General features: G+C 46.1%; 1 protein-coding gene across 1 annotated transcript; it reads left to right on the top strand.

Moving 5' to 3' along the window:
* The first annotated feature begins 25,802 nt into the window (after positions 1–25,802).
* RGS8 (regulator of G protein signaling 8) lies at positions 25,803–47,653 on the top strand. Its single transcript, XM_059903982.1, has 5 exons — positions 25,803–25,884; positions 28,322–28,423; positions 29,437–29,501; positions 45,931–46,097; positions 47,321–47,653. The coding sequence occupies exons 1-5, from the start codon at positions 25,859–25,861 to the stop codon at positions 47,501–47,503; spliced, it is 543 nt and encodes a 180-aa protein (XP_059759965.1). The 5' UTR covers positions 25,803–25,858; the 3' UTR covers positions 47,504–47,653.
* Positions 47,654–71,617: the final 23,964 nt, after the last annotated feature.

Here is a 71,617-nt window from a genome sequence, read left to right as displayed (position 1 = left end):
TACCAGACGCGGAGTGTATGTAAACAATTTACTAAACATTCATCTTAAGCATGTGCATATATACATCAAACTGCAGTGTATTCTGATATTTACCTCCAAATCTCTCATATCTAAGGACTGGGTGTGGACTAGGAAATGTCTCTTCTGTTCAGGCTAGAACTCTCTTATTCTTTCTTCGACTTCTGCAAAGTCTATTGACCACATCTGGGTCTCAGGACATTCATGTCAGATATTAGTCTGGGATGTAGGGAGTGCTTTCTTAAATAGCTGTTGAAGAGTGATTGTAGGTAGTTCTGCAGTTGCACAAAATTCAAATAGGATTTCTGAGCTCCAAAAGCTGCACAGTTCTGAGTGTGCTGAAATATAGGAAAGTTTGTTTGCCTTCAAAGTGCTCCATAAAATGTGAGTTGTAGCTAGTTATTGCACGTCTATTTTTGTGGTGCTGCAAATATGTCTCACTTGGATCTACTGCCAGTGATGGGAGGGGTCAGGACCTGCTCCAGGACAGGTTTCCAGAGTCAATGTGAAAAAGGGCTAATCCCGTTAGCAGAAGTAATGAATGCTGAGATATCTCCTAGGTGTTCTTATCAAACACCTTCTCTGATTATGGTCTTTTATTATTCTACCGAGTATTTGTTTCATGTATGCAATGATGCAGGCCAGTGGTTCCCAAATCCAGTCCAACTATAGGTCCCAGTCAAAGATAAAGTTATCTCTAACCACAAAAAATGAAAGAAAAAGCTAACATGATCCAGTGTGTACGTGTGCATGCGTACCTGTGCATATGTATGTGTATGTGTGTATATATTTCTTTATGTCAATTTCTGAGTACCTAAATGTGGATGCAAAGTTTCCAACTGGGCTTGCATGGGAAGAATTATCCTTCATTCTCAGATTATGTCCTTCATACTCTTCTTGGCATTAAGATTATTTTATAAAATAATGGCAACAGTAGATAACCACTTTTAATGTTCTTATTTGAAAAAATAAAGATTGATGATCCTGTGGTTGCTGCCTGGGAATTTTATAAATTTACCGGGGCCATGATTTACAGGTCTGGAAATGGCTGAAAGGCTACACTAGGCACTGTGAAAGACAAAGAAGGATGACTTCTTGCTCTCCAAGAGTAAGCAATTCCTGTGGGACAATTAGACATTAGGACAAAACAGCTGGCAAAAAGTTAACTTCCAAAGCTGTGTTCAATAAATGGACTGTGTCATGATAGGTGAGTAAATTAACATACCTATTATATTCAAGAAAAAAATTAACCAATCTGAGGCAAAGAAGGGTTGACGAAGGTTTCAGAAGAAACAAACACAAGTCAGCTTTCTCATAAAGCCGGGATTTTATTAGTTGCCAATGTCAATTTTACTCATTGATTTTAGAAATGAAGTTGGGGTGGTGGATACATTAAAAATGGCTGGTGTGCAAGGAAAGGAGCTGGAAGTACCCAGAATGGGTTTGAAATCTGGGCTACTCCAGGATGTATGAGTGAGCTTTTGCTGTGTAACAAAATATCCTAAAAATGAATGGCTTAAAACAACAACCATTTATTAGGTCATAATTATGTGAGTCAGTTGGGCAGCCCTTCTGATTTGTACTGGTTTAGCTAGTCTTGGTTGGGCTTGCTCATGTGTCAGTAGTCAGCTGGTGGGTTGGCTGGTGGCTGGATTATCCACTGTGACCTCACTCACATGTCTGGCATTAACTGGCTATTGGCTGGTTGGCTGGTACAGTAGTAGTGACTGGGTCACATGTTTCTATTCATCCAGTAAGCTAGTGCAAGCTTCTTCACATGGAGAATGTAGGACTCCGAGAGCAACAAGATAGAGCAAGCCCCAATTTACAAGTGCTTTCCAAGCCTCTACTTACATCCTATTTATTTCTGTATCTCTACATTGTTTCATTCCTTAAGCCAAAGCTTCCCAACTTGTTTGCCTAGTGTATACTGCCATGTACTCAGATATTCCTTCCCTCAGCATTTGGGCAGAGTGGCAGAGCCATGGACCCCACTTACTCCAGTGTTCCATAAAAAATTTTATTTATTTTTTAAAACAAAAACAAATATATGATTTATTTCAAATAACCTAGAGAAATTTACCAGTGTAACATAATCAAACCAGAAATAATCTCTTGCAGGTTGGAGATAGTATTGAAACTTTTCAGAAAAGAAATCCAAGAGAAAAGGGTTGTATTTTGAATGCAAATGTGATTCATTGTTCTCATAAATTGCTACTCAATCATGCAAAATCTGAGATTCAGAAGGAAAAAAGTCTTGGGAAAGTTATGAACTCTTTTAGCGATCTTTTTGTTAAATAGATCCATCTTTAAAATTTTTTATTGCAGTATATCTGACATATAACATTAGTTTCAGATGTACAACATAATGGTTCGACATTTGTATGTATTGTGAAGTGATCACAACAATAATATTTTAAATCCATCACCACAAATAGTTACAGTTTTTTTTCTTGTGAGGAGAGAACTTTTAAGACTTCCCCTCTTAGCAACTTTCAAATATACAATATGGTATCATTAACTATAGTCACCATGCTGTACATTACATCCCGTGACTCATTTATTTTACAACTAGAATTTTGTACCTTTTGACCCCCTTCACCCATTTCACTCAACCCCTACCTCCCACCTCTGGTAACCACCAATCTGTTCTCTGTATCTATGAGACTTTGTTTGTTTAGATTCCACATACAAGTAAGATCATGTGGTATTTATCTTTCTCTGTCTGACTTATTTCACGTAGCATAATGCCCTCAAGGTCCATCCATGTTGTTGCAAATGGCAAGATTTCATTCTTTTTAATGGCTGAATAGTATTCCATTATGTGTGTGTATACATATATATATATACCACATTTTCTTTGTCCATCATCCATTGATGAACATTTGTTTCCATATCTTGGCTACTGGTTTTTTTTTTTTAAGTTTTTTTTTTTAATTTTATTGAAGTATAGTTGATTTACAATGTTGTGTTAATTTCTGCTGTACAGCAAAGTGACTCAGTTATAGATATATATTCTTTTTAATATTCCTTTCTATTATGGTTTATCACAGGATATTTAAAATAGTTCCTATGTGCTATACAGTAGGACTTTGTTGTTTATCCAACCTATATATACTAGTTTGCATCTGCTAATACCAAACTCCCAGTCCTTCCCTCCCCCATCCCCCTCCCCCTTGGCAACCACAAGTCTGTTCCCTGTCTGTGCACATCTTAGCTATTATAAATAGTGCTGCAATGAACATGGAGGTTCAGATATCTTTTCAAGTTATTGTTTTATTTCTTTCAGATAAATATCCAGAAGTGGAATTGCTGGATCTCATGGTAGTTCTATTTTGAATTTTTTGAGGAACCTCCATAAATGCTTCCCATAGCAGCTGCACCAGTTTACATTCCTACCAACAATGCAAAGGTTCCCTTTTCTCCTCATCCTCACCAACACTTGGTATTTCTTGTCTTTTTGATAATAGCCATTCTAACAACCGTGAGGTGATATCTCACTGTGGTTTTGATTTGCATCTCCCTGATGGTTAGTGATGTTGAGCACTTTCATGTACCTGTTGGGCATCTGTACATCTTCTTTGGAAAAATGTCTATTCAGATCCTCTGCCCATTTTCTAATTGGACTGTTCGGTTTTTTGCTACTGAGTTATATGAGTTCTTTGTATAGTTTGGATATTAACCCCTTATATGATTCGCAACTATTTTCTCCCATTTGGTAGGTTGCCTTTTCACTCTGTTGATGGTTTCCTTTGCTGTCAAAAACTGTTTTCTGTGTTTGCCATGATATGTGAAAATCTGGGCAGTAATACTCTAAGCCAGTAGTTGTTAGGTGTGGTCCTAGACATGCAACATCAGCATTACTGGGAATTTGTTAGAAATGCAAATTCTCAGAACCCACCCTAGACCTACTGAATGGGAAAATCTGGGGGTGTAGGCCACAGTTTATTTTTTCAAACCACTTTCTCAATGGTCACCAATTCAGCCTAAAATTCAAAGTCTGCCTCCATCTTCATTTCAGTTATCACTCACGTTGACTTCTCCAAGGTATATGACACCTGCTTCTCAAAAGCTCATCTTTCCTGTCTTCTATTACATTTCATTCCTCTGGTTTCCTTATCACTCACTCTGATAATCTCTGATTGACTCCTCTTTCTCTCCTCCTCTTTTAAATATAGTCACTTCTCAAGGTTCTGCCCTCAGCCCCTCTCTTGAGTGAGTTCATCTACTCCCATCTCTTATCTTCAAGGAGAGAGCTCCCAGCTTTCCACGCTTTTGCTAAGATCAGCACTATATTTCCATCTCCTCTTCATCTTCTTCCCTAGTAAGAGTAATAGTTTAATAGCTCAAACAATCCCAAACCAAACACATTAGTTTTCCTGTTACCAGCCTACATCTGCTCTTTCTCTTGGGTCCCCTAGCTTTCAAAGCCTGTTTTCAAATGTAAGATTATAGATCCCATCTCCCTCCCATCCTTCCCCATTCTGAACTCCTCCATCCCTCACTTCAAATCAAGACCTGCTGATTCAGCCTTCACATATCTCTGTACTTTGTTCATCCCCTCTCACCCAGGGATTTACAATAACCTTGATTGGCTTCATTTTCCTCCAGTCTCTCTCTACTCAGTATCTCCTTAAGACTCAGATCTGGAGATTGGTTCAAAATGACGGAGTAGAAGGATGTGCACCCATCCCTCTTGCAACAGCACTGGAATCACAGCTAACTGCTGAACAATCATTGACAGGAAGACACTGGAACTCACCAAAAAAGATACCCCATGTCCAAAGACAAAGGAGAAGCCACAATGAGACGGTAGGAGGGGTGCAATCACAATAAAATCAAATCCCATAACCGCTGGGTGGGTGACTCACAAACTGTGGTAAACACTTATACCACAGAGGTCCACGCACTGGAGTGAAGGTTCTGAGCCTGACGTCAGGCTTCCCAACCTGGGAGTCCGGCAATGGGAAGAGGAATTCCCAGAGAATCAGACTTTGAAGCCTAGTGGGATTTGATTGCAGGACTTCAACAGGACTGGGGGAAACAGAGACTCCACTCTTGAAGGACACATACACGGTAGTGTGTGCATTGAGACCCAGGGGGAAGGAGAAGTGACCCTATAGGAGACCGAGCCAGGCCTGCCTGCCCTGGTGTTGGAGGGTCTCCTGCAGAGGCGGGGGGCAGCTGTGGCTCACTGCGGGGACAAGGACACTGGCAGCAGAAGTTCTGGGAAGTACTCCTTGGTGTGAGCCCTTCCGGAGTCCACCATTAGCCCTACCAAAGAGCCTGCAGGCTCCAGTGCTGGGTCGCCTCAGGCCAAACAACCAACAGGGAGGAAACTCAGCCCCATCCATCAGCAGACAAATGGATTAAAGTTTTACTGAGCTCTGCCCACCAGAGCAACACCCACCTTTATCCACCACCAGTCCCTCCCATCAGGAAGCTTGCACAAGCCTCTTAGATAACCTCATCCACCAGAAGGCAGACAGCAGAAGCAAGAAGAACTAAAGTCCTGCAGCCTATGGAATGAAAACCACATTTCACAGATAGACAAAATGAAAAGGCAGAGGACTATGTACCGGATGAAGGAACAAGATAAAACTCCAGAAAAACAACTAAATGAAGTGGAGATAGGCAACCTTCCAAAAAAAGAATTCAGACTAATGATAGTGAAGATGATCCAGGACCTCAGAAAAAGAATAGAGGCAAAGATTGAGAAGATGCAAGAAATGTTTAACAAAGACCTAGAAGAATTAAAGAACAAACACCTAGAAGAATTAAAGAACAAAAAATCGGAGATGAACAATACAATAACTGAAATTAAAAATATACTAGAAGGAATAAATAGCAGAATAACTGAGGCAGAAGAATGGATAAGAGACCTGGAAGACAGAATGGTGGAATTCACTGCTGCGGAACAGAATAAAGAAAAAAGAATGAAAAGAAATGAAGACAGCCTAAGAGACCTCTGGGACAACATTAAACACACCAACATTTGCATTACAGGGGTCCCAGAAGGAGAAGAGAAAAAGGACCTGAGAAAATATTTGAAGAGATTATAGTTGAAAACTTCCCTAACACGGGAAAGGAAATAGCCACCCAAGTCCAGGAAGCACAGAGAGTCCCAGGCAGGATAAACCCAAGGAGGAACATGCTGAGACACATAGTAATCAAACTGACAAAAACTAAAGACAAAGAAAAATTATTAAAAGCAACAAGGGAAAAATGACAAATAACATACAAGGGAACTCCCATAAAGTTAACAGCTGATTTCTCAGCAGAAACTCTACAGGCCAGAAGGGAGTGGCACGATATATTTAAAGTGATGAAAGGGAAGAACCTATAACCAAGATTACTCTACCAGGCAAGGATCTCATTCAGATTTGATGGAGAAATCAAAAGTTTACAGACAAGCAAAACCTAAGAGAATTCAACAGCACCAAACCAGCTCTACAACAAATGCTAAAGGAACTTATCTAAGTGGGAAACACAAGAGAAGAAAAGGACCTACCAAAACAAACCCAAGACAATTAAGAAAATGGTAATAGGAACATACATATCAATAATTACCTTAAATGTGAATGGATTAAATGCTCCAACCAAAAGACACAGGCTCGCTGAATGGATACAAAAACAAGACCCATCTATATGCTGTCTACAAGAGACCCACTTCAGACCTAGGGACACATACGGACTGAACGTGAGGGGATGGAAAAAGATATTCCATGCAAATGGAAATCAAAAGAAAGCTGGAGTAGCAATAGTCATATCAGATAAAATAGACTTTAAAATAAAGAATGTCACAAGAGACAAGGAAGGACACTACATAATGATCAAGGGATCAATCCAAGAAGAAGATATAACAATTATAAATATATATGCACACAACACAGGAGCACCTCAATCCATAAGGCAAATGCTAACAGCTATAAAAGAGGAAATCAAAAGTAACAGAATAATAGTGGGGGACTTTAGTCAGACTCCCTGACTTCAGACTATACTACAAAGCTACAGTAATCAAGACAATATGGTACTGGCACCAAAACAGAAACATAGTTCAATGGAACAGGATAGAAAGCCCAGAGATAAACCCATGCACCTATGGTCAACTAATTTATGACAAAGGAGGCAAGGATATACAATGGAGAAAAGACAGCCTCTTCAATAAGTGGTGCTGGGGAAACTGGACAGCTACATGTAAAAGAATGAAATTAGATCACTCCCTAACACCATACACAAAAATAAACTCAAAATGGATTAAAGACCTAAATGTAAGACCAGACGCTATAAACTCTTAGAGGAAAACATAGGAAGAACACTCTTTGACATAAATCACAGCAAGATCTTTTTTGACCCATCTCCTAGAAAAATGGAAATAAAAACAAAAATAAACAAATGGGACCTAATGAAACTTAAAAGCTTTTTTTTTGCGCAGCAAAGGAAACTACAAACAAGACAAAAAGACAACCCTCATTGTGGGAGAAAATATTTGCAAATGAATCAACAGACAAAGGATTAATCTCCAAAATATATAAACAGCTCATGCAGCTCAATATTAAAAAAAACAAAAACAAACAACCCAATCCAAAAATGGGCAGAAGACCTAAATAGACATTTCTCCAAAGAAGACATACAGATGGCCAAGAGGCACATGAAAAGCTGCTCAACATCACTAATTATTAGAGAAGTGCAACTCAAAACTACAATGAGGTATCACCTCACACCAGTTAGAATGGGCATCATCAGAAAATCTACAAACTACAAGTGCTGGAGTGGGTGTGGAGAAGAGGGAACCCTCTTGCACTGTTGGTGGGAATATAAATTGATACAGCCACTGTGGAGAACAGTATAGAGGTTGCTTAAAAAACTAAAAATAGAATTACCATATGACCCAGCAATCCCACTACTGGGCATATACCCAGAGAAAACCACAATTCAAAAAGACACATGCACCCCAGTGTTCATTGCAGCACTGTTGACAATAGCCGGGTCATGGAAGCAACCTAAATGCCCATCGACAGACGAATGGATAAAGAAGATGTGGTACATATATACAATGGAATATTACTCAGCCATAAAAGGGAACGAAATTGGGTCATTTGTAGAGACATGGATGGATCTAGAGACTGCCATAGAGAGTGAAGTAAGTCAGAAAGAGAAAAACAAATATCGTGTATTAACACATATATGTGGAATCTAGAAAAATGGTACAGATGAACCAGTTTGCAAGGCAGAAGTAGAGACACAGATGCAGAGAACAAAAGTATGGACACCAAGGGGGGAAAGCGGGGTGGGGGGCATGGTGGGATGAATTGGGAGATTGGGATTGACATGTATACACTAATATGTATAAAATAGATAACTAATAAGAACCTGCTGTATAAAAAATAAATAAAATAAAATTCAAAAAAACCCCAAAACTCAGATCTGATAATGCAAATGATTTGACCAACACTCCTTTATTTAAAACTTTTTTTTTTTTTTTGCAATGTACCCATTAATTTACATCCTCCACTGCGGCCTCCTATCACACTTTACTTTCTGCTCCAGCCTCCCTAGGAAGAGCACTCACTGTTCCCCAAACACCTGGGGCCACCTCTAGACTCTGTGCCTTTGCCCAGGCTGTTCCTCAGCCTTGAATTCTCCTCTCACTAAACTCCGCTGGTCAAAATCCACAGGTAACCTTCACCGTGCGGGTCAGATGAGGCCTCCAGTGAGAGGACAGCTCTGCTTTCTCACGTGGACCTGGTCTCTCCTCCCCCCGAGTGTTTCTGTGTCACTCTCTGTGTCCTTAGTTCACTTATCTATACACTAGCATCACTTATTTAAATCTCTCTCTCCTCGGATCACCCGAGACATGACAAGGATGTCTCAGTCATCTTTGCAACCCCACGGCACACAGTAGGCTCCAACGATTGTTTGAATTGCCCTGATTTTGTTGAATTGGGGCAGTGTTTGATGCTGCAGTGAAATGGTGATCGTGACCCTTTACAGAGGCACTGTCCTAACCGGAGCAACCATACCCTGAGGGCCATCCGGGGCAGCGCTCGTCAGGGCATCTGAAGGCAGACCTAAAGGAAAAGAACTAGCTTGTAGCGGGGAGGACGCTTCTCTGGAAGTCTGTCGCAGTTCTTGGCCCCTGCTTCCCACCCCTCCCTCCGGAGAAGGCCCTCATTTGTGAGCTGTTTCCCTTCATTAGCTGTGCTTGTTGAGTCTCCCCAGCTGCACTTCCTTTGGTCTTCTCTGGCTTCGCTGTTTGTTTGTTTCCCAGTCAGCCTCTTTCTCTGGCTGTGGTTGTAAATAGAGCCGATGACTGTCAGCTCAGGGGCCTGTGCGGTGAACCTGCCGCACGTGGCGGCAGGTAGAGTAGACTCGAGAATCCAATGCGAAGGGTTACCCCTGACGCTCAGAAGCTGCTCCAGGTGCCGGCCCGAGCTGTCCAAAAGGTTTCGCTCCTCGGCATCCAAATGGAACTTTACAGACAGAAGCATCCCGTGACACGCCCTCTCCATCCCCTCCTGGGCCTCCCTCTCGCTCCTGTTTTGGCCACCTCACCCCCGTCACGGGTTGGGCCATTGTAAGAGGGGGCACTCAGCCTTGCCTGTGGCGTGGAGTGACAAATAACACGAAACATTTCATGCACTGTACTCTTCTAGGCCTGATTTTTGTCTCCTCGTCGAGAAAGTTGGAATTGTGCTTTGTCTACGTTGCCCAGCCATTCTGAATCCCTAAGCCAGAGTGGCCTGGCTTGTTGGCTGTGGCAGGAGAGACACCACCTTGAAGCCAGAGCGGGAGCAGGGCCTTTGGCTCTCGTGTCCAACCTGGTCTGTTTTTGAGCCAAAGCAGGTCCTTCTCTCTCCCTGATGCCAGTTACCCTGCTTCACCTCCTTCCTCAGTGTGCGACCCAGGGGACCTCCTCCCTCCCCAACCTCCGCCCTCAGACCCCTCTGGGCTCTGCCTCTCTCTGAGTTCTTCAGAGCGTCGGCCCCTCGGAGGCAGCTGCCAGTGAACAAGCTGTCAGCAGGAGAGCCACATAGGCAGTGCCATCCTGCTGGAGTCTGCGGTCCTCCCCCGACTCTGCGTGGCAGTGCGCATCATCTGTCAGAGTGCCCCCTCCCCTCCCTCCTCCTCCCCACCCCCTTCCCCTGGCGCTCGCTGCATTCCCGTTCATGAGCTGCAAAGCCAGGCAGGCGAGGAGCCAAGCTAGTGGGAGCCGCGTGTTGCAGCCGCTCTGCTAGGGGCCGAGGTGAGGTGAGCCGCCCCTCGGCCACCCTCTCCCATGTACCAGCAGGTGGCCGACTCTGTCACTCAGGGCTTCACCGAGCCATGCCCAGCTGGGGCTCGCGCCGGCCACACCTTCCCAGCTGCACTGCCCACCGCCAGACAGGTAAGAGAGAGCAGCTCTTCCAGCAGGGCCTGAGTGGGTCCCTGAACAGGTCGTCCTGAGCCACGGGTCTTGCTGGGAAGTGCAGAACAACCCAAGGCAGAAAAGGCACCGTCCGCCCGTCATAATCCTCCTTCGTTCTCTAATAGTGCTCCTCAGAGTGGGTTAAGCCAGTCACCCTTGCCAGGAACAAGGGTGCAGGAATATGCCCATCCTTCCCAGTTAGTGGGCGCTAAGCTGCAAATGTCCTTTTTTTGTTCTTCCTCCTCCTCGATCTCAACTCCCCAGGTCCCCTGAAACCTGCCTTCTGATCCAAAGGGATGCAGTATCTTCCCTCAGATCCCTTGGGGAACTCTGCGAATATGGTAGGTTGCTGTCTGGACCGTGAGGCTTTCTCTGTTAGTTTCATTCATGTCTTTTTCTGCTGTTGTTTTGATCGGATCACCTGCACAGCAGTCTGGCTGCCCACAGCGTCTCTTCTGTTTCCAGACAGCATGCAGGTCTCCCGTGTTGCTGGTGACTAACACCGGTGACACATTCCAACGCAGGAGGACTCACAATCACAATGAGTTTGAGGGAGATCAAAATATACTGGAGGTCACCAATTTCTTTTTTTTTTTTCAGCTTTATTGAGATGTAATAACAAATAAAATTATAATATGTTTAAAGTGCACAATGGGATGATTTGATGCATGTATACATTGTGAAAGAATTCCCACCGTCGAGTTAATTAACACATCCACTGGCAGGTCACCAATTTCTAGTTTAAAAATGTTATTCCACCTTTTTATTATTATACATAATACTGAAATAACATCATAGTTAAAATTTTGTTCACATGCTGGATTGTTTTCTTAGACATATTCTTAGAATGAGACTTGCTTGGATGACTTTTTTTTTAAATTGATACAAGTGACATATAACATTATTTTGGTTTCCGGTATACAACATAACGATTTGATATATGTATATATTGTGAAAAGGTCACCACAATTAAGTCCAGTTAACATTCATCACCACACATAGCTGCAGGTTTTTTTTTTTGGCAGGTCACCAATTTCTAAGCAGTGAGTCGAGGACACAGTTACCACCTACAGGAGGTGATGAATCTTTGGCATCAGCTAACCGGGTCCTTCTCAGAGCTGTCTAGGGGGGCCATGGAGGAGGAAAGTGGCTTTTCTCTGTGTTAGAGTCACTCAGTATCACTCCATTGTTTCACTCCATACTCAAAACCTGCCTTTCAGGTCCTCATAGGTCTTTATCTTGGAAAGCATTCAATCTAATGAAATAGGAAGGAAAGCCTACCCCATCCTGCAACTTGGGACATTTTTGAATTATTCGTTCCTACAGTTTTGGAAAACTCCAGGGTTTTCTTGGAAGATGCAAGAGGTGCTGGAATGTGGGGGAGTGAGGTAACTGTTATCATGAGCGCATCTAAGTGCTTGGGGAAAGTTCAAAGCTCTAAACATGCAATGTGGTATTATGCTGATGACAGCTATTATTTTTAGTTTGGGCACGATAGCCCAATGAACACTCAGTCAATCTGGCAAACTAGTTTTTATTAGCCATTTGCTCTCTGCTCAATCCTTAGAGTAGGTGTCCTAGAGGAAAGTTGATGGGAGTGGGGTGAGCGGGGGTTGGAGTGTGTCGGGTGGCTCCTAGCCCACCATGGCCAGGCAGAGGTAAGCTGCTCCTGGGGACCAGGTTCTGCTGGCATTTAAAAAAAAATTTTCACACAGTGCCTTACACACAAAGGAATCTGAAAACTTCCTCATATTCTTTGTCCAGTTGAATTAGACCTGCTAATGAAGCCAAGGTGTTTCCCCTATGGGTCAGTGAGCTCTGGCCTGAAGGGCATGGTTCTTTAGCCACAAGAGCCATTTCACAAATGCCAGGGACTCCCGAGGGATTGAACAAGAGTGTGGATGGACGGCACAAATCCATCGTGTTTCCATTTAAAAAACCCTCCCAATGTGGGTCTCAGGGACAGGTCAGCTGCAGCAGCACTGAAAAGGATGTGATGTTGTATAGAGTGGAAGAAGCCCTGGCTGTCCTGGGTTCGAGTCTCCCTAGGGTCATTAATTGAATTACTCTGTGCCCTTCACTCAGGGCTCCTAAACAGTTTTGGTTTTGTAGTCTGTAAAATGGGCACAGAAACAAGTGCCCAGCTTACCTCGAAAGGTTTTTGTGAGGATCAACTGAAAGAAATAATGATAGCTCCCAATTATCAAGATGTGCCGGGAAACTTTGCTAGGTACTTTCCTTACACGCTGCTGTTTAATCCTCCCAAATTCCCCAAACAAACTGAGTCTCAAGGAGCTTAAGAAACCTGATCAGCTAAAGAAGTGAAAGCAGTTTGTAGGCTGTGACAGTGCCATACAAATGTAAGTTTTGTTGTGTATCATGATTTCATGGCTTAGAATACTTGTCCTGTTAATCCTATCCCAGGCTCTCTGTTTTGTGCTTTCTCATGTCCTCTTTGTCCAAATACCTACAGCTCCAGAGTCACTAGAAATGCTCCTTGTGTCTCCTCTGTGCCTTGAGGATTAGAATATTTTTTGCTGTCCAAGAAGCATCAGCATTCTCATCAGAACATTTATCAGTGTTCTCTGTATGGAATTTCCACAAAGCTTTTGAATCCTTCAATAAAACGTCCTAGAAAGAAGAGGGTCTCAGAGAAGCTGAATGGCTTAAGGTAGATTCCTACCAGGGCCTTGTCTCTCAAGGAGAAGTGTCAGAATTTGCTCAGCATCTTTGTGCATCAGAGCACACCCACACAACCCTGGTTCCTCCTCCCGCCCCCAGTGCAGACATTAATGTGCACCTAGCACAGGCTCGAAAGCAAGGCATCTCATTTCCCAGAGAGCGCTGTGAAGGTAGTAGCAGATCCCAGCGGGAGAGCTGTCCCCAGTCACCACATCACTATTTCCTGCCGCTGTTGTGGCCAGCCCCCATCCCTGGGTCTGACGGCTTGTGGAGTTTCCTTTTTGTATGACTCTAGGTGGCTGGCTAGAATGTAGCTGGCGGGGAGGACATAAAAGCCATTGGCTGAAGTCATTAAAAATGGAGGATGAGAAAGAGCTTATTTTATATTCAGAGGAGGGGGAGAGTGCTGAAACTGCTTTCTGCCCACAGCTGTAGACCCTGATGGCAAATGGTAAAGCTTTTGTTACTGCCTACGAAGGCGAAGAGATTGATAACCAGCACCCTGGCACTGCGAGAAAGGAGAGCCACATTTCAGTTGTGGCGGTGCCTCGTGCGCTTACATCTCAGCCCCAGGGCTTTGAAAACTAGGTCCTGCTGCTTTTCCATCTCTGGTCCTGCTGCCCTTTCCTCTGCAGCCTCCCCTCCACCCCTATTTGGTCTTGGGCCTCTGTCTTCTATGACTCTGATGCTCTCCATGTTTTCATAAGGCTGAAGAATTTACAATCCATGTTTGCTTATATATCTATTGAATTCTTACAGTAACACAGGAAGTTGGCGTTGCCTTAGTATTCTGATTTCAGAGATGGGAAAGCAAGGTCTTAAGCCAAGATGACCCAGCCATGAAGGGGTGGAGTTGGAGTTTGAGCCCTTGTTACCGGACCCGGAAGCCCATACTATTTCTGTGACTCCATGCTGCCTCTTCGAGCCAGCATCCTGCTCCAAACATAGTTTCACTCACCCACCCGACGGCTGGTTCAGTTAAGTTCAGCAAACATTTACTGAGCATCTTCTTGGTGCCAGGCACTGGGCTAGGTGTTGGTGATGTAGAGATGAAAAAAACATTTTTTACCTGTGTAGTGTACATAGGTCATGTGATGGACCTATGCTGCCTGGTACATTGCTTGGCACACAGGAGATACCTAAATGTTAGTTGAATAAATGAATGAAAGAACGAATGAGAGGATATACTTTCCTATCCTTGGTGAACTTGAGAGAGTCTGGTTAGAAGAGAGTTGCAGGCACTTAATCGTGCCAGGTGCTGAGGTAGGGAAGTTTGGGAGCACAGAGTAGGGCACTTGCGGAACCTGGCTGTACAGGGGAAGCTGCTTGGAGGAAGTGGTCCTGAAGTGCAGCTTGAAGGGTGAGTAGGCAGAGCGAATGGTAGAAACGAGGCCTAGAAACTTGGAGCCGTGGTGTGTGCTCAAGATTGTGAACAGTGTGGAGTCACTGGAACATGAAGCACAAGCCACGGGGATGGTGGGTGACTCTCCAGGTAGGCAGGCCCCAGCTCTTGGGGAGCTTATGTGTCAGAATCTTTTTTTTTTTTTATTTTTTGGCTGCGTTGGGTCTTCGTTGCTGCGCGCAGGCTTTCTCTAGTTGCAGCGAGCGGGGGCTGCTCTTAGTGGCGGTGCGCGGGCTTCTCCTTGCAGTAGCTTCTCTTGTTGTGGAGCACAGGCTCTAGGCACACGGGCTTCAGTAGTTGCAGTGTGTGGGCTCAGTAGTTTTGGTGCACAGGCTGTAGGGGGCATGGGCTTCAGTAGTTGTGGCATGTGGGCCTAGTTGCTCCACGGCATGTGGGATCTTCCCGGACCAGGGCTCGAGCCCGTGTCCCCTGCATTGGCAGGTGGATTCTCAACCACTGCATCACCAGGGAAGTCCTATGTGTCAGAATCTTTATTCAAGCTCAAACTTTATCCTTAGGCTAGCGGGGCTTATAGGTTGTAAGGGGAAGGGAACATAATCACATTTGTGATTTAAACAGGAGATTATGGCTGCAGAACGGAGTTGAATTTAAGGAGGTAGGCTGGATCACAGATCACGAGGACAAGAACTAAGGACCATGAGCCAGGACGTGAACCAGAGCAGTGATAGTAAGGATGGAGTGGAGGCCGGTGTAAAAACTATGAAGGAGATTTAATCAGTATGATTTGGTAACTGGTTGACTATAGGAGATGACAGAAAAGGTGTCATCTCTAATTACTTCCCTATTTTTGGCTTGAGTTACTCAGTGGATGGTGGTGCCAGAAACTGAAACCAGGGCTTCCAGAGGAAGCCAAGGTTTGTATGTGTGTGGCAGGTACGGTGGGGAATAAAATGGGTCAGGAAAAGAAAGGGATATGGTGTGCTCTATTTTTAGGTATATTTGCATTTGTTGTACCTGGGGAATATCTGAAGGGTATGTTCAGCAACCCATGGGCTATAAGAATGTTTACAACTGGTAGGGGGCCCAGAATTAGAGGAAAGTATTTAGAAATGGTCAGTATAGCCGTGTAGTTAGGACTGTGGACAAGAATGAGATTGCCGAAGAAGCATTTAAGGAGAGAAGAGCAGGGAGCCAAGGTTAGAGGGCGGGAGAATATCAACATTTATGGGGTGAGGAGGAGGAGGCAGCACAGGAGACCAAGGGACAGGGCAGTTAGGAGAGTGTAAGGTCGAGGAGGTGAAGAGAGTAGAGATGCTAGAAGTGAACGGTCACCGTGGTGAATGCAGTGAAGAGGTCCTTAAGGACAAGGGTCATTTGACCTCACAGGATGGGAGTCACTCTTTCAAGGGAGTGGTAGGGATGGAAGCCAATCGTGAAGGATTGAGGAGGGGATAGGAAACAGGGAAACGGGAGATTCTCTCAGACAGCTTTGCTGACAAAGGGAGGAATACCCAAGAGGGAATTTTTTTTTTTTTTTAAATAAATTTATTTATTTATTTACTTTTGGCTGCGTTGGGTCTTCGCCGCTGCGCCCGGGCTTTTCTCTAGTGTGGTGAGGGGGGGGGGGCCACTCTTCATGGTGTTGCACGGGGTTCTCATTGGGGTAGTTTCTCTCGCTGCGGAGCACAGGCTCCAGGCGCGTGGGCTTCAGTAGTTGCAGCACGCAGGCCCAGCAGTTGAGGTGCACGGGCTTAGTTGCTCCGCGGCACGTGGGATCCTCCCGGACCAGGGCCCAAACCCTTGTCCCCTGCATTGGCAGGCGGACTCCCAACCACTGCGCCACCAGGGAAGTCCAATTTTTTTTTTTTTTTTAATGAAAGAGTATTTTTATTAGTAAGTGTAATGGGAGAGAGAGAGAGAATAAAGATAGAGGTGAGAGTTGATAAAGCAAGGTAAGTGGGGAAGGAGGGGCTCGAAGCTAAGGAGGAAGAATTTGCCCTGAATAGACACATCTGAGAGGGGTGGATGTGTGTAAATGTGGACAGACTTGTAGGGGAGGAGATGGGGAAAGAGGCTGAGGTATTTCATACCTGAGGCCTGGATTATCTTGATGAAACAGGAGATGAGGCTGTGGGCGTGTGAAGGATTGTGTGACATGAGCTCTCTCTCTCTGTACTGTGGCTTCCTGCCCTTCAGCTGCCTTCACGGAAGCCAGCTGGCCACTGGGAAGCTAATTTGTAAAAACTGAGTTCACTGTTTAAGGCTGAGGTCACAATAGGGACAGAGAAGAGTTGGGGAGGTAAGCGAACAGATCATCCTTTGCCTCCTCAGCCGAGGTTGACTTATTGCCCTCCTGGATTCTGGGTGTGTAGGTGGTCAGGTCAGCAGTAGGAAGAAAGGAGGTAGCTGGATTCTGCCCCAGCAGCTCTGGGCTTGAGTCCTGGCTATGAATCTAAGAAACGTGACTTTGGGCGAAGTCTTTAAAGTTTAGTTTCTGTAGGTGATATCTAAGAGTTATACCCACTCTAACCTCTATGAATTTTGGCACCTACTTCCTGGGAGTCAAATAATAGTTTTTTCTGAAAATTGATTTATTTATGGGGAAGAAAGTTTACAATGGAAAATATACAGGAAATCAATTCCCATTCAAATTGCACTTTTCTTCCGTATTTTGATTTCCTTGCACTGATAGTTTACACATGGTATGCTCATTTTACTAAAGTACATATTGTTACTGGTCACACTACTTAAAAATTTTTTTATACATAATATCAGATATACATGAGTCAAGAAAATAGGACAATGATCCCCTCTGTACCTACCACTCAGCTTTGACCCCCTTGCACTCCCCACCCTAGATGATTTTGTAGCAGTTCCCAGATAGCATATCATTTCAATGCTAAATATTTCCAAGTGTATTTCTAAAGAAGAAGGTTGCTTAAGGAAAAAAAAAATCTCAATATCAATATCACACTAATAACAATAATCAGTGCTCACATTTCCATAATTGTCTCATAATATTTTTATGGTTTTAAATTTGAATCAGGATGCAAATTAAATTCCATATACTACATTAGGTGGATGTGCTTCTTAAGATTTTTTTTTTTTTACCACCGATGACCATTGTCTGAGAGATAGCTCTGTTATCCTACAACATCTCCTGATTTCATGTAATTTCCCCCAGTGTTGGTCTGCCATTTAATTTTAGATCCAAGGCACAATTGCAGTTTAGACACCAAAGCCTCCAAAGTTTCATTGTAAAATTCCTCTAGACACACTTAGAAGGAGAAGTATAAAAATAATGAATAAAGAAAAGAGGCTCGAAAGAAGAAAAGCCTGCAGGGAGTGGTAGCGAGACACATGAAGGCTCAAGAGGAACAAAAGAAAAGGAAAATAGTAATAGAGACTTATGTAACCCACTATCCACCAAGGTTGAAAATCCTTACAGATGTGTTTCATACACTTTTTGCTGTCACCTAGATTAGCAGGTGGCAAACATTAATCTTTGAATAATAACATCTATTTGTTTAGTGTGTTTTCCCAAACAGCTTATCAAATAGCTGAGCAGGTATCGTCGAAGTAATCCTCTATGTAAAGTAGGGAAGCAGTAGGAATTCTAATTCCCATTTTACAGATGATGAAACAGTTGATACGGCTAAATAATTTGTCAAACATTGTGCTAAACTCGATGACATTATCTAATTTAATACTTATAACCAGCTGATGACATTGGTATAAGGATCGTTATAATCCTTATAACAAGCCGATGACATGATGAAAATAACACTCAGAGAGGGAGAGTAACTTGCCCACAGTTACAGATCTGGAAAATCAAGGAGTGGGGATGGAAACTCAGGGCTGTCAAACCCACTGTTCTTTCTTTCCAGGTCAGTCTACTAAGTCATCAATCTTGTTTTGCATATACTTGCTCACTGGCAAAATTCCATTTAAAGAGAAGCTCAGAACGTCACTGAATATAATAACAGGGTACAGTGTGCTGGAATTTGCAGAGCATTTTCCTTCCCACAGACTGTCTCATTTCTTTCTTTTAACCACCTTGAAAAATAGGGCAGGTGTGTTAATTTGTGTTTTACAGATGAGGAAATTGACATTCAAAGCTTTTGATTATGTTGGTTAGTAATCAGGCAGCTAGTAAGGGCAGTTAGTGTCACGGAGCTAGTTAATGGCAGAGTTAGGACCGGAGGCCCTTTCTTCTGATTCCACATCCCGTGCTTCTCGGGTCCTCTTTGCAAATCTCATGGGCCCACACCTTTAGCTGCTACTTTTTTCCACGTCCCCTCTGATGTTCCTTGTGCGAAGTCAAGCAGGCTTATTACAAATTAAATATCTGGATGCCTGAACTGATGAACAGGAAATGAGGCTGCTAATGCTCAGAGGAATGGAATCGAGATGCATTTTTTTAGCGGAATTTTGGGCCAAGTGGCCTCTTTCTGTCCTTCCTTTCCCTGTGTCCTTCCAGTCTCCATGGAAACCCCAAATCAATGTGGCATATGTTGATTCATGTTTCTACTGTTACTAGGAAGCTACAAACTGGAAATTGCTTTTAAAAGATTTGTGGAAAAGCTTTAGCATGCTCACCAGAATTCAAATCTAATATCAAAATGACTGTTTTTTTAAAAGCTTTTAATGTGGTCCTATCCTAGGTGGTATGTTGATTAAATAAGCACACAGGGGGCATTTGGCAATAAACCTCCTCTTCCACTATCGTGCCTTTTAAAAATATTATATTGCAGACTGTAATTCCCTTTATCTTCAATGTAATAACATTTCTGTGGCCTGTGTGACAATGGCAGGTGTCCTTTTGCTCTTGATTAATTCCACTCTGCCCTGACCAGGCTGTTGGGAACAATAGTTTGCAGATGCCATAGGTACCTGTGCTGCTGCCCCTGGGTGTCATTAGCATTAGACTGACTTCCCTCTTGACCTGGAGACTGCAGAAGTCTGGTGTGTTTCTGCCATAAGGAACCCTCAGTGATTTTTCACATTTTCTCATGCACTCAAAATCAAATACAGCTGACATTTATTAAACACCTGCTCCATACCGGCCAATGAGAATTTATAGCAAGGGGAGTAAGTCAGAGAGTCTGTCTTTGCGGAGCACACAGTCATTTGGGAGGCTCTGAAAACATAAATCACAAGGATAAACTACAGGCTGTGATGCAGGCTGTCAGAGAATCACACAGCACAGCGGTGGTGTTGGGATGGGGGGATTCCTCCTGATTGAGGAAGTTCTGGAAAAGCTTTGGAAAGGAGAAATTTTAGCTTGGAGGTATTGGGTTTTGAGAAGGAGCTAGGAGTTAAGAGGCAGACCCAGGGTGGGGACATTCGGGGCAGAGAGACCAGCAGAGGAATCAGGTGTGTGCTTGCGTGCATGCGTGTGTCTCTGTGTGTGTGCACACGCACACGCACGTGTGTACAATGGGATATGAGACTGGATAGGTAAATGGGACCAAATTATTGGACTATCAGGCAGGACAGAGAGCTACAACGGAGCCCATCAAAGACTATTATACTGATGATCTGCTTTATGGTACCTATTCAGTGGGTAACTCTCGTGGAAGTGGAGTGTGCCAGCAGGTTTGTGAGGAATGGGGGTGATGAAACGGGGGCAGGAAGATCAGTTAGTTAGGAGTGGGTGGGAGGGCATATGCGTTGTGCTGGGTGCTGATAACCTCTGACATGGCAGTGTCAATGGATGGGAGAGGATGAAACTGAGAAATATACCAGAAATACAATGACAAGGTTTAAAAACCAATTCAGCAAGGGGAATGGAGGAAAAGAAACCCCAAATACCTGCACTTGTTACCCTGAGGGGCTAGAACAGAGTGACGTCATGAACACTTGGAGGGGAAGGTGGTTGTTTTGGGGGCAGTCGAGTCTGTGGGGTCTGAGAGGGGTGGGGCTGTCTAGAAGACCTCTGGAAAAGCAGCGTGGAGCTCAAAAGAGGCAGGACCAAAGCACTGATTCTGGAGAGAAGCCGTGGCCGGTGCCTGGGAGGACTGTGTGTCCCAGGAGCAAAGGCAGAGTGGGACAAGCAACAAGGTACAGGGCAGCGGGTGATGCCAGAGCAGGGCTTATCGTGACTGTTTTCCTGGGAAAAACCATCTGTCTCGAACAGCGGCAATGTTCTGCGTCCATTCTTCAGCCAGCAACTCAGGAGCAGTAACCAGAGAAGAATCCAGAGCTCTGCATCCCTGGACCAGAGTCCAAATAGCGAGTGCCTTTCTCATTAGCCCTCCAACCTGCTTGCCTTTTCCTGTCTCTCTCCTTCAGGAAAGAAGACCATGCTAGGATGCTTCTTACCCCCTTGGTTTGGCTTAATACCACGCCCCTCCCCGACCCCGGGAGTTCTTTATGTACCTGCCTCTATAGGAAGGAAGATTAAATTAGAGTCCTACCTTGAGAGGGGCCTGTGCTAGGTCTGTGCCGCTCAAACTGGGTGCTGTGTGCTTACGCCTTGATGTTTAGGAGAGTTTTGGTTAAAAAAAAAAAACGTTTGGAATGCTTTTAATTTTCTTTTTACTCATGCTAGAGGCATGTCCACACACTCTCAACCCTCTGTCTTTATATTCCTGTTCTTTCTCTTAAAGCTTTATTCATTGTGATATCTTTCCTTAAACATTTGGGTTGGCTTATTGACTTCCTGGTTAATATTGATCAGCTTCCACTTGAGACTTGGGCCCATCTGCAGCCCTGCCCTGTCTCCGTGGTGCCTTTAAAATCCTGGATACAGGACTGGGCAGCTTAAGACTTGGAGGAGTGCTTCATCCTCCCATTTTAGCCCCGGTTGAGGTCCCACGATGACGCTGCCTTTGTGCTAAGGCGAGAGGCGGAACAGAGGCTGGAGGTATGGAGTTTGGTATCAGACACCAGCTCTGCCACTTATAAACGACTTGTCTCTGTTTTCCCATCTGTAAAGTAGGGATGATAAAGATGCTGGCCTTGTAGGTTTGTTGTGCGAGTTAAATAAGATAATGAAGTGCCATGTTTAGCACAGTGTCTGGCACATACTAAGTGCTCATTAAACATTAGCCCTGGGTAGGGAATCCAGGGGGGATCCACCTTATAAAATAAACTTATTTTGGATTAGCGAAGTGCTTATCAGTGGACTTTTATTCTCCAGTTTATCTGTGTACCTCTTACTTACGGTGCAGTACACCAGGGAAATGCCCAGGAGTGTAGGATTCTCTTTATGCTTTAATTCTAAACCCCAGCTAACCTCAGCGTTCAAGACAGGAATTCTGAGGAATGGAAAACATTTCTTTCGCATCTCCTTTTATAACGCTAAGTTCCTTTTACCTAACAGAGGGGCACTGTGGACATTTTCAGAGAGAGACAATGAGTTACTGTAGAGGCAGCAACAGAATTTTTATTTCATCCTGTCTTCAGGCAACGTGTGGTTGCAGCAGAATCAGTGCCCTGTGAGAGTACAGGTTATGCACCAATAGATCTGCCAGGAAAGACTGGGTCCAGGTGTGACGTAGTAGAAAAAGCTCTGCTCTAAGAGTCATCAGAAAACAAGTTCTGGTCCTTGAGCTGGCCTCTGACGTGTTGTGTCACTTTGAAAAAGGCAGGTCACCTTTTCTACCCTCAGTTCTCTGATCTGTGACACAGGGATAATAATACTCTGTCTGACTATGGCATGGGGTTGTCCAGTGACAATACATGACAATGCTTTCTACGTTGTAAAAGGTTCAACAAATGGAATCTAGTATCTTTATTATAAAAGCATCACTTTCCATAGAGATGTCTGCTGCCTCTAGCAGATGCTGCCTTCTGAGTTTCAGAAACGATTTGCAGCAAAGTCTAGGTACATTTGGAGCTAGGTCCTGGGTGGGAGCAGGAAGCTCTGCCTTAGAGACCTAGAGCGGAATGGGGAGAAGGTAAGTAAGCTTTATCCCAGGGCAGCGGTTTGTAAACTTTAGCATGCATTGGAATCACCCGGAAGGCTGGCCCCATCCCCAGAGTTTCCAGTTCTGTAGGTCTGGGGGTGGGGCCTGAGACTTTACATTTCTAACACATTCCCAGGTGGTGCTGACGCTGCCGGCCCAGGGACCACACTTGGAGAACCGCTGTACTAGGGCGAGCAGGAGGAGAGAGTCCTCCTTCTGGAACTGAGCTGGGCAGTGTAAAGATCCATGTAGGTAAGGTGATTTGGAAGAAGAAAATGCAGAAGACAGAAAAATAGAGACAACATGCAGATTGGGCAGAACAAAGGGAAAAGTCTCATTCCGTAACAAATGCAGGTAGGGGGAAGTTGCTAGGTGATGGATGAGGGAGAGAGGTGAATTTCCATTGTAAGGAAACCCAGGTGAGAGGCAGGAGCATTGACTTGGAAATACATGTGTCTGGGGAGGTGGAGATTTCTCGTTAGGAAGTGAGGAGTGGTGTGGTTGGTGCTGGGGCGCGGGACGGGCTGGGAGAGGCATGCCACTGCAGAGTAAGAGGGACAGCTGAGATGTGGCAGAGCGGGGTAATTTCAGGGCTGTGTGGTGTGGCTCGGTAGTGCAGCACAATAGACATCGGGAGAAAGGGGGTGGAATTTATATGTGTGACCTGCCCCGTGGCTTTCTTGCTGTCTGCATTTATCACATCACGTCACACCCAACAAGACAGCCCCCTCCTCCTGGTTCATTAGGAGACTTGATTCGGCTTGGCTCCTGCTGTCAGCAGCTGTCTGGGGCAAGATCTTTACGCTCCCTGCTCCCTAAGCAACAACCAGCCTTCGGCCAGCAGCAGAGCGTATTAGAAGAGACCCCCTGGACCCTTGATTTTCAGCTCACTGGTGGCGGGAAAGAGTTAATACCTCCGGCTTCTTTGCCCCCTGGGCAGCCTCTGGGTGCAGAGGAGGGCAGCTCTGGGCTGTGGGGACTCCCCCTGAGCTGCTGAGCTCCGGCCAGAGGAGCAGGGAAGCACTTAGTGAGGCTGAAGACGAAAGTGCGGGAGGAGTGCCAGGCGAGCTCTGCTCAGGGGCACCTCCTGTATCCTGCCAATGAGGATGGGCGTGCAGACTGTGCCTGGGAGCTGAGCCGCCGCCCGCTGGGTGTAGGCTGCTTCAGTATTTACCGAATGTGACAAGCAGAGAGCAGAGCTTTCGGCGGGGCCGCTTGCTGCCCGGCTCAGGTGGTGGGAGGTGTGTTGTGCATGTATGCAATGTGAATATGTGTGTTTGTGTGCGTGTGTGTGTGCGTGTGCAAATGTGCCTCTGTGTTCATGCACACATGCCCTTCACCCGCCAAGGATTTGCTTGCTAAGAGAAAGATCTACTCTTTCCCCAGAGCTCCTTACCCGCAACCTCTCTGACTATCCCGTTGGCAAAGACCCGCAGGCCATGAGGACTGGTCAAAGACAGTGAGTATTGCTTTGGCTTCTCTCTTTCCTCTCTGGGTGCCCGTGTGGGCTGATTGCATTATGCATATTTAATTAACCTGTCTCTCCATGCATATGGATTGCTTTCTTCCCGCTGAGGCTCTTAGTTTCTCTTCCCCTCTTTATAAATCTTTGCTCTTTGCTTTTAACCATTTTTTTTTCCTTGAGTATCCTCGCTTTCCAATATGTCCCACCCTGTCTGCCCCAGAGTCACCTGTAACTTGATGCCCACTTATTAGGGCACATGTAGCATGGTGCCATCATACCCTCGGCCTTCCTGGGCTCTGAGTAACCCCAAAGTCTGTCCCCTAGAAGTCGAGGGCCAAATGGGATAAGAGCCCCTAGGTGCTGGGATGAATGAGAAAGATGGGGTCAGAGTATCCTGCAGATTCTTACTTAATCGACTTTAAGTTAATATAAGGGGTGGTGGAAGGGCTGAAGGGCAATGATGGCCAGTGCTGGATTTGGAAGAGAGAGAGGCAGACATCTCAGCAGCTCTCGGAAGCCAGCGTGGATTAGCAGTGGGATGGGAAAAGCGACAAGGCAGTGACAGGAGACCAGGTGATAACTGCCCCAGGTGACCTTGCCTGCTGTGAATGTGGGTGATAGCGCCTGGTTCTGCTGAGCCCCAAGGTAATAAAGGAGACTTCCCCCTCCTCTGGGGCTATATCCCACAGGTCAGAGAAAACAAGGCTAAGGTACCCCAAACAATGATTTCTAGAGACCCTTACAGCTGTAAAGGGCTTTGATTTCCCGACTTCTGGGCAAGCAGGTGTATGCACGGTTAGGACAAAGATTAAGGAAATGTCCTTGCTGTCAGGGAACACAGCCTTGGCTCGGTCTCCCAGAGATGAGCCTTTACACGAAGTCTAACTAAATTTTTTTCCCAGTTTTAACAAAGCAGTCTTTTAATTTGATTGATTATAGTATTATTAGAGAAGGTTTTTTCAAAAGTATTTGTGAAATGTTCTAGGTAATATCAAAATAATTTCACCTGCATAGGTCGTGTTGGAACCTTATCTATCTAAATTAAGTTTCTTTTAAAATGGATTCTATGTTTGGTGTCACGGTTCCCCAGGGGAATCCTTTATTGGTGGGCTGCTCTCCTCATGTGTTTCTTCCTGTCAGTTTCTTCTGTGGGAATGAAGGGTTTGATGCTCTGAGAATGGGACCCTCAGGAGAGACAGATTATTAGTCTATCAGGCCTCTACCTCAAGACCCCCTTTCCCTGATGCCCTTCCTGCTTCGGGTCGGGAACAGGCCAGTCTGCAGAATGTGGAAGGTCAGGCAGCCTCCATATGGGCAGGAAAGAGTGACTTGCATATTCATTTCTTCAGCCTGTGCCTGTGATCCCTGCAAAGGAGCAAACCTGAGTGGTGACAGTGCCTGACAAGCCTCCCTTGGAGTTCTTCCAACGTTCCTCCCGCTCACGCCCTCCCCAGGCTCCGGCACTCCCACCTCTGGGACACGTTCCCTTGGAGGGAGGTGAGAAGCAGCCAATCAAAGGATTCTGGAGCAAGTGCTGACCACTCCTCCCCCACCCAGGGCTGGCTGGTCACTTGGGTCCCACTCGAGTAAGACACAGAGAACTGTAATTTTTGGCTTGCCATGCCTGTGCTTTCCTCCCCGGGGGCTCGTGTCCCACTTTACGCTGATGGCCAGTGGTTGGGGAAGCAGGACCTCCTGACCAACAGGCAGCAATGTGAAGCCACCCAACAACTGGTCCTCATTCACCGCCGGTTGGTCACCCTTGCTCAGGACCAGCAGACATTCGTGGGGCACGGGGTGGGGTGTGGGGGGAGGTATTCCGTTGGCAGAAAGTCACCTGCGAGGACTTGTAGTGCAGTCAGATAAGAGAGGGGGCCCGCTCTTACAGCAGATTCTTTGATTTTAGGTGAGAGGACGTGAAAGGGTAAATCCCTGTGCCCCGCAGTCTTATCTCCCGCCCTGACGTCCCTGCACACCAGCCAGAGGGTTAACTGTAAGCGGGTGCCTGTATGGCCGCTTTACTGATGCCACGCAGGTAACTGATAACTAACCTCTCTTCTCATCCCTGCCACTTTCCTCTTCCTCCACCTTCCCACCTCCCCTGCTGTCTGAGCCTGCTCCAAGCCTCCTAATGCCGTGGGTGGGCCACTGGCGTCCGTCCCCCAGGCCTCCTGTGTGGACGGCGCTGTCCTTCCCTGGGTGCCCCTTGCAAAGTTGCGGCCTTGCAAGCAGCATCTGCAAGGCCCTCCCGCACTCTGCCGGGACCTATGGGGTGGGACTGTGCATGAGTGTGCATGGAACCATTTAGGGGTCTCTGAGTTTCCGGGGTAGAGAAGAAACACGAGGGCAAGTCTAGTCTTTTTCTTAAGTGACCTTAACCTTTGACTCTTGCTTCTGCTCCTATTATTTCAGGCCTGTCTAAAAGGTTAAGTCTCAGACAAGATGGAAAATAGAACTATTTTGCCCCAAAGAATATTTTGCGGAAGATTTTTGCGAACTATTTGGGAGACTTACTGTTGTCTTGGTAACAAGTAGCAGACTTTACCCTGGCCCCTGCTAAACCTTGTTAAATGGCTTGCATGGATGTGCCGTTTTTTGAAATCCTCTTAATTGCCCTTTAGGGGCATCGACCTGACTCTTCAATGATTGATGTTTCTGAGGCACCAAGGAATGAACCGACTCACTCTAAGTCGGTTCTGGCCTGTGGTGCAGCCTGGGCAGGACCTGCACTTGAATTCATGGAATGTGATGACTCAAGGGCCCTTAATCAGTTGCCGCAATAGCCTAGTGCTGGGGCACCCCGTGATTTGTAACAGTGAGTGGACATGAGATGCTCACTGTCAAGGAAGGGAGAATGGCTGTAGCCAATATTTTGAAATGCCAGGAAATCGATGGCTTCACAATGCACCTGGCTGAGATGAGCGGTAGGGGCACAGATTGTGCAGAAGAGGAGATATTTCTGAGAACTTGAATGTTCTGGCCTTAAAAGACTCCTCGGAGATGGACTGTGGAATACAAGTGTTGTCCATCCCTGCCAAATGTAATACCATCCCCGTAGACATTTGTTGGATAAGATTTCTGTGAACAATTACCAGGGTCAGAGATGAAAACCCATTTGAAGTAAAAGAAAGAGCTTGAATTGGATCTAACATCTCTGCCCAGGTCCAGGATTTGAGAAAATGAGGAAGGGAAAACCAGGCTGGAAGAACTTCCTTTCAACAAAGAGAATGACATCTTCTAGGACAATTTCCATGGAAAACTGTTACCAGTGTGCATGTGGCAGTCCCCTTTTATCCGTCACTCTTAAGTCCTGATTATCCCAAACCCCTCCCTCTTAGCTTTACCCTCCATCCGAGGAGTTGCCATGGTTAAAGGCCAGGGGTCAGTAAACTTATTCTGTCAAGAGCCAGGGAGTAAATATTTTTGACTTCATGGGCCATACGGTCTGTGTTGCAACCACCCAACTCTGCCCTTGTGTTCAAAAACAGCTTTAGACAATATGTAAACAAATGGGGTGTTGCATTCCAATAAAACTTTATTTACACAAACATGTATCTTGCAGGGCTGTAGTTTGCCAATCTCAGTGAAAGGTAAAAGTGGCCTAATATTAAGAGTCAGAAAGAGACATTAGCATAATTTCTCATTGGATCTGCCACAACAAATAACTACTAAGTGTCTGGTCCTTAGGAGAATAAAAAATATGAGAAATCTAAGCATGCATGTTACAATTTTACATATGTTGATTGAGATAAACCAAAATATAAATAGGTGTATGAGAGCTTAGTTAAGTGAAAGTGCTGACAAAGGGCACCCTGGTTCTTAATGGCTGATTGTACCCACAGCTCCTCCCCACCTGTAGGCATCAGTCCTCACTGGTCTGTAGCCATTCATGTATAGCCTCAGGTTTGTGGGATCGGTAGGAAGGACCTGAGGTAGAACTGACCTGCCCTGAAGCCCCATACTTTGTCTGTGCTCTGAGATTCTATGACATGCATCCCTGTATCATGCAAGCATCCCTCTGCTCTCCATATGGGTACCACTGGGGCTCTGTAATCAGGAGTTACTGCCGCTGCTGCTGCTGCTACTTTGCCCTCCTAGTGGGAGAGCAAAATGTGGATTGTTATTATGTCATCACTGTATTTCCTTTCCCCACAGAGAATCCTAATTTAGAAATTCTTCCAAGCTAACGACCTTCATTGACTTACCATCAACTTGCATGTCAGCTTTAAAAAGCCTTAAGCCTCTAAGGGTAGGGGACCTATTACTATTCCGGTAGTCAAGATGGGGAGTGAGTATTGCCCTTGATCCTCTAGGTGTTTCTCCTCTTGTTTATGAGATCTTCAGGGGCCACCTGGGGAAGAAGGGGAGGGGGCAGTGCTGGCTCCTGCCACAGCAACTCCAGGGGCGCTTTATGGGGCTGACAGTTATTATTATGACAGTTCCCCATCCTTCTGCCCCTGTGCTTGTTGCAGGAACAAAGGGATGAGGACTCGACTGGGATGCCTGTCTCACAAGTCCGACTCGTGTAGTGATTTCACAGCTATTCTTCCCGACAAACCCAACCGTGCTCTGAAGTGAGTAGTATGGCCACACAGCATTCCCGGGGTGCCGACCATGGGATGCCCACTGTGGGACTATACAGCCTCGTCTTCTCTGGTAGATGGCTGAACAGATGAGCCGAGTGACAATAATTTCCTGCCTCTTGGCAGCTCCTTTTATATCTCTGAACATGAATGAAAAAATGTTATATTCCTTTTCAAAGTGTATGGCTTCACGATCTCAGAATAGGGACCCTCTTTTTCTCCTAAGAAAACCATATCATGCACCACCCTTATAAAGCTGCAGTGTAGGATACTTCTTGGTTCTACTTAGTTGTCAATCTGAGCTTCTCAGTTTGGAAGCAAATTACTCAAATCTACTCTAAAATTCTGCTTAGGTTCAGATAAACTGGATCCAGTGCCTATACTGTGTTAAGTGATGTCACAGATGGTACCTCATTTAACCCTCACGGGGTTCTGTGATGGGTGCCGTTATTCCCATTACAGATGTGAGGAAGCTAAGGTGACAGTAAGAGATGGAGTCAGGAGCTCAGCCTAGCTTTTTCTAAGTCCAGTTTCTTCCCATTGTTACTGTGACATATTAATTAATTAATTAATTAACTAGAAGTATAGTTGGTTTACAGTGACATCTTTATTTTTATTTTTTTAGATTTTTTTTTTTGGCTTGTGGGATCTTAGTTCCCCGACCGGGAATTGAACCTGGGCCGTCAGCGGTGAAAGCCCAGAGTCTCAGCCACCGGACTGCCAGGGAATTCCCCTACAGTGACATCTTCAAATGATGCGCTTTCTTAGTTTTGCTTTTTAGACTGAAAGTCAACATATTAAACTTACAGAATTCCAATCCTGAGATTTTTCCATCAACCACTTAAGAATATATACATTTATAGCGACAGGATTGTAGGAATCTAGGTATGATCTTCATTTGCCCTCCATTGTTTTGATTTATTCTCCTGAGCAAATCTCAGTGGTGGCTGAAGGAGAGGAGGTCGTTTCAGAAATATTCAAGACAGATGTTTCTTCTTTCCTAGGAGACTATCCACAGAAGAAGCTACGAGGTGGGCAGATTCCTTTGATGTGCTTCTCTCCCATAAGTGTAAGTAGAATTCAGGTTTCATCAGGTCTCGGCAAATCAATCATTTTGTAAAAGATGCACCAAATACCTGCCATGATCCAGGTACTGTGCCTGGTGTCCAAGACAGCTCCAGTCTCTGCCCTCACAGAGCCTCCTGGCTAGAGGACCTATAGACAAGAAAACATAATTTAAATGCAGTGGGAAGAGGGCCCTTATTTTGTATTCTGAGCTGAAAGGATGGTCCCAAGGAGCCTTCATGTTCTCAGCAACTTTAGCAAGAAAGAATTTGGCTTAGGGCGTTGCAGTGATGTGCTCGATGGGAATGACAGTCTAGATTCCATCCAAAGCTTGTTTCATAAACTGAGATGACCTCCCCCCAAGTCACTGGAGAGCCTCAGGTTACTAATCAGTCAAATGAATATTCTATGCATTTTGTTATTGACTTGAGTTGGCAGAGTTTTGAGTTTTCTTGTCCCTCCTTATTTGGGGTGTTTACTACCCCAGCTGTACTATACCCCTCAACTTCCGACTGGGTACAAGTTTTATTGTACACACTTCTGCTATCCTTCCTCTTCCATTTTCCCCTTTCCTCATCTTGTATGCCTTCTGTTTCCCACAAAGGCAAAAAGAGTTGTGCACTTTGCAGCGTGGGAAGGGCATTTTGATGGCGGCCAGACTTTTCAGCTCTTGCTTTTTTCTTATCATAAGCAAGTCCAAGTTCCTTGGGCTTTACATCCTAGTGGCATGAAAAACATGGGAGTGGGAGAATAGGAGTCAGGAAGTGTCTTTTGAAGAGAAAAGAAGGTTTTACACGGACATTCAGGGCTCCCCATAAATTCGTCTTGCTGATGTTAGAAGTCCTGATTGATCTGGGAGCAGAATGGCTTCTTTTAGTTTACTGCGTTGTTTCCACTTACTTGGGGGGCATAATTCTGATACAACAAAGTGAAGGGCATTGTCTGGTACTCATGCTTGTGTTCTCGATTTTGACCCAGCTCGGCTACCAGATAGTTGATGGCCTTGATGGAGTCCCTCAGTCTTCAGAAAATGTCTTTAGAAGTGATTTTGCTTTCATCTGGATGAGGAGTTCCCTCTTACTATGCCCCTCATCCTAGTACTAATTAACGAATGCTTTTGACTAGATTTTAAAACAAAATGCAAAATTTAAGAATAAGCACATATTGTAGCAAGTAATTTTGTGAGACAAATAGTCATTTTAGTGTTCTATGGATTACACTTAGGAAAGAAAATAAAGCAGAAGAGAACAGCACATGTAACATATGGCTATACCCCCCAAACAGCAAACTTCTGTGGTGAATCTGCCGAGGTAATGGAATATGTACGATAATACTTAGGATTTGATAGTTGTTTTTTATGGGGCGATTCTGACTTATTTTCTGGAATCACATTAGGCTAAACAAGTGTCACTATCAATTTACACCTTCTTTCCTGGCTGGATTTGATTCAAGGTCATCTTGAAGTTTGGTTTCTATTTCAGCCTCATGATTGACTCAGTTTAAGTCACTGAGGCCGTTTCCTCATTCTTAAATGGGGATGGAAATACCTGTGTGCTACCTGTCACCTGGGTGTGAGAATCTTCATGAGAGGACAACTTTAGATGATTTTGGGTTCTCTATGCAAAGGTGTTTTGTAAGAATATGGTGGAGTTTTTCAAAAATGATGCTTGTATTTCTCAAATGAAAAATAACTGTGGCTTGAGAATAAAAATGCAAGTTTCGCTGCCAACGATTAACGTGAAGCCTTTATAGACAGAGTTTATGATGGTAAAATTAGTGGATGGAAGCTTACGGTATGTTTGGATTGCTGCAGTGGCAAGACCCGGTGATTTAGAGGTTTAATTGTGTTTGTTTGACTCAATGACTTTGAGAGCTAAAGACACTTGGTTCTGCTTCTATCAGGGGTGCTTTGGGTTTCCAGGAATGCAATCACAATTTTCTGAGTTGGGGATTCCACTAAGGAGTGTTACAAGCCAACACCAGATTGCTTCGCTTCTTTGTAAAAAAAAAAAAAAAAACCAGTACAGAAATAAGCTTTTTGAACTTTGAAGTTCTGTGCTCCTTCTTGGAGTCTGATGCTCGTTTTTATTTCTGTTTAGTACGGAAATAAAAAGCCAATGGAGTGAATGTCTTTGAGAAGCAAGGGGCTTTTATTCAGGGGCCTCTGGCATAATTGCAAGGTTCCCGTGAAGCTGTGGAGGGTCAGAGCCCAGCCTACCTCCAAGAGTGTTGACAACTTTCCGCAAGTCTAATTAATTTGGGTTAGTACTGTGACTCAGTTGGGGCTGATTAAGCTTTTGCAAAGGGATTACATGTGTGCTGGTCTCTTACGAGGGACAGCAGTTGATCAGAGGTGTGCAGGGCTTTCAATTAAAACAACAAACTGTCCTAAAAGAAAGGAGAATGACTGAACGACTGGGCCACGGAAAAACGCGTGTTAGTCTAGAGCCCACTCCCTGGTAATTCTCCAGGCAGCTGTCCTCCCTGAGTTTTCTATTTCGGAAAATTCACATAATTGTTCTTGTTCCCATTCTCAGTTTACAGAACATCTCTGCCATCCTGCTCTGCCTGGATGTTTAGGGCACTCATTTACTCTAAAAAAGGTGTCCCGAGTCTTCATTACGGACAAAATCTATGCTAAGCAGCTGATGGGAGAGGGGCCCCAAGATGAACTGGACAGTCCTGCCCTGGTGGAGAACGCAGGTTTCCGAGAAAACAGACATAGATACAGATAACACAAGAAATAAGGCCACGTGCTAAGACTAGGGGGCCTCAAGATTTCAAATAGAATCCTGACATTCAGTGTTCCTCTTAAATGCCACCTTGTCGATGTTAGACGTCCTCACCGATCCGGAGCAGAAGGGCTGCTTTTGGTTTAGAGCATTGTTCCATTTAATCAGGGCGTGTACTTCTGCAGAATTAAGAACCCTGACTGGTAGTCAGACCTCTCGATTTTGACCCAGCTCTGCTGCTAAATAGCTGGGCAGCCCTGACGGAATCCTTCAGTGTCTTGGAAAATCTGTTTCCTCATCTCTACACTGAAGGATCTGGATCCAAGGGGGGCTGGATTGAGTTCTGCCCTATTATTCTAGGATGCTGTCTGTAGCAACCACCAGGATTGGCAGTCACTAGTCACCTACGGCAGGTGGTTTGAGACCATGGTGCCTGCAGGGTTATGTAAAACTGCTTGAGAGGGCTTCCCTGGTGGCGCAGTGGTTGAGAATCTGCCTGCCAATGCAGGGGACATGGGTTCGAGCCCTGGTCTGGGAAGATCCCACATGCCGCGGAGCGGCTGGGCCCGTGAGCCACAACTACTGAGCCTGCGCGTCTGGAGCCTGTGCTCCGCAACAAGAGAGGCCGCGATGGTGAGAGGCCCGCGCACTGCGATGAAGAGTGGCCCCCGCTTGCCACAACTAGAGAAAGCCCTCGCACAGAAATGAAGACCCAACACAGCCATAAAAATAAATAAATTAATTAAAAAAAAAAACAAAACTGCTTGAGAGTTGAAATGGCTTGAGCAACCCGATGAGAGGCGAAGGTACCTGTGTTATGAAGCTTTCTCCTCTCCTTGGCAGGACCCCACTGGGCAGGGATGCACCTCGTGGGTTCAAATCTCAGGAAAAAAAGAAAGCAACTTTTACTATTTTTTAGAATAAAAAAATCTGGAACGTAAATATTTGGGGAGGAATTTTATTTCCAATTACATTTGCTTACAAGTGCAGTGCAGAGCTAAAGACGCACCCGTGGAGGTCTGGGAGATAACCACTTGCTAAGTGCTCTTTTTTTTTTCCTAACTAACAAATGAAAAATGAAATTGAAAGTGCTGATGGCTTCATTAGATAGGGAGGGATTTCTAATGTGTGTTAATTTGGCATCTTTCTCCTGTTCATCCAGTGACAATTATAGACTTGCTGTCTGTGTGTGTGCACCTAGTCTGTCCCCAGGGGCATGTGTGCATGCGCCCACCTCTGCAGTTCATACTCGGGAGAATGAAGGCTCCCAGCTTGTGGGAAATCTTTTCTGACAGGTTGCTGGAGAGCACAAAATCCTGTGTCTTCTGCTTTTATTCTTCATGAGGTTCAGGCATATGCTTGTTATTTGTCCAGCTTTTAGTAGGACGTTCAGTCCTTAACTCTGAATCAATTCTCCCTCCTTCCCTCTGCCCCTCCCTCCTGTCTTTGTTTTTTTTTTTTTTTTTTTTTTTGACGTAAAAGTTGAAATTCATCCCAGTTTTAAGGTGAAGGTGTAGACAGGGTTTCTTCCCTCTTTCTTTCAGCCTGATCCCCCACCTGGATGACAGACCACCTCCCCCTGGGCCTCCATGTGGTCCTTAGCTTTGTTTCATTGTTTGCAGCGCATGGAGGGTCCCCGCCAGGCCAAGGGAAGGCTAGGTTCATGGAATAGTGTAATTGAAAGCTGTTTTGCATTTGCAGAGTTAGTATTCATCTCTGAGCAAAAGAGAGCAGTAAAGAAGCTCTTAGTTAAAAAAAAATTAGCCCCTTTGGGATAACGATTGAGATATAGAAAAATAGAATGAAGTGACCTGGTCACATAGCAACCAAGCAGAAAACCCCACACAAGCAAACACTAAAATTATCAGCTCATGAAATTCCTTACTTGTTCATGCAAATGGTCTTTAGCTCTAGAATGTACCGTTTAACAAACAGATTTCCACCTGTCACACAGCTCTCCTCACATCCCTCTGCAAGCCGAAAGGTTCTAGAACAGTGTCACTCAAAGTGGGATCCAAGGAAGGCAGCACCAGCAGCTGATGAGCCGATGGCAGCCTGTGAGAAATGGAAATTCTTGGGTCCCATCTCATACCTACTGAATCAGAATCTCTGGGAGTGGGAACCAGCAGTCTGTTTTTGCTCAAGCCCCCCAGTAATGTTGATGTGCGCTGAAGCTTGAGAAACACTGCTCTAGAACACAAGTACGGGAAACTATGAACCTGGAGCCTCCTGGCGGGGCAGGTGGTCTGTGCTTTCAAAGAAACATGCTAAAGACTGTACTGCCGTTCTCCAAAGTTCTCAGGCAGCACATCCCTTTAACGGGACATTGTCCATGTGTTGCAGAGTCCACACGTGTAGCAGGCACGGTGGAGAGTGTACACAGTAAATAAACAAATATGGCAGGTGTGCTTTCTGGATAAAGTGATGATAAAAGTTAGAGATACTCGAACTAGAGATGGATAGAAAAGAAACTTCTCCTCCTCCTTGCCACCCTCTCTATATTGCTATAATTTTTATTTGCACCCAGGAACATGGATGCGTTTAACCTTTATAGAAGGAGTGCCAAGAATATCTAAGGCAGCTATTAAAAGCTTGTTGAAAAAGGTTTGAATGAAAGCGTTTGGACACGCATTCTCTTGCTTACCAGCTGTGACCTTTGGTAAATTATGTAAACTCTATAAACTTCACATTCCTCATCTGTAAAAGGGGAATGCTTAGACTTACCTTGTAGAGTTGTTGCGAGGATTAAATGTGACTGCGGTTGTGAAATGCTAAGCATGATGACTGGTACATGGTGGGGGGCTCCATGAAGGATAAATATTCTTATTATTTTTATTATAACCCAACATTAAATTCATGGAGAACACAGGCATTTCGTGACTCCTATATGCTAGAGATGGTGTCAGCTTCTTGATCCCATAGGCAGCTTGAGGTTGAACTCTGGGGGTAGGGTGGGGTTCACGTCAGCACCACCAGTGGGCTTATTCCAATCTCATAATACCTCACCCCCTTTTGCCACATGAGGTTTTGGCATCCCTTCTTCATACTGTCCCAACTTCCCCTCAATGTATGTGAAAGCATCCGTCTGGGATGTAGTTTTTAAAAGCCCAGTAGGTGAATCTGGTATGTTTCCTCTTTGAGAGTCCCTGCGGTGTTGTTGTGTCAAACCAACCAGAAAAACATTCCTAAACACTTAATTTTTGAAATCTTTTAGGCTGTGGACTGGTGTCCATGGGATTTGATAATACTTCTCTTGTTTTAAAGGAGTCATTTGTGAATGCTAAACTTTCACCCTATTTGGGGCACATCTCCTTTGTCACCCCTTTAATAAAAAAACCCCTTGCCAATTTCTTACAATAGTTGCAGATACAGGCTCTACCACGTTTTTTCTGTTACTTGACTCAGTTTCTGCTTGATAAAATAAGAAAGAACATTGGACTAGGAGTTGTAAGACCCAGGCTCTCCTTCCTCTTCTGTGACCACGTCCTAGGAATAAGAAGCAATGCAACCCCAGGGCCTCACCATTTCCTTGTGTTCCGTGTAGGGCTGGATCATAGGATGTCCCATGTCTTTTCTGACTCAAAGAGTCTAGCAACCAAGTCCTACTACTATCATAATCTATCATCTTGCTATATATATACTAACAAAGTAGAGATCATTGAAGAAAATTACGCAAATCACAAGACTGAAGTACAATTAGCATACTAATTGCTTGCCAGTAAATGTCAGTAACTGGAAATAGTTTGTTCTGTAAATAATCTTCCTACCTAAATCTTCTTAGCCCCAGTTATTTGCTTTAAAGCCTTCATTTTATAGATAACATAAAAGAAAGCCTTTGATCCTGGTGCTTTTCTCATCACAAATTTCAAATTAGTGAGCTTGGTTTTGAATCAAAGAGGTTTTGACTTCGTCATTAGTATATGTATCCTAGATTTTATGAATGTATTGTCCTCTCCTCTCTTTTGTCTGACCTTGGATCCATTAACCAGCTTATTTTTTCCCAATTGATCAGGGATGCAAGAGGACTCTGGTCTTTGGGACTATACTTTAGCAAACAGAAAGCTAAAAAAAAAAAAAAAAAAAAAAAATCATTCTTGTGATCTTTTTTTCCAAGCCTGGGAACTGAACTAGGCTCAAGCCCACCCCCAGTGCCAGCTAAATCAGGGCTCCTGGACCTTGAACTGTTACCTAAGCCACCCTCCCTGCTGCACCAGCTGCACTGCTCATTCATAGTGACCCAGTTTCTTTTCTTATGTAAGCACCCTGCATCAAAGAACTAGAGGGAAGATGCCGGCAGCAGGCAGCGTGTGTGCGGCCGCGGGAGTGTTCTTGGAGATGCCGTGCTTGCTCCGGAGGATGCCGAAATTCTGTCCAGTGTTCCAGGAACTGTGGACACCATCCTTTCCTTTCCTGCGACTCAACAGACACGAATCTCAAAAATGTCTGATGTTCTTAAGTGTCTTGACTTAGAAGGTCATGCAGAGAAAGCCAAAGTGAAATGAAAATGAAATGAAAAAAAAAAAAAAAAAAAGGCAGATCCTCCTGTTTCTCTCTCATTCCCCTGAACGGTTTCTCACCCATCATCTTTAAGTTACCAGGGTCGTTTTTTGGTAGTAGGCATGGTATGTTCTGTCCAATGATTCCTTAAGCCAGCAAAGTACAGGAATAATGATCGCAAACACATGTGGAGCAATCACTGTGTTAGTGTCAGGCTCTGCATGCTGTTTACGTGTATTAACTCACCTCCTCCCCACGGCCCCATGGGGGAAGTACTGTTAGCATCTGCATTTCACAGAGGAGAGGACTGAGGCACAGAGAGGTTAAGCATCTTGCTCAAGGTCACACAGAGCCAGGACACAGCCCCAGGCAGAATAGCTTCAGGGGTCAGAGAGGAATCACTCTCCAGCAGCCTGGAATCTGTGGGGGTGGTGGAGGGGGGGACTCTACTTCTCTGAGTATTGGGGAGGGATCTGAGTCTGGGATACCCCAGGGGGGTGAGTGGGTAAGGGGGGGTGGATGGTGCATGGCAGGTGTGGGCAAAGGAAGCACAGCTAACAAAGCAGCTCACTCTGAGAGATGCCAGTAGATGCTGATGAGCCTTTCAGAGATGAACCGGCATCCTGTATTTTAACCAACTGCAGTTTATGGACAAGCAGAAGGGAAGGAGAGGGTCCTGGTGGAGAGAAGGGGAAAAATGGAAGGAGGAGCGAAAAGGGACAGGGGACAGAAGAAAAGGGAGAAGAGCGGGGAAAGATGCTGAGGCGTTAGGGAGAGGACCAGACAAAAGGCTTGCTGGGAGGAGGCGGGAGGTGATAGAAGGGGGAGGAAAAGATGTAGATGGGAAGAAGGAATCCTGCTGCAGCCTCATACAGTTCCTTTGCTAGGTCACATGAGCAGGAAAGTTGGGCCAGGTTGGGGACAAGTGGTCTGTACACAGAGGCCCGCTGCGGCCATCTGCTCCGGGGCAGGGGAGGGGCTCCTGCAGCCATGGGGCGGTGGAGAGAGGCTTCCACCCCATCTCACTTCCATTGTTCAGGGATGAAGTTTCTCTTTGCACAGTGACCCTCCACCCTGCCTTGCTCAGAGCCGGCCCTGGGAATACGAAAGGATGGGGAGAGGGGCTGAGAGGGGAGGGCAAGCAGAGGAGGAGGGGATCCCCACGGTCTGTGCAGGCCTCCATGAGGCTTTCAGTGTGTCTTTGCTGCAGTGCCGCTTCTCGGGTCCAGACCCTCCTAGGCCTTTCTCCCCTCCTTCCTCATCTCTCCTCAAGCTCTTCCCTTGAAATCCTGGTAAATTTCAAGTGCTCCATTTTGCTTTGTTTGCCCTCCCACTCCCTCTGAAGCCTGCCCTGGAAATGCAGGCAAACACAGTTTGGATCAAGGCTGTCCGTGAACAGGATGCACCTTTACAAGGTCACTCAGCTGTGCTGTGTTAGAGTGTCCCCGGGCCAGGGTGGGGGAGTATGCCTGTCTGCTCTCTGAGGTGCCCCTGCATCTTGGGAGGGACACGTAGGGTGGGTATCAGAGCTGCGGGAAAGAAGAGAGTTTAGACAGATTCCAGGTTATGAGTGGTACCTGATGGCCTCCATTGTCGCCACAGAGGAGGTGATGGCAGGTGTTGTCCTGCTGGAGAATCTCCAGCTCCGTGAGCCAAATGGTGTGTTTGGCCTGCTGTGGCGTACTTGCAGCGTACTGTCTGATTTGGGGTTATCGTCCAGCCCTCCTTTAGAGGAAGTGATAACGTGGGGCCTGCCAATGGTCACCAGAGGAGAGACAGGCAGAGTGGGCTCTGAAGTCGCGTAGATGTGTGTGTAAATCCACCTCCCACCCCTTACTGTCTAAGGGACCACAGACGTTTCACTTAAACTCTCCAAGGTGAGAAAGCCTTGGGCTTTGAGATGTTAAGGTGTTTTTCCAAGGTCACACAGGATTCAAACGCAGGCTGTCTGACTCCAGAGCCTCTGCCTTGATAATAGGGTTGGTGTAAGGGTTACGTGAGTTGATATGTAGATTGGATACCATAGAACTTGGCCTGGGGTAAGTCCTTGATGTATAACGGCGATGAGGAGGAGGAGGAGGAGGATGGAAAACCATCGTCTGAGAGCTGTGTGTGACGCAGGCACATCAAAGTTGTGATGGGGGCACAGAGCAGAGCACTAACCCTACCTGGGAGAGTTCATGAGGTCCACCACCCTCGCTTTCCAGACGAGGATGCTGAGACTCAGTGAGGTTGAATGTGCTAACTATGGGCAGCCTGCCTGTGATCAGAACTGGTGCTTCTGGCTGAGACACTGGTGCTCCCGCACCAGGAGGGATGGGCAAGGTCAGTAGGCTGCCTCAACGGAGCTGCCAGACAATTGCAATCTGAGTATGAGCTCACCACACATTTTACTCCAAATCCCCATCCCCACTGAGTCAGTCTGAGCTGCTGTAATTCAGTCGGATGCTACTGCCCATGCCCATTCTTATCTCTATGTTGTTCTACTCTCCGATACTCCTCTGCCTCCCTTGGTGACTTTTTTCATTTCCTCCCCACCTCATCTGTTGCCATCATTCCTGGAAATGTCGTCACTGTTGTGTTGTTGCTTGAGGCCTCCTTGTCTTGTGCTGTGCGATGGCTCTCCCTCCCCGGCTCTCCAGTCACCACTGGCGCAGGCGTCCCTCGGGCCCACCGTTGTGCAGAGCTGGAGAGTGGACCACTGTGTCACGTAAGAATGCTGGCTCTGCAGCTTGACATCCTTGCCACTTGCTAACTGCGTGACCGTTGGCAAGCTATTTAACTTCTCTAAGTTTCATTTTTCTCTACTGGGAAATGGTGAAACTACCAGGACCCATGCTGTGGATTTGCCACGAGGTTCACAATGCATTTGGTGCTGCGCCTGGCCCAAAGTGAGTGCTCAATACCTATTTGCAGTGGTTATTTTAAAAATGCCTTCTCTAACTTCAACTTTTCTTTACCTCCAGCTTAGCCTCTTTCTTTTTTAGTGTCCCAACTGCTGGTGCCTTCCTGCTCTCCAGGTTCCATTTGCCAGCCTGGAGCTGATGCTCCTGTCTTTTTTTTTTTTTTAATTTATTTATTTTTGGCTGTATTGGGTCTTCATTGCTGCTCATGGGCTGTCTCTAGTTGCGGCGAGCGGGAGCTGCTCTTCGTTGCACTGTGTGGGTTTCTCGTTGCAGTGGCTTCTCTTGTTTTGGAGCACGGGCTCTAGGCGCGCGGGCTTCAGTAGTTGTGGCACGCAGGCTCAGTCGTTGTGGCTCGCGGGCTCTAGAGCGCAGGCTCAATAGTTGTGGCACATGGGCTTAGTTGCTCTGCGGCATGTGGGATCTTCCTGGACCAGGGATCAAACCCGTGTCACCTGCATTGGCAGGCGGATTCTTAACCACTGTGCCAGCAGGGAAGTCCCTATGCTCCTGTCTTTGAATGACGGGGACACCCCAAAACTAAAAGGTCTTGCTCCTTTCCTGGTGCATCATAACCCTCTCCAGGAACTGAAATCTAGGTCTTCGTAATGGTTTGCCTGTTTCCTACCAGGGTCCTATTCTTTTTTCTAGAGTAGCTGTTCCCAGACTCTTTTCACTCTCATAGGTGTCCCCACCACAGTACATACTACATTTGTAATTATTCAATTAATTATTTTAAATGATTGCTTAATGTCTGTTACACTAGACTAGCTTGCAAGTTCTGTGAGGTGGTGGCTTTATATGATTTGATTCTACCGTATCTCCAAAATCTGGCACGTGGAGGCAGACCACCTGCAGGGCCTTCATCCCAAATTCATAAAGAAGATCAAAGCTGTTCAACCGTGATGCATCTCAAATATGTCCCTTCCTGGACCATTTCTCTCTATCTCCATCTGCCCCCCTCTCTTTCTCTACTTTTGACTTTCAGGAAGTCAAGTTCATCCACTTCTTCTTGAACCCTTTCCTTCTCTAGAATCTGCCTTTACCAGATGCTGTTCTTTTGCCCCCCTTTTTTTTTTTTAATTTTTTTTAAAAAATTAATTAATTAATTTATTTATTTTTATGGCTGTGTTGGGTCTTCGTTTCTGTGCGAGGGCTTTCTCTAGTTGCGGCAAGCGGGGGCCACTCTTCATCGCGATGCGCGGGCCTCTCACTATCGTGGCCTCTCTTGTTGTGGAGCACAGGCTCCAGACGCGCAGGCTCAGTAGTTGTGGCTCACGGGCCCAGCCACTCCGTGGCATGTGGGATCTTCCCGGACCGGGGCACGAACCCGTGTCCCCTGCATTGGCAGGCGGATTCCTAACCACTGCGCCACCAGGGAAGCCCTCTTTTGCCCCTTTAATTGCTCTCTTCCCTTGCTCTTTCCCTTCTGCTTGCAAACACACCTGGAAAGATCTTGCTTCAGAGTCATATGGACGGTAGGGAAACTTGGCTGTTCCTGCCAGCTGTGGGCTGGAAAATTTATCTGACTTCGTAAGTTTTAGTTTCTTCCTGTGGAAAATGAGAGCGGATCATCTGTGCTATCTATGGACCGGCACTGCTGTGAAAATAAATTTAGCTGCTGTTTGTAAAATCTCCAGCAAAAAGCATGGCGTATAGTAAATAAATAAAACTCCCTGCCCCAGATCCTAAAGAAAGAAATAAAAACTGTACCATCTCCATTTCCTACCACTTTCTCCAGCTAATATCAGATGGGAACTCCTTCAACATCCTGCACCCAAACTAGAAACTTTCCCGCATCCACGTGCAGCCTTTCCTCTTCTTCTCCGTCACAGCGCTGTTCTCAGGCCTATTTCTCCTACCTTCCTGGAGGCAACATTTTATCAATGAAACTTTCTTTTCGTTAACTTCAACTCCTCCCGCTCAACAAGTCTTTTCTGGCCAGATCAACGTTTAATCATACCCAAGGCTATCTTACAAAAACCCCACGACACACAGACACACACAGACACACAGACACACAGACACACACACACCCCAGACCTCTTTCCTGACTTCTTGTTTCCCTCCAGCTGTGCTGTCTGATCTCTCTACTCCCCTTCTTGCAAGAGGCATCTGAATTCATTGTTTCAACTTCCTCCCCCCTCATTCCCCACTATACTTACCACAATATGACTAGGGCTCTCATCACACCACGAAGACTGTTCTTGCCAGTGGTTCCGGAATCTTGTCGCCGAGTCTAAAGACCACCGCTTCTCAGACCGTATCTAGCTTGACCTCTGGGTAGCGCTGGACACAGTGGCCACTTCCTACCTGAAATGTTCCCTTCCCTGGCCTTTTGGAATGCTGCGTTATCCTTCTGTCTCTGGCTCTTTCACAGGCCTCTTGGTGTATGTCTATCCTACAGGTAGGCTCAATAATTTTAGCATTATTATTATTATTATTAAACACTAGTCTTACTAAACTATTTCTGGTTACTCAAATAAACCTTTCTTAATTGTAGGCCTCCGTGCCTGTGGTTCCCCCTTTCTGCAAGTCTCTTCTTCCTCTTTCCCTTCCTTTTTCACTTAGCTTCCTTCTCCTCAGCTTCACATCTCAGCCTAGAAGCTTCTTCCTCCTATAAGACTTCCCTCTCCCCCTCAGCTCGGGCTCGGGCGCCCCCCCTGGGTACTTTCACAGACACCTACGCTTTCCCTAGCATATCACTTATCATCTATACCATAATTACCGTAATTATGTTATCTTGGCTCAAATTGCTCTGTTACTGAAAGTTCTGTGAGCACTTGGTTGTGCCTGTGCTTTGTGCCCAGGCTCCTAGCAGAATGCCTGGGTCACATAATGGGTGAAAGAATGAATGAATGAATGAATGAGTGGGGATGGCCTTACTGCTGTGTTGGACTGGTAGTTAGGCTATCTTACTTTTTTTTTAAAATTTTTATTTATTTATTTATGGCTGTGTTGGGTCTTCGTTTCTGTGTGAGGGCTTTCTCTAGCTGCGGCGAGCGGGGACCACTCCTCATCGCGGTGCGCGGGCCTCTCACTATTGCGGCCTCTCTTGTTGCGGAGCACAGGCTCCAGACGCGCAGGCTCAGTAATTGTGGCTCACGGACCCAGTTGCTCCGCGGCATGTGGGATCTTCCCAGACCAGGGCTCGAACCTGTGTCCCCTGCATTGGCAGGCAGATTCTCAACCACTGCGCTACCAGGGAAGCCCCTATCTTACGTTTTTAAATGCTGCATATTATTCCTTGTGTGAACTCAGCCAATCCACTTCTCTAAGCATGTTTCCTCATCTATAAAGTGGGAAGAAGTAAAGCAACGTTCCTGAGGGTACTCTGCAGGTGTTATCTCCTTTAATCCACACAAAGACCCAGCAAAGCTGAGATCTGATGCAAGGAGGTAACGTCTGTACCTTGGGTAGGGTGAGGCCACACAGTTTCCCTAGCAGGGCGATCCTCGCTAATAACATCGAGGAAGGCAGAGAGGTAATTTTCTTGATCTCAGCTTGCTCACAAGCACCCATTTTTGCTCTATGGAAAGCAGAACAAAATCTAACACAAACAACAAACAAAGTTTTCAGTTCAAAGAATTTAGTCTCGTCTGGTTTAAAAACAACAGGCTCTTCAGAGGCACTCTTCTGAGTCACTTAACATTTGCCCCTTTAGATAAACGCATAGCGTTTTAGGGTTCCCCCAGCCCCCCACCTTTTCCTTCCCACACCCTGACCACAGCGGGAAGGCAGCAGGGGAGGGCCTCTGGCCTGTGTCCTCCCTATGTCATGGATCGCGTCACGTGTGGACTGGTCATTGCTCCGAGGCCACGTTGCGGAAGCAGCCCCGCCCACGCCCCTTGGCTCTCACTGGCACTGAGTCTCAGAGTCTTCCTCAGCTGCAGGTGGTTTTCCCTCCCACCTCTGCCTGTAGCCTCTGACAGGCATGCTAGCTCTCAAACTCCTGTTCTTTTAGAGCCTGAGGAAACTTCTAGAGCTCCTCTATGAGAACTTGGAGGAGACAAGACATGGCAACAAGAGCACCCACAAGGGATTTTATGGACAGGGATTTTATGATCTGTTCTCTGATGTATCCCAAGATTTTGAACAGTACTTTGTTCATGAGTAGTTTTTTTTTTTTAAATTGTTGAATTGAATGAATGCTTTTCAGAACATCTCTCTGCCTAATTAGTGCCACGCCACTGCTTCACACTCACTTTGATTCTGAATTTATCTCGGATTTCTATGTCCTCCTCTCAGGGTTTTGAACCCAGTGCAGGAATGAGGGCCAGTGGGGCACTGAGCAGACCCTTCGTATGAGTCTAAACTGTGTTACTCTCCTCCTGCCTGGCACAGGGACAGTTTTATTTCCATCCTGCCTGATGGGAAACAACCTTATATCATATTCTGCTTTCTCCAGACTCTTTGTCTTACTGTTAAGGTGACCATGTGTCCTGGTTTTTGCCTATGGTGGTCATGGTTTATGTCTGTTGTCCCTGTGTAATTAACAGAAGTGGCCCCCTTGACTCCCAGAAATGTCCTGGCTGGGGTGATAAATTTCACGGCCACCCCTACTTTTGTTAAACACTTTAAGCTCAGGCCTCCAAACTTAGATTTCTTTGTGATTTAAGGTTTAGCTTTGGGATTTTCATCAACACCCTTTTCTCTCCCAAGTTCCTGGCTCTTACAATTAAAAGTCTTGACTTTTATAACTATGGTTCTAGGGTGAGCATTAAGATGTCTATTTTGAAAGATAAACAATGACTTTTTAATTAGGAGAAATAAAAATGTTTCAGAAAAGTAAAAACAAACAGTTAAATATGTCAACCACATGGCGCCATCAATCCACGGAATGATGGTGGACAGTGCCCGGGCCTAGCACCTATGGATGGACCTTCGATGCTCAGGGGAGTCTGTCACCCAGAATTAAGAACTGTTAACATATTGTCCTTCTAGTAAATTTTAGAAAAGAAGTAAAACATTATAGCCAGAGTCTTTTTGTTTAATTAATTAATTTTATTTATTTATTATTTTTGGCTGCGTTGGGTCTTCGTTGCAGCGCATGGGCTTCTCATTGTCGTGGCTTCTCTTGTTGCGGAGCACGGGCTCTAGGTGCGCGGGCTTCAGTAGTTGTGGCATGTGGGCTCAGTAGTTGTGGCTCGTGGGCTCTAGAGCGCAGGCTGAGTAGTTATGGCGCACCGGCTTAGTTGTTCCGCGGGATGTGGGATCTTCCCGGACCAGGACTCGAACGCGTGTCCCCTGCACTGGCAAGTGGATTTTAAACTACTGCACCACCAGGGAAGCCCCCAGCCAGAGTCATTTTTAACCAATGCAGTCACTCCTTTATTTTAGGCTGTATCTGTCCTTCCTCTGAGGACAGTTGGTAGAAAGCTATAGCTCTTATTTGATTTGAGGAGCATGCGTTAAGGGTTAAGATAATTTATCAAAACTATTTTAAAATAAAAACATCAGCTGAATGCATAGGCTATCAATGAATGTTGTTTCCCTTTCCAAATCTATGTGATAACCCTGCTCATCTTATTCTGATTGGAAGCTCTGTTTGGCCATACGCATGACATTGATTAAGAAAAATGCAAGGATTTGTTAATCATTAAATCATTTACTAGAAAAATTATAATTAATCTTAATTAAAATGTATAATTTGATAGGCAAGATCTTTTAAAATAAAGCATCCATGGAATTAATCGTTAAATATGGGGCCTCAAAAGTTTTTTAAAAGAGGCTGAGAACCCCTTCCATATAACGGAATGGTTTTACAGATTGCATTTCAGTGGGTGTTTACTTTCAGACATTTTTCTGATAATAGTGAAAGATTTGCCCTGAGGCATTCACTGCCCCCCACCCCCCATCAGTTTGTCTTGTGACAGATTGTTTTTTCAGGTTGGTTGACTTGGATTGGTGCAGGGAATGGATTACGTATATTACTTTGCCCTCGTTAGAAGCACAGGCTCACCAGTACACCCAGGGGACAGCCAACTCTGCATTAGGGGACAGGCAGTCACCACCGAGGGCTGATTAGAAGTGACCAGGCCTTCCCATAGTCATTATTCCTATGGCTTCCTAAACATTTCTCCAGAATATCACTATGATCCTTGAATGAGAAGCATGGCTTGCCTCTGACGGTACCTGTGTGTTTAAGAGACTGGAGTCTTCAAGAGGATGTGGAGGAGAGCAGTGAGGGCTGGACAATCAGGGCCGCTCTTGTGTTATGACTACCTTTCTTTCTTCTACAGTTCTTGGACTTAAGCCTCTTCCTATTTCTCTTCCTTTCCACTTCCCTCCACGTCCACAGATGGGGTGGCTGCGTTCCGCGCCTTCCTGAAGACGGAGTTCAGTGAAGAGAACCTGGAGTTCTGGTTGGCCTGTGAGGAGTTCAAGAAGACCAGGTCAACTGCAAAACTGGTCTCCAAGGCCCATAGGATCTTTGAGGAGTTTGTGGATGTGCAGGCTCCGCGGGAGGTGTGTTGGCGGTGGGGTCTTGTCAGACCTCCATCCATTGCTCTCTCTCCTTGCTGGGGTTTGAGCCAGGTTTGATGGGGACTTTGTTCTGAAATGAACCTCACTGCTCTGACGGCTCTTGATACAAAAGGGATCGCTTTTAAGGTGCAGAGCCCAGGGATTCTATAAAAAGGAGCTCAATTGGGAGTATTTTAGCTGTCTGTCAGTTAAACATGTGCCAGCAGGAACTGTGTTTCTATAGGGATTCTGCAAGATAGATGCCAGTAAATCCATGTTAGTTTTCCTAGTGGAAGGCAGCATGACTTGATGGAATGAGCATGTATTTTGGAATCGTGTTCCAATATCAGCTCCAGTACTTACTCGTTGTGTGATCTTGGTCAAGTTACCTGGTCTCTCTGAATCACATTTTCCCCAATGTAAAAGGCTATAATATCACCTTTCAAGACCACTCTGAGTATTAGGAGTCAAACACCTATTCAATATTTGTCACTGCTTATTAATGAGTAATTATAGTCATTTATATTATTTTATGATCATTTATTATAATTACTTATAATAATAATACGAATTTCTATGTACTGCTATTCTGAGTTATAAAACAGAGTTTTACCTGGGAGAGTTTTATAGGAGACAAATATTTGTTGTCTATGAGTTTAGGTGCATTCTATACCTAAAACTCTTCAATTATGCTTTGACTTGGGATGCAGGAGGTCTTTGGCCAGGGGCCAGAATGCTGCAGGCTCCTTATAAATGCCGGTTGGAACAGAGATGTACATTCTAAACATAGTCTTTCTCCCTGGGATATTTGTTTCCTTAGCAGCTGAGAAAGGACAAAAGGGCAAGCTTACTTTAGGGAACCCACATTAATGCTTGTCTCTGGTTTAACTCTGCCTGACATTGCGAAGACCCATGGATTAAGAGTTGAGTAATTTGGGGTTTTGCCTTGGCTGTTACTAACTTTCCATAGTAAATTAGACCAGCTTTTTTAGTATCCCTTTTCTTCAGTATCTTTATCTGTAAATTGGGATGAAGAATATCTGGTCTTCAGACCTCACAGGATTCTTCCTGGCATCAAAAGGGATGACCTTCAGGAAAGCAGTTTGAAAAGCATGAATAACCTTACATATTTAAGATGCTGTCATTAATAATTATTATATAGGACCAGCTGCCAGGTACCTTGGCCCTTGAGGGCCTGTGACCATGCTCTCTGTTTGTGTCTCCAGGTAAACATAGACTTCCAGACCCGAGAAGCCACGAGGAAGAACATGCAAGAACCCTCCCTGACTTGCTTTGACCAAGCCCAGGGAAAAGTACACAGTCTCATGGAGAAAGACTCTTACCCCCGGTTCCTGAGGTCCAAAATGTACTTAGATTTGCTGTCCCAAAGCCAGAGGCGGCTCAGTTAGACCTCAGATGGGGACTCCTGGAGATCACCGGCTTTCCCCTCCCCTTGCTGCCAAGACCATATTCTAATGTGAAATGTCATAGGTGTTCAAAAGCAGTGGCATTTAGGTTGGGAGCCCGGGAGTGAGGAAGGGATGAAGGGCCATTCCAAAGTATGATCCAGCCACCAGAGCTCGAACTCTATTCCATTAACCCATGTTTGTGTTTTGGTTAGTGGTAGTACCTTGTCGCTGTCACCCTTCTCTGGGTGGGCAACTTGCCCTCCATAATGCCTTGGGTCATCTCCACTAAGAAGGCAGATATGCCATGCTGGGCTAATCTGTAAATAATGCAAATGCAATTTCCACCACTTCCACACCCTCCTCAGTTAGGATTCCTGACTCTCTAACTTGTCCTATACTCCTGTGAGGAAGAGCTAGAAGACTCTGGCTTATGTTTGTGATTTGCTGTTCCAATGTAATAGCCGGTCCCGCGTGCTGGGACCTCACGGTTTAGGAGAGAGGTCTCGGTGGAATCCCAGGTTTCTAGCGCCGTCACCGATAGGTGGCCTCTGAGAGAAGGGGCACACTCCATGGAGTTGGCTGTTTCTTCCATTTGCATAAGACCAGTGTCACTGCCCATCTCAGCCTAGGAAATTCACAAGACTCCCATACCCTTGCAATTCCAGAAAGGGTCTTGGGAGATGCCCTTCACCACTTCTGATGTGGAACTGCTGTTGAGAAAAAGACAGCTTGCAAATCTTCCTCAGTTCTACCAAGAAGTTTTCCAGAAGTTGAATGAGCAGGGAATGTAGCACCAGTCGATTTTTGTGCAGTGGGCCACCATATAACCTCTCTGTTGCTTAATGTATTGTCTGCCCTCACCTCCCTGTGGTATCACACATCACTGATCTCTTAGACTGATGGATGGCTTGGTAAAGGGAGGTGAATTCCCCTAGCATGGACAGCTCTCACAGTGCCTGATACTTCCCCTGTCTCTCCCTCTTCCCCCCTCCATGCAGGTCATGTAATTCCGATGGGGGAGAATGGGAACTTAGGCTGTAATTCTCTTTCCAGCTTGCTTCCTGGGAGCATGCTTTTTTAGAAAGGTTCCTCTCGTGAGGGCCATCTTGGCTGATCAGCAGCTTTCTTCTTGACTTTTTGGGATTGAACGTGGAACAGGAGGCGCGGCTAAGAAGATCACTGTGAACATCTGGTTGTAGAGAACCTTCCTAAGATGTCTTCATGGTATCCCCGTGCTGCTCTTGGAAATACATCAGGAAACCTTTCCCTGGAGGATGAGCAAGACACAGGAAACTTCCTCCAGCTGCCCGGGAAAAAGCTGACTTTGGCCCAAGACTGCAGTGGTGAGGAGGTGAATCCTCAGCAGAGAGACCAGAAAGTGGAAGAGGAGCCTGGGAGAGGCTGGTCTCTGGGTGGACTGAATCACAGAAAACGTGCTGGAGGTACTATTGGGCTAACTCACAGCCGATGGATTTGGATTCACTGCAGATCTCCAAAACTTTCAGCTTGACTAAGTGAAACAGCACATGATGAGGTGTAAGCTCTGGAATGCAGGTGATTGAAAACTGGGCTGAAGCAGTCTCCTCACGTAGTGGGGGATGAGCCTTTTTAGATGTGCAGGTATTCCAGTGCTTGCATTCCTGTGCAGTAACTTTATGGATCTCTTCCTTCCTTGGCTGCAGCTAGACAAGGCCAAGAAGGCTCTTGAGTCGCACAGACTGTTAGGGTCCGCTGCCCTGCCATGTATCTGTGAGTATCTGTGAGTATCTGTGAGTGAGGGTTGACGTGTCTGTACGAACCATCGAGGAGAGAGAGAACGCAGGCCTCCTGAAGAGACCTGTGGAATTTCACGTTCAAGAACTCTGCAGCCTCATGTGGGTGTTCCTAGTTAGATCAAGTAGTATTCCCCCACCCCCACTGTTGAAAAACCATCCTTGGTTTAAGCTGCTAGAATTACTTTAATGATCAAATTCTGGAACAGGGTATTTTCAATGTTGTTTACATACGAAATGTATGTCTGCCGCCAACTCTACTGTCGACTAGGAGGTGCCTATAAATGGGAACAGCACAGAGTTATGGAGACCTGAAACGTCCTAAGAGGGGCCTTTTTACCACTTCCACTGTCCCCAGAAGAAAAGTCTGAACAAGAGCGTTTTGCGGTCGCCTTATCTGGGGCCTAGAGTTCTTGCCAACTATTGGTGGAACGAAGGCTGCAGATGGTGGTGTCATGGCGCCTGGTGACTTCCTCCCACGATGGGGAGGTGTGAAGGACCCAATTTGGGTATCCCGAAATTTGCCGCTAAGTGAGGGTCTGTGGGCGTATGTTCGTGTGTAGAGGAACGTGATAGTTATGTTTATGGTACTCCCGTGGAGTGTGTGTGTGTGTGTGTGAGAGAGAGAGAGAATTATGAACACTAGACTAGTACACCACAGAGATGGTCTTCCCATGGGTGGAGCTTTCCTCACACCCTTTATGTCCTGCTTCCGCCAGAAGGCACAGAGCTCTCCGCTCCAGTGCTACTTTCAGGCACTTTGGTCATGCCAACCGAGATTTTGGTCTGTGACGAAACAAACAGATATGTTTACAACATCTAGAGCAATAGCCAAGCATACCTCATCCCTGACCTTCCACATCGCCCTGGCCCGCCCTCTCCCTCACCCTCTCCACAAGGCGTCCTCTGCCCCGTTTGGTGGGCACCCACAGCGGCCGCTTCTCCACGTCTTCCTTGGCTTCTCACACCGGGCTCGTGCTGTGGACTGCCTTCCGGGCACAAGGCTTGCTCTGTGCTTGGGACCTTTAAAGGCTCAAGGCGAGCCATGCGGTAGGCCGGGCAGAGCTGTGACTTTTAGGATTGCTCTCCATCCCTGAGTGGCCTTTCAGCCCCACGTGAGTATTAACCCGTTTGGGGGCTGGTGTGAGATTTCCTGTTGCCCTCGGCAAACCAAATAGAACACAATCGGCAACAACCCTTCGTAGCCCTGGGCACTTCTGGGGTGAGGAGTGTTCCCTGAGCAGCGTTTATTCTGAAAGTTGAGGATGTGCAGGGATCACCCGGAAAGCCTGTTATAAGTGCTAATTCCCAGGTTCCACACTCAGAGATGCTGATCTAATAGATCTGGGGTGGGATCCAGGAGTCTGCATTTTTAATAAGCTCCCAGGTGTGTAGTGGCCTGTGGACCATACTTTGAAAAAAGATGGTCTAAGACAGTGGTCTAAGACAGAGGCTCTCACCCTTGGCTGTTCAATGGAATCACCTGGGGAGTTAAAAAAACCCGAATGTCTAGGTCCCACCCCAGAACAGCTTGGGGTTGGAACTCAAGGCATCAGTAGTTTTTAAGCTACTCCACAGGTGGCTGGGTCCAATGTATAGCTGAGGCTGGGATGCTGGGCCTGAGGAGTAGGTGGGTCCAATGTATAGATGAGGCTGGGATGCTGGGCCTGAGGAGTGGGTGGGTCCAACGTATAGCTGAGGCTGGGATGCTGGGCCTGAGGAGTGGGTGGGTCCAATGTATAGGTGAGGCTGGGATGCTGGGCCTGAGGAGTGGGTGGGTCCAATGTATAGATGAGGCTGGGATGCTGGGCCTGAGGAGTGGGTGGGTCCAATGTATAGCTGAGGCTGGGATGCTGGGCCTGAGGAGTGGGTGGGTCCAATGTATAGCTGAGGCTGGGATGCTGGGCCTGAGGAGTGGGTGGGTCCAATGTATAGCTGAGGCTGGGATGCTGGGCCTGAGGAGTGGGTGGGTCCAATGTATAGATGAGGCTGGGATGCTGGGCCTGAGGGGTGAGGAGGAACACAGCTAAGGGTAACACACAGCTGTGTGAGCCGAGAGGGCTGGCGCACACCCAGACACAAACAAGCACAATAACCAGGAACCTGCCAGCCCTGAATTTGACTCTTAGGGTGGTTGCCTCTATGCCCTCTCTGACCTTTGAGATAAAAATGTTTCTGCCCCAGCTGAATGCGTTGTCAGGCAGTGGGTATGCCAACAGCGGGGGCTGAAAGGGTCCTTGGGGTTTTCCTTGCCTGCCAGGTCTCGTTCACAGGGCTTCCTCCAATCTCTCCTCCTAGGCTGCTTCGCTGTTTGTTTTCATGTGCTCTTCTGCTTGGTCATTTCGTGTTAGGCCGTGCCTCTGTACCCAAGGCCACGCGACATGGTAGTTGGACTCAGGTAGTGGGTGAGAGGTGTGTAGTAGTGATAATAGTGGTAGCACAACAGCTTCAAATTTCTCAAGGGAGGGTGTTTTACCCTCAGAATAGCAAGCTCTTTGAGGCTTTCTTTTCCAAGGCCACCACGGGGTTTTGGTTGCTGCTCTAAGCCCTCACCATTCCCTTTGGTCTTAGGCCGGATGGGCAGCTAGAAGGTTCCTAGTTGATTTTACCCTCTGGTGCTCTCCGCAGAACTTGCTGCTCTGGATGAACCAAAGCTGTGAAATGGCTCTCTGCTCAGGCTGCAGGCCCAGCCTCTGGGTGCAGGCCCTGGGCGCCTGTCCTCAGCAGGGCCAGGTGTCTGGGTGCTCCAGGCCCTGGACTGTGAGGGAAAGGCATGAACTCACGGTGCGGAGAGCCGGGCTGGGAATGGGGAAGACTGAAGGGGAAGGAGCAGGGGGGAAAGACAAGCAGCTCACGTGGCATCTGCTTCTCCATAAACCAGCAGGGAGAGGTGATGAGTGGTGAGTTCAGAGGCAGGATCGTCTCCCGTCAACAAGAGCACCCAGAGCTCTCCTGACCGTGTCAGTGCCCACTTCCAAGCAAGGCAGAGGAATTATGATTTTCCATCCGAGGCTGTCCTTCAGTCTGCCAAGTGTCAGCCCTCTTCAAATCTGCATCCTCCATTTTAGAAGCAAAGGAGGTGGCAAAGTCACCCCTGGCATGGGGAGCCTGTGCCACTTGGCATGAGACTGTGAAGGAAGAAGCCAAGAGCAGAGATGTCTTCCTGTCCTGTGACCTCTCAGGATTCACAAGATGCTGTGCACCAAGATGAGAGATGGCAGGATGGGGCCACTGGCCTTCCCTGGTGTGGGGTCCTGGTCTTCTCAATAAACCGTTCTCTTCTTGATTCTTCCTCCCTTCTGCCATTCTGCTCCCTCCCCTCTGCCAGGTACGGAGAAGGTGGCTGGGCTGGTGTGCCCGCCAGGCGTGGTGACATTCGCCGAGTCACATGGCGGCACAGATCTGTAGCAGCTCGTCTGCTGTAGAAACCGCTTGGCTGATGGTGTCCTCATTGAGTTGTTTCATTACCATGCAAAGTGGAATAATGTCACTCACCTCTAGTATAAACAAGGCTGTGAGGACATAATAAACAGAACCTGAACACGCTGCATTTTGCTCTCTGCCCACATTTCTGGCCAGCTGACTCTTTATGAGGAAACACTTCCCATAACACGTGGACTCCCCGGGAGGGGGCACGCGGCCTCTCCCTTGCAGAGGATGGCACGGGGCTGGCCATCAGGAAAAGCAGCAGTGTGGGTGGAAACGGGATGGGAATGACTTGGGATGAGTTTCGGGGTGGAGAGTGACTTTGGGATGTGAGAGTGGCTTTGAAACTGTAAAGTGCTATACAAACACGAGGTGGTATTTTTATTAGTGCCACCTACTGCGTGAAAACGCAGGGAGAGAAAAGGCTGAGGGATGGTTTATATATTTGTTCAGCTGGAGCAGTCTGAAAATGGAGTGGGTTGATCTTGCTTATGCCCGTACCTCCCTTTGTACAATCAGCATGCCCCTGAAAGGCCTGCGTGAGTCATCGAATCTTCCAGAGTCTCTGGTGATGGGCCCCATGGAGGGGACCGCAGGAGAATGAGCTGGAGAGCCTGCTCACAAAAGCTCATTTTTCAGTTGTGGTGATGAGACAGAGATATACAAAATATTATTCATCCAAAATAATTAAAATGTACCAGAGAAGGTCTATCTTTTAAAGGAAAGCTGATGTTTCTTCAAAGGTGAATGCTTTGGGTTAAATGAAGAAGGCTTTGCCATGCAAATGAACCCCCCTCCCCAGTCCCAGTTTTGTGGACTGGTCATGAGAGTCGGCAGGAGGCTGCTGCAGACAGGAGGCCCGCCCCTGGGGAGGGGATGGCATTGGCTCCTCTCTTCCCAGCTTTGCCCTTCTACTCCTTCCTACCCCAATTGCCACCTGGACTTTCGGACCCCGCCCCCAGGCCTGAGAAGAGCAGGGTGGGAGGTGAGCTGAGGGAGCAAGGGGCTCAGCCCTTGGGCTCATGCCTCCTGGGACAGGCCTCTGGCTCTCTGAACCTGGGAGGACTCTGGTGGGTCGTTCCCGGGCTCATGGGAGATCCTGTCTCTGGGGGATTCCTTCCTCCCTCCAGCTCTCTCAACCGGGATGAATGCTTTCCACCCCTGGCTGGTGGCTTGCTTCTTCCTGGGAGGTGCCCCGGCGTCTCTCTGCTGCAGTCTGTTTGTCCCTCCAGGACGCCCTCTTGGACAGCTGCTTGGATGACCCTTTGCTAGTCTCTTTCTCTCAGAGACCCATGACTGGCCCACTGGAAGCGCTGGGGCCTCATTTGGCCCTAGAATTACCAGGCAGCAGCTGCTCTGCCTTTGCTCTGCAACCAGAGCCTACAGCCAGCCCACTGCTCATCTTTTCAGTTTTCCAGGCTGGAGTCAGATCCCCAAGCATCAGGAGGCACATGTCAGGCTCTCCAAGGGACCTACCGCCCCTGCTCTCCCTGGGGGCAAAGTGAGAGGCAGGCATTCAGCCCCATGTGCGTGGGGTGGGACTCACAGTCCTCCAACAGCTCTCTCCAAAAACTTTCACGAATTCTCTAGGCCTGACCTTTTTCCCTTGGAGACAGGCTTTGAGTGCCCGTCCCTGGTTCTCCACTCCCTCCCTGCAGTGTTTGCTTGGTCTGGAACCCTTCAGATCTCCTATCTATCTATCTCCTAGGCCTTGACGGAAGCCTCTTACACAGCCTTAACACTATGAGGGGCATCTCATTAACGTGCAGTACATGTGGAAGAAAACAAGCAAAGTCCCTTCTGGTCCTATTGTTTACATCCACAAAGTGAGATCCACAGCCAGAGGGAGACAAAGCAGGGGTCATTGAGATAACGCCCTCCCGTGGATACACTTCTTGGTTGGGGTCTGTCTTGGTCCCCTGCCCAGGAGCTGTGGGACAAAGCCCTCTGGAAGGCAGGAGGGAAAGAGTGGGGATCCATCATGGGAATGCTTCCCCCTGTTCAGGCCTCATTCTACAGCATAGAGGAGAGTCCAGGTCCACCAGCCCCTGGCACAGCGGCTCGTGCCCAGCCAGGGAAACAAAGTCACGAGCTTGGGAGAACTGTCTTTGATCAGGGTTTCATCAAACACTCCTCCTCATATCTGGGGCTCTGATGCAGATTCTGAGTTTGAATCCCAGCTTTAACTCTGATAAGTTGTGTGAGCCTAGGAAAGTTACTTGGCTGTGCCTCAGTTTTCTCATCTGCGAAACTAAAATAACAGAGCCAACTGCTTGGGGCTGTTGTGAACATTATGTAAGTTAACATAGACGAGTGTTTATTGTGATGCCTGGCACATAGTAGGCACACAGTGCGTGCTCATTGGCATCTTCTTTCACACTGGGATCACCAGGGCTCAAGCCAGCACCCCCTTCTTGATTGAAAAAGGAAACCACTCAAAGCAAATGATACTGACAGGTTCAATGTCTCTTCCTTCCCTGCTAAATCATAAACTCCCTGAGGGCAGAGACTGTTTGCTTTGTTCCCTGCTCTAGTCCCTGAATATTTATTGAAAGAATATTGTACCTACAAACGTTTTTTGAGCACCTCTTATAAGTTAGGCACTGGGATTGTTTGGAGGTGAAGGCAAGAAATCCACAGCATGGGCCCTCAAAGAGCTTATTTCACTCTTACAGGAGCTTAACCCTTGCCAAGGCCTAGGAGACAGATCTCAGATACCAAAGAACTTAACAAATGAGTGGTAAAGGAAGTTAAGTGGCTGCATAGTCACAGTGGCGATACTAATAGAAAACACCTCGGAGCCTAGAACTTTGCAGAGCAATTTAGATGCCTCATCTAGTTGAATCTCCACAACAATTCTATGAGGTAGTGTATTGGTTTGCTAGGGCTGCCATAACAAGGTACCGCAGGCTGGGTGGTTTATAACAACAGAAATTTATTTCTCATGATTCTGGAGGCTGGAAGTCCAAGATCAAGCTGTAGTCAGGATTAATGTCTTCCAGGGCCTCTTTTCTTGGCTGGTAGATGGGACCTTCGCACTGTGTCCTCACGTGGTCTTTCCTCGGTGCCTACACCATTGGTGTCCCTTTCTCTTCTTGTAAGGACACTAGTCAGATTGGATTAGGTCCCACCCTAACAGCCTCATTTTGAGTTAATATCACCCCTCTAACCACCTACCTCAAAATATAGTCACATTCCAAGGTACTAGGGGGTAAGGCTTTAACATATGAATATTTGAGGGGGGGGGTATAATTCATCCATAACAGGTAGACACTGTTACCTGTTACTATCCCCATTTACAGATGAGGAAAGAGAGCTTAAGTAACGCACCAAAGGTCACACAACCTGCGGGTGGCAGAACAGGGATTTAGAACCCTGTAAATCCAGAACCGATGCTCTTAACCCCTGCTATGCCAGCGGACCAGAAGGGAATGTGGGGTCGGGGGCATAGGGGTGGAGTGGGGACCTGAGGAGGTATGGGGGAGGGGAGGGGAGGCTGGAACTAAATGCTCATGGGATGGGAAGAATTCATAGGCACACCAATGCAGGTGAGGTAGGGGTGAGGGTAGGGGTGGAAATCTGGGCTCCTGGAGAAGCTGGAGGCCTGGTGGAAAATGATGGTGGCTGAAAGACACACTGCAGAGCCTGCTGGAAATTGGATTAGCCAATTATCTGCCTGAGCTGTCCCCTGGCCGTGCGTTCAGGCGCAGTTATTCGGGTTTGTTTTGTTGCTGCCCTGACCTTTGTACTTTCTCTCCGTTCGTACGATAAGTCCGCTGCTGTCTCACAGCACCGCTCGGCCATCACCCCTGAGCCCACCACTCTTCTGGGGGAGGCTGAGTCACGGCCCCGCCCACTGCCTGCAGAAAACCTTTGGCTCCATCTCCTGCATCTGCCATGGGGTGAGCACATTTCTCCCAAGGAGGGAGAAATAGCCCCATCTTCTCAGGCACTGAGACCTACCTTGCAGGCACCAAAAGGGACAGGGGGCTCTTCCCGCAGCCACAGGGTGGGAAAGAATAAGAGATGTGGATGAACTAGCCTGAGACTGAATCCTGACACTCTTGCTTATTCTGTGTGTGTGACTCTGGGGAACTTAGCCTCTCCTAGCCTCTGTTTTCTTATTAGCAAAAGTGGGGGTAATAATGCCTACATTTCCAGGCAGGGTGGCTGTGAGGATTAGAGGTGATACGTGCAAAGCACCTGAGGCAGGAGCTGGTACAGATAGGGATGCAAAAAATGGCAGCTATAAGTATTAGAGATCCAGGCCCAAGGTTGCAGACATCCTGGCGCTAGGTCTCTAACCTTTTCTAGGGGCCAGAACCTGTCATGGAGCTGTTGGCAGTGGAAAGTCTATCGGGTCGAATGTAAGTTGTACTTGCAGGAAAACAGGACCTTTGTCAGCTAGAAACAAAACAAGGTGGCTTTTGTTCAAGAGGGCGCTCTGCCCTGGCCAAGATATTAGGACCGCTCCACGGGTGCCCTGTGAGCTAAATGTAATAGGCCTCACTCACTTGTCACACAGGCTTTTCAAAGGGCACTCAAAAGGCAACAAACTAACTGGACTTTGAACTGACAGAGTTAAAAAAAAATCCCTGTGTCTTTCAAAACCAATGTAACTGATCAGGCACCTCCAGTACACGTTTTCTAATTAACCCCGGGACCAGAATTATACTTTTGACTTGTAGCTTTTGCAGAAACTCAGGAAACGAAACTGATGTGGATATTCTCATTCAAGGTGCAGAGTATGTAAGTGGCTCTGGAGTAGGTTAAAATGGAGCCTGCCTCGACTACAGAATAGCTGTGTGGAGGTTTGCTAGGATATTAAGGGAAATCATTTCAATCATGTGTTTTAAAAGTGCAATTTTCAGGGTTTTCCAGTAAGTGCTTTATCAGGTCAGTTGTAACCAATAGCAAGGATGATGTCACTCTACAAGCCCGCAGGGCCTAGGTTGGCAGCAACTCCCAGGAAATGGCAAGGAAGGGGTGAGGAGCTAGGAAGGGGGCTTCTAGAACCTAAGGCATCACAGTCACATTCAAATCACAGAAACCCTGGGTTTTCAGCAGCACGCTGGGTCGAGGCCAGCTTCCTCTCCCTGCATGACAGGGAGAAAAGGAGTTGACTCCTGGGGAGATGAATAGGGGGCAATTACCCAAAAGTAATATCAGCCCTCACTGTGGCCTGGCATTGGGGAAGACTGAACCCAGGCCAGAGGGCAAACAGGTTTCCTTTCCTGACTCGGGGCGGGCGAGGCAGTTGCTAAGATACGGGGACTTTGCAAGAGAAGAGGGGAGCTAGTGCTTGTGGGCAGCTAGGGGAGTCGTGGGACCCTGGCCCATTTCACTGGCCAATGGCTCTTGGCACGCAGCTCTGCGGAGGACTTGTCTCGGCCAGGAGGAAGCATTCTCATGCAGAGGGGCGGCATCTGGGCCCGCTCTGCAGCCACAGAGACAGTCTTACTTACTCTGTGGAAGGAGCAGCTGTCGGCCACCTGCTCACCAGCCTGGGTCAAGTCCTCTTTTGAGCAGGAGTGAAGGAGGCTGGCCTCTAGAATAAAGGGCGCGTTCAGTGCCGCCTGCCCCGGCCATTAGCTTTGGGAGGTGAGCCGTGAGCGGGGTGCGGTGGCCCAGACGCTTGTCACGTGCCCTATGGCTCCACCTAAGGTCCCACACAGGGTCCCCTCTGGATGCTGGCAGCTGTCCCGTCTACGGGCCTTCTTGTCTCAGTACCACGTGCCCCTGCTCCTATGTCCCTGTCCCAGAGGAGGTGTCTCTCCCAGAGCCAGACAGGCTGGCAGCCGGCTGGGCAGAGAGATTCGGGGATGCCAGCCCTTCCACTAGAACAAGTGCAGGTCCCAGAGCAGGGCCAACCAACCACCTGTGGGGTGTCTGTGCTTATGTAGGGAGGAGGTTTGGGGGGCTAGAGGAGCAGGGACATATTCTATAAAGCTGTAGAAGAAAATGCCATGTGTACATATTCACCACCGATCAAGCAGGAAAGAAACAGACCCAGAGGTGAGGAAGTAACACATCCTGTAATCCTTGATTTTGAGCAGAGAACTAGATGTAGAAATCGCCGCTCTTCACGACGCACTTACTATATGCCTTACAAACACGGTTTAATCCTCCCGGCAGCCCTAGGAAGCAGGCATCACCCTCCTGTTTTATAGAGAGGGGCATGAGGCTCTGAAGGGTTGGCAGGAGGGCACTGCAGACTCTGGCCCTGTGCTCTTAGTCCTGGCCTTTCGCAACCTCCTGTGTCTGTGCTCTGCCTTCCGACAGGCAAAACCTCTCTAGACACCTCTCCTAGGAGAGAGCTAAGCCATTTATTTAACTTTTCATCTGTTGTTCATTTTCTCTCTTTTTATCCAGGATATAAGCTTTCCAAGGGCAAGAGCCAAATCTGATACTTCTTGGCAGGCAGCTCCTGCTGCCCAGGGCACTTGGATGCTACACATTGAACACCCAAATATTCTCTGATGATCCAAGATCACACCGGCTGTCCTTCCCGCGTGAGATGATATCCCTGACCCTCTATCTGTAGGGCTTCAGTATGAGATAGTTTTCCCAGTTGGGTCCCACACTCGTTCTCCTAATCACCTTCAGCAAATTCCATTATAAGGTGAAGGTCTGAGTGAGGACAGGTCTGCAGCCTTCGGGGAAAGAATGAGGCCTCGGTCCAGAGGAACAGGATCTGTGCCTGGAGGCCCTGTGAGGAGGGGTTTTCTGGGCCCTGCCATTACTTAAACGTACACAGATCTGTGACTCCTGTAAGCCTGGAGCCAGCGAACAGCTGGCCTGCCGAGGGCATATTTGTCTGGTAATTCTAATTTTTATTTGAATGCCCATCTGCCCAATCGCTGACATCACAGGGCAGCTGCAGATCTTGTTTTCCCTTCCTGTTGTCTGCGCCTGTGATGTGGCCTTGCTCTGGGGATGATTAAATGGCTCTGTGGGTGGCCTCACCCCATAGTGTGTGCGCATGGGGTAGGGGTGGGAGCAGGTGGGCCAGAGGGGGTGGGGAGGGAGAATACTCCTCATTACTCCTTTCCCCTACTTTTTCCTCACCTTCTGCTCTTCATAGCAGTCCTGGATTCAAATCCTGGATCTGGTTATTTGCTAGTTGTGTGATCTTGAACAGTTTCCTTAACCTCGCTAAGCCTCAGATTCCTTATCTGTAAAGTGGGCCCAGCATTTCCACCCCTAGGCATGTAAATCTCAGAGACAGTCTTATCCGAGGACACCAGTAGACACAAGAGTGTTTTTAGCAGCACTGTTTGCAAGAGCCAAAGGCTGGATACCACACACCAGGCCTTAGAAAGAAGAATGAATAAATTGTGGCACGGTCACACAGTGAAATACCATCTAGCTGTGAAAGTGAACAGACGGCAGTGATATTGTAGTAACCCTATGGATGAATTTAGCAAAACAACGTTGAGCTAAAAAAGAAGGTCCTTTTATTAAAATTTAAATATAACCAAAATAAACAGTGTATTCTGAGATTTCCGTATATATGCAATAAAACTAAAAACGAGCAAGGGAATGATAGGAGAGGTGGTTGACTTGTGTAAGGGGAGGTCGGAGAGGAACGGGAAGGAGCACATGAGTAAATGTAATTTAGCATCAGTGTCTTAATTCTCGGGTTGGATGCGAGTTCAAGGGTGCTTATCATATCACTAAAATTAGTGATTGAAAGAATTAGAAAATAAATAGGTAGGGAACAAGCATGGATCAATAAGGATAGTATGAAATGAATCCAAAAATTGTAAAGATTAACTCAATTTTGCACACTGATTCCATTAAAAAATATGATTGCAGGATTCCATTAAATGAGATAATATTCATAACAACCACTATCTGGCATCCAGTAGGTATTCAAGAAATTAAGTTAATCCCTCAATTCTCCCAGCCACCCAGGGATCTTATCTTGCTCCCCATAAGTAAGGATTCTTGGTGCTTTGATCCTTTAGGGCTGAATCCTAAATCACTCACTAATTTTCTTCTACTTCCTTCCTCCTTCCCCCTACTTTCCTCTCCCTCCCCAGAACAAATAAGGCTTATTTATCCTATGTCACAGAGTTAATGGGGATACTATATAGGAGAAGGCTTTGAGATTGTTAAGTGCCCCCAGTAAACTGTCACTTTCCTATGTGCCCTGCATTCTATCAGTGAGAGAAAACAACAAGACACAACTCTTGAGCTGGGCAGCTTCTGTAAGTGAAATGGACCCGTGGCCAGGCAGCTGATGTTTGGGGAGGAGAGAGACTGATGTGATCTCTAATATTCTAGGGGGATGCTGCAGGAGGTGGCCAGGCGTTGCCCCTGGAATGGCATCTGTGATTGAATGGAAAGAACCCTGGACTTGGGCTTGGAGCTATAAAACCTAGGTTAGAATCCTGACCTTCCCACTCATTGGCTGTAGGTAGGCGGGTTACTCAGTATCACTGAGCCCTGCTTCCCTTATCTGGACAATGCACGTTGAATGTAAATTAAACAGACACACACACAGAATCAGTACAACGCTTGCCTGACACATAGCGGACATTCAAATACTACTTGCTGAATCTGAATCCTATATCCTCTCCAGAGCCCAAGTTTCCTGCTGGGGCATTGGGACACTCACTTCAGCTAGAGTGAAAATGGCTTAATCCAGATCTGACAAGAAAGCATCATTTTGAGATTCAGTGCTGATGAATTGGTGGGATAGATGGGTGACATTTGTCATGGGGTTGGAAGCAGTTCCTTGACCACCTTCCTTACTTCCTGAGCCCTAACCATTGGTGCAGGATGACTGGAAAAGAGAAAACAAATCACATGTACTGGTGGCTCTCTTCTCAACTTTTCTGTCAGATGGAACCCAGGGAAGGAGACAACCAGAGCAGTCCTAGGAGGGAAAATAAGTTGCTGGATATCGATTCTGGAGAACCCTAATAGAGGTGGAAGTCGGGAGGAAGGTTTAAGGGGACAGGTAATTTACATCCTATAGGCCTTTTAAAAATTGCTAAGCTTGGCCTGAGAAAGCTATCTCCTTTTTCCTCAAAAAAAAAAAACGACTTAGCCCAGCCCAGCCCATGATTAGTTAGTTCTAGGTCTGTGAAATAGACCGGAAGCCTGGGGTGAACTCTGAAACTTACTTTCAAAACAGAGATATATTGAACACCCATTATGTGCTAGCACTGTGCAAAGCTTTTTATGTACTTCAAAAAGCAATCTTTACGGTATCTAGCCAATATGTCTCTAAATCTTCATTTTCTAGACTTGGGATGACTTCTTAAATTAGATGGGGTTACCCAGAGATAAATAGTGAAAATGTGAGGGCAGAAACCAGGCGTCAGGGCTGAGGTGGCTGCCACAGACAGGAAGTGAGGGCATCCTGTATCTTAGGTCACACCTGCCCGTCTACCTCAGCGACAGGGGTGATGTCTGCGGATTCTGACCAGAGCACAGTTGTGAGACTTGGGAGGGAGGCCCTGGGGGCCCCTAGCTTCCCAGCTGGAACTATCTCCTGGCAATACTGACCTTTCCACACAGCCCATCTTGCCACACCATGTGGAGAAAGGAGATGACTAACGTTGGCCTGTCACCCCAGCAGAATCTGCATTTAACTGGAATGAAGGGATAGAGCTTGGTGAGATTCTGAGCATCAGTAGGAATTTGGGGGGAGGGAGGGTTTTAAAAGGACCCCTTGAATGCCCTTCCCTTCACTCCAAAGGGCAGAATTTTGTCCTATTTGGAAATGTGGCCAGTCTCCTCACTCCCCCCACCCTCCCATAGATTTGAAACTCTGGGGTATTTGCTTGTCTTTGTGAGTAGGGACAGGCTTTTACATTTAGGAACATTTTTGGGGGGAGATAAGGTACATGAAAGTGTTTTATAAATAGTAAAAGGTTACATAAGTGTAAGGTGATGCTTTTCTTACTGCTTCCTATGGAGACTGATGCAAGCAGAGGTCTCTGATCTCACTCCCACTGGGAGCCTTTCTCCCTACCTTGGAGCCTGACCCAGATTTGAAGCCCAGGAATACATCTTATGTAAGACTTGACTAAAGTGATAGAGCCCCTCTTCCCAGTTCAAATTTCGTTAGATTTATATCAATTAAACTTTTTAATTAAGCGTTTACAATGTGCCCAGGCACTGTGCATAGCTGAAAACATAAAGAATAATATATGCATGATTCCTGTATTCAAGGAACTTATAGTTCAGGACTGGCTAAATAAAGGGGGGGGGGCACGGAATCTTATTATTAAATGAAATTTTAATTAAAAACCTCAATACGTAACATGAAGAGGGGCTGGGCTGCTTTGATTGAGGTGGAGATAGAGGAAGGAAGGGGTGAAAGAGGTAGAAGGTCAGGGGTCCTGTTGGCCGGACCTCACCATGTCCCCTTGAGGCCCTTCTAGGGTTTTTCAGAGGCCAGTTCAAAAGGCAATAATTTCCATAAGGCTTCTAGAAGAAAACAGAACACTTTCCTGGCTTGGAGATAGACCCAAAAAGCCCTAAGTATAAAAGGAAAAAAATGATAAATTAGAGTATATCGAAGTTTAAAACTTCTGCTCATGAAATGACAATCACTAAAATAAATAGGGAAACCAGAGTGGGAGACCATATTTGCAATACTTATATCGGACAGTAAATTTGTATCCAGAAAATGCAAAGAACTCCCACAACTCAATAAAAAACAAACAAAAAACAATATAAAACATTGGTCAAAAGACTTACACAGACACTTCAGAAATGAATTGTACATTACTGGCCAGTAAACCGAATTAAAAAACTAGTCAACACCATCAATCATTCGGGGAGTGTAAATCAGTAGCTTGACAACAGTTTGCTTTTAAATAGCAGTGCCGCCATTTGAAATGGCTTTGTGTGTGTCCTTAACAGTTCCATGGATTCCCAAGTGCTTTTTCTTATTTTAGTTATAAAACTTTTTCTCATATCCCTTCTCTGCCTCCAAATTATTTTTATCCACAGCACTAAAGCCATGAAGATACAGCTAGATGATCCACAGATGTCAATGGTTTTGTAATCCTTCATTAATGGCCTCCGAGGCCTCTTTTCTAAGTTCAAAAATGACATATTAATATTTCTGTTTGCCAGGGAGCGATCTCCCAGTGGGCTGCAGTCACCATCCTCTGTAAACATGCAAACTCGCGTTACTACTAGTATAGCACCGTAACGATTTTCTCTTGCCCATAAACTGCTACACTTGTGAAGTACAAGTGACACCCAAAAAGAGTGCTAAGAGACTCCTGTCCAGGGCTCTAAGAGGCTCTTCCAGGGACTAGGGAACACTTGGAAAAATTATGGCAAAAACCCACAGTGATATACGCCCACCAGACATGTAAAATGAAAATCTTGGTCACACAAGGGTTCGCAAGGATGTGGAATAACTGGAATTCTTATAAAGTGCTGTTGTGAATGCAAAATGGTACAAAGCGCTTCAGAAAGCAGTTTGACAGCTTCTTATAAAGCTAACATATATAACATATATATAAGTTATATATAACTTATAACTTTCTTATAAAGCTAACCCTATGGCCCAGCTACTCTACTCAAGGAGTTTTCATATCTGAAAACATACGTCCACAAAAAGACATGCACACAAATGTTCATAGCAGCTGTATTCACAATAGGCAAAAGCTCGAAACAACCCAAATAAGCAGGACAATGCAGGATAAGCAAATCGTGGTGTAGTCATACATGGAAAATACTACTCAACAGTTAAAAGGAATGCATTATTGATACATGTAACAACACGGACGACTCAACAACATACTGAGCTAAAGAAGGCAGACACACAGCACTATATCCTGTGTGATTCTGTTTATGTGAAATTCTACAACACGCAAACTAATCTACGGTTTTAAAAAAAATCAAAAAAAATAAGAGCCCGGTTGGGGATGGATGGAGTGGGACGGTAGCAGGAAACTGGGGAGGGCCACAAGGGAACTGTCTGGGTTGATGGGAATGTTCTAGATCTTCATAGCGACGTGGGTAACATAGGTGAGTGCATTTGTCAGTACTCCTTGAACTAAAACAGTTAAGATCTGTGTATTGGGTTGGCCAAAAAGTTTGTTCGTCTTTTCCCGTACCATCTTACGGAAAACCCAGACAAACTTTTTGGCCATCCCAGTATTTTGCTGTATGTAAATTACATCTCAATAAAAATGCGAGGCAAAGAAATCACTACTTTCCAATTTCAATAAGGCAGAGTAAAGACCTTTTTGTACCCATCTTCTCTCAAAAACAACTCACAGCTAGGAAAACAGCAAACAGCAAAATAAACTGAGGCTCAATGAAACTAGGTAACATCTGTAACCCACAATAATACACAGAGACAGAGAGCAGAGCAAGGAATGCCAAGTGATTTAGCAGAGAGGATAGAAGCCAAATCTGAGCCCTGAGGGGTAGGGGTGAAGAGTGGGATGTTGGTTGATGGACAAGGGTCAAGTTCAACGGCCTGCAGAAATCCAGAAAGGCTCTGGTGCTAGAGGAATCAGCAGGGGTGTGTGGGATGGGGACGCTGGGGCGGAAGGACTGTTTGAGAGACTGGTGAGAAGTGTTCACTACAGCCTCCCCACTGCTTCCCTAGGACACCATCGCTATGAACCCACAAACTCCTCCTTTTACTTTTCTGCAATCCTGAACCCTTCTCAAGGTTTAGGGTCTGGGAAATCCAAAGCCAGGAAGATCAGCGATCTATTTCTGTTTTCTTGCTCTGTACAACCCTCCTCTGACAAAAGAAGGTACAAAGTAGCTTATTTGCTTGAAGAGAGGAAGCGAAAGAGGAGATTTTGATTTTTTGATAGGTAAGAAGTGGATTTATTTAGAGAGAAACACACTCTACAGAGTGTGGGCCATCTCAGAAGGTGAGAAAGGCTGAAAGAGGAAATTTTAGGTAGGGGAAGAAAACCCCAGATTAATATTGCCAAATATCCTTTAGCTACTTACACATGCACTTGCACTCTCTGTTTTCTAGTACTATAACTTATATTGTATTTCCTCTATAAGGGAATCTGTGAGGTACTGAAGACACTAGTATTCCCCATCTAATTGATAAGGGAAACTGAGGCACAGAAGAGTTACATGAGCCGTCCAAGGTCACATGACCTGTTACTGTCTACTCAGAACAATGGCCCTGGTCCCTTGGCTCCAAAATGATTATTCTCTCATTATTCAATGATGACTGTGTACTACTCTTCCAAACTACAGGCAAACAGGCAAAAGAAGAGAATATACTGTGATTCCCTTTATATACAATTCTAGAAAATATAAACTAATCCATAGAGCCAGAGAGCAGCTCAGTGGTTACCTGGGGAATGAGAGGGCAGAACAAAGTGAGAAGCAGAGATTACAAGGAGATGATAAAGACTTTGGGGGGGTAATGGATGTGCTCACTGTTTGACTGTGATGATTGCACTGTGTTTACATATGTCAAAACATCAGATTTTACACTTTAAATATGTACACTTTATTGTGTGTTGATTACTCCTTAATAGAGCTGTTTACAAAAATATGGGCAGAAATGAATCAGTTGCTGGGAGGCCCTGCAATTACCATTTCCACTTTTTAAACCTCTATAAAACATCCACAAATATGCTAGACGTACGGAATAATATACACCGTGACTTCATGGGGATAATGCTTAAAAGAAGAGGACTTCCAAAAAAGGAGTCAAGCGAATAAAGATTTACTGAGTATCTGTTATGAACTGCGTGTTCGAGTCTCCCCCAAATTGATATGTTGAAACTCTAACCCCCAATGGGACAGTATTAGGAGGTGGGACCATTGGGAGGTGATTAGGTAAAGATGAGGTCATGAGGGTGGGGTCCCCATGATGGGATTAGTGTCCTTATGAGAGGGAAAGAGACTAGAGATGGCTCGCTCTCTGGGCCATGTGGAGACTTAGTGAGAAGGCGACTGTCTACTGGGTCTGCTGGTGCCTTGAACTTGGACTTCCCAGCCTCCAGAACTGTGAGAAATACACATCTGTTGTTTAAGCCACCTAGACTATGATATCTTTGCTATAGCAGCCTAAAGTGACTAAGACAATATCTAACATGTGATCTGTAAAAATTTCCACTAAACCCTACGTGATGGCTATTACCATCATATCCATCTTACTGGTAAGAAATTCTCAACACAGCAACAGTTGGGGTTTGGGGAGCCAATAACTAACACCCCCTTTTCCCACTCGTTTCCTGAGTTCTGAACCCTTTGTCTGACTCAGGAGTCAGACACACAATGATGAAAATATCAATTTCATTACTGATAAAAGCTGGTTTGGAAGGCTTGGCTGAGAAGTGCTGCTAAATGGTTTTGCTAATAGGTTCTTTTGACCCGACCTGAACTCTCAGATTTCAGGCTTTCCCTCAGGCCCCACTAAACTTAGCAAAGAGTAGGGATTTCAGGCTTCCTGGGGACAGGCCACTTCAGAAGCTGCTGCTTCCATGGGCAGGACTGAGTCAGGTTGGGGAGAGAGGCCACCAGTATAACTTTGAGGGAGTCCCTTAACATGAAAACACAAGGAATCAGAAATAAGTATTCTCCCCAACAGTCAGGTGGAATTTAGACACAGGTCCACATGCCAAAGCATTTACTACATCAGTGGGCTTCATTCTAAGAGTTGTGTGCAAAAATCATTTCTGTGCGCTGAGTCCTGTGTTAAATAGACTAAGGGACCTTTGATTTAAAGAAACCCAGGGGTAAACTTTTCATTAATTGGATAACTTTCTATATTCTTTCATTCATTTAAATACTTTCTGTGCACCTAGTCTGTAGGCCTTTGAGGCCATGACTAGGCAGGCTAAGATAAATGTCATGGTCCCTGTCCTCAGGGAGCTCAAAGATCGACCAGCCATTCCTAAGTTATAGCTCCTGCCTCAACTTTCCTTTTCAGTATATCTTCCATGGATCGATTTTGCGCCTCCTGTTAAAAACAAATAGGATTTCTACTTGGGGCTCCTATAGATGCACTCCATACCCTTTCCCACCTCTTGCCTTTACTTACGTTATTCCTTTTGCCTGGAATCCAATTCAATTAAGCATAAAAATTGAGCATCTGCTCTTTTAGGACTGTGGGAGCTGGAGCTACAAAGAGGAACACTATCTGGCTACTGGACATTGTAAAGCTTGGCCTTTAAATGTCTAAATCCTATCCACCCTTTAAGGTCCACTTCTTCTATGAAGCCTTCCCAGGTTTCCCAACGAGCCGTGCTCTCTGATCTTTGCCTCCTTGGAAGTTTTTGAATTGTAGCTTTGAATGGTGAGTCTACCTGCCGATTGGTGAATCTTCAGCCACACTTACCTAGGGGAACACAATGGAAACACCCCATAATTCCATGATTCATCTCCATGGCAGAGTCCCCGAAAAGGTGGTATTTCATTCTCTTGTCCCCAAATGTTGCTGCCTAGCATACAATGGGCAGGAAAGGACATAGTCAGTGATGGCAAAGGCTACTACTGGTTGGCCTACCCCTGCATCTAGCGTGACCCACTTTTGCTTTATGGCTACTGCCCGTCCTTCTTCACCTGGCTGTTGCCACCGCTGTCGGGTGTCTCCGCCTTCCCCTCGCATCCTCCCACTGAAGCCTCTGCACTTCAAGTCTGAATAAACTCAGCCGCAGATGCCCTCGCCTTCCCCCAGAGCCCAGGACCTCAGCCTTTTCTGTCCTTGCTCTCATCCCATCCCACAGTCCAAGTCCTTCCCAGGAAGCCAGAGCTGCTCTGTCTTGGGCCCAGAGCCAGATTACATCTCAGTGCAACCCTAGGGACTCCTTTGGGTTTTTCCAAGTTTAAACTCACCCAGTGTCTCACCAGGCCAGGGAATATGATCAGATCTTCCTTTTTTTCCTGCTGTGTCTACAGGAGCGAGGAAGACGGGAGGGCCGCCTCTATTACAAAAGAAATATTGGTTGGCAACATAAATTCAACTCAAACCAGCATGAATAAAAGGGGGACTTGGCCAGAGTATGGGGCATCCCATGGAATCTAGACAGGGATGCAGCCCAGCTGGCATCAGAAACAGTGAGCAGAGCTGTAGGGAACCCGGAAGCTCTGTTTCTCCTCCCCTCTGTTTCTCTCTGTGCACCTGCCGCATCCTTTTCTCTTCTTGCAGACTGTTTTCCTCTGTTTCCCAGTTCACGTGGCAAAAAATGGCTGGTAGCTCCCATGTTTACACATCAGTCCTAACACAAAGACATGGAGAGGAGACCATTCTGTCTCTCAGTCTCAGGTCAAAAAACTCCCAGACTGACTGGCCCAACTTGATTTGGATGTGCTCCCTTGGGTCAAGGAGGCAAGCTCGCTTTATCAGAACACAGCTTCTGCTGCAACTGTGTGGAAGCAGGAGGGGAAAGGGAAATTTTTAGAGAAGGGGGTACTGGAGCCACAATCCAGGTGTCCCCCAGACCTTCTCATGGGGCACGTACTGACAGGTTCTCCCTCTAGGAAACTAGCCCCCTCCAATTCCGCATCCAGCCACCTGGACACTGGTGCTGGTAATATGCTTGTTTATGGGTGCATCTTCTGGCCCACTCCCTACCCCCTCCTTAAGCTCCTGGAGGGCAGGGACAGGCTTAGTGGCAGCCCCTCTACCCCACTGCCTATCCAGTGCCTGCACTTGGCAGATGTCCCTAGTGGTTGCTGAGAGAATATAACACTTACATGTACCAAGAATTGTTCTGAGCCCTGTACGCATTAACTTATTTAATCCTTGAAATAACCCTACGAGGTAGGAACATTTGAGGAGACCGAGGGGGCAAGTTGCATGTCCAAGATGACATAGTTAGTCGGTGGCTGAGTCAGGATTCAAACCCACTTAGAGCGACGCTCAGGTTCAGGATCCTAACCGGCAGATCCTACCAACCTCTTCATGAGTGTTTGGTGAGTTTCTGCCTCGCTTCTCAGGTTTCTCAAGTGAGCCACGTCTGAATACACACACTGGCAGCAGTGACCCTGGGTAAGGGGGGCAGGGGGGTAGAAGTCAGGAATTTCTTGGCCCTCCCTTCTTAGGTAGAATTGGCTACTCTCTTTTATGCCCATGTCTTACCTGTACACATGTAGCACCTGTAACTCTTTCCTGTACTGATCTGTTTATGTGTCTGTTTCACATATGTGACCAGTGGGGCACATTTTTAATATTTACTTAACATACTTTTATTTTAAATAAAAATATTGCTGGGAAATGAGTTGTAAGTTATAGATGTAGAAAAAAACACAGTAGGGAATTCCCTGGCGGTCCAGGGGTTAGGACTCCGTGCTCTCACTGTCAAGGGCCTGGGTTCAATCCCTGGTCAGGGAACTAGGATCCCACAAGCCATGTGACATGGCCAAAAATAAATAAATAAATGAATAAATAAATAAGTAAATAGGGAAACATCATTATAAAAAAAAAAAAAGAAAAAACACCATAAAAACTGTCTCTTATTCCCCTCCCCTCTGCCCCAGCTCCCTTTCCACAGAGAAAACCACTGTCAATGCAGCGTTAAGTTCTTTATCTGGTGATTTCCTCTATGCTTCTAACTCATGCCACTCCCTCTTGATTCATCAATTTTAGACGTCAGTTCTAGACTTCTCATTATGGCAGTGAGGATTCTAAAGTCATGTACTTTCCCCTCTTCTCTTCTTCTAGGTCTCCCCAGTTTCTGGTTAACAATGATTTTGCTATCATGATTGTATAGATATTGTTTACTGTTAAGCCAATTAATATATTTTAATTACATATCCATTATTGCACAATTTTTTCCCCCTGGGATTAATAATTGCCTCTAATTTTCATCTGTTTAGTGTTCTATCAACACCTGGTTACATCTTCCCACGTGCTCCCACAGCTGTAAAACACTGCCCGATGACACCTCCACATCGTCCAGTCTGTCAGATAATCCCCACACCCCACTTCACCACCCCAGACATCTCTCCTAGAGTCCTCTGACCCCCTTATTAGGGATCGGTTGCTGTCTCAGTCTGCCGTTTAGATGTTGTGGCCCTTTCCTTTGCTGACTTCCTGGGAATTCCTTTCACCTCTCTCGTCTCCTAATTCCCGTCTCCCAGCCCATCCTCTCTCTTCTTATTTTCTTGTTTTTGTTTCAATAGAGCACACTTTCCGGTAGTAGCTTTCTAAGAAAGGGTGCATGGGAGATAATTTTTGGAAACTTTTTTTACTGAAAAATCTCACCTCTGCTCACCTTTGATTTGAGTGGTACAGAATTCCAGGTTGAAAATTGTTTTCACTTAGAACTTTGGAGGCACTACTCTTGTTTTCTGTTTTCAATGTTGCCGTTAAGAAGAAGAATTATTTTGATTCCTGTGTATCATTTGTGGTCTCCCTCACCCTGGTTTCTCAACTTATAGGATCTTTTTTGTTTGTTTCAGCCTTCTGAATTTACAATGATGTGGGGCTTTTTCCATTCATGTGAGCATGTAGAAGGCCTTGCCAATTTGGAGAAGACTCATGCTTTACTTTGGGGATGGTTTGCTTATATTATTTCTTTGATGATTTCTTCCCCATTGTTTTCTCTGTTTGTTTTTTTTTTTTTCTGGCACTCCTATTAGTTAGAAATGACACTCTTTGGCTTTATCCCCTAATGGTCTTATTCACTTTTTTTATTGTCCTTTGCTTTATCTTTTTTTCTACTTTCTGGGAGATTTCCTCAACATTGCCTTTGGACACTTCTGTTGGTTGTTTTTGTTTGTTTGCTTTGCTATTGTAGTTTTGATTGCCAAGAGCTTGTATTTCTTTTCTCTGATTAGTCCTTAGAAAGCAAAATTCTGTTCTTATTTCATAATGCAATATTTTCTCCTACTTGTCTGAGGATATTAATGATGGGTTTTGTTTTGTTTTGTTTACTTTTTCTTCCATTCCCTGCATTGTTTCTGTTTCTCCCAGGTTCCATGTTATTATTTGTTTTAGTCT

This window comes from Balaenoptera ricei, chromosome 1, assembly GCF_028023285.1.
Source record: "Balaenoptera ricei isolate mBalRic1 chromosome 1, mBalRic1.hap2, whole genome shotgun sequence".
In the NCBI taxonomy this organism is placed as follows: domain Eukaryota; kingdom Metazoa; phylum Chordata; class Mammalia; order Artiodactyla; family Balaenopteridae; genus Balaenoptera; species Balaenoptera ricei.
This window is presented reverse-complemented; position numbering and strand designations above follow the sequence as displayed.

What these genes read in the sequence shown, in the direction of transcription:
- RGS8 (XM_059903982.1), top strand. Translation starts at nt 25,859, where the DNA reads ATGGCCGCTTTACTGATGCCACGCAG. An exon ending in GCTTTACTGATGCCACGCAG is followed by an intron (nt 25,885 to 28,321) that starts GTAACTGATAAC and finishes TGCTTGTTGCAG; the next exon opens with GAACAAAGGGATGAGGACTC. An exon ending in AAACCCAACCGTGCTCTGAA is followed by an intron (nt 28,424 to 29,436) that starts GTGAGTAGTATG and finishes CTTCTTTCCTAG; the next exon opens with GAGACTATCCACAGAAGAAG.